We start from the raw sequence: 72089 nt of genomic DNA on the forward strand, positions 1-72089 counted from the left end.
TGGCATAATTCTTTCACACACAATACAAGTCAGTGTACTCATTTCAGGAAGGAAATTCAAAAAGCCATCAAGACAGGTCGGCTCAAGTACATCACTTTAGGTGTAGACCAGCAACCGTTTCCGAAAGTAACAACGGCAATGGTTGACATCCAACCAAGTTCGGAAACAGAAAAAAATTCGGCCAATAGTAGACAAACAGGGGAACGAATTCAGGCAAGCCCCGGAACAAAAAGAGGAAGTCAGCCAAACAGTGGCCGACCGGAAGAAAGACTCAAAGTTTGTGAAAAGCCAGTCGCTGAAAAATGGGACCATCCAGACGGTTCTTTTAATGTGGAGGTGAAAGAAAAGGTTTTAGTGCGTGACCACCCGACCAGAAAAACAGGGTCAGTCGGAAACAATTGGGCTCGAAATAAAAAGCCTTTACCAGTTGATATAGATCCTCGTTTCCCAGGTATGAATCGTACACAGATTCGTAATGCCAAACGCAGGTATGCTGCGAAGTATGGGAAACGAGTTCCTTCAGCAAAACAACTAACCGACGAACAAAAAGCAGCCGACCACTCGGCAGGAGATCAGTCCATTAGAGTCTTTTCAACAGAACAAACAACCAACGAGCAGGGAGCAGCCATTCAATCTCCAAAAAATCGGTCCAGTCGGGTCTGTTCAAGAAAGCAACCGAACGACGGATTAGGCGTTTCAGAGTATACCAAAGGAAGTTCGTCGGGACAGGGGAAAGGTAAAGGAATATCAGATGAAATAATTAGAGGTTTTAGATGCCAACATTGTGAACGGATCAACATCAATCCATCTCCTGAAGAATTCCGTATAGAATCTTTGACGGTTCAATCTCGGAATAAGACAAAGGAAGAAGTTGTAACTACAGAGGAAAATTCGAGATCTGTTAAATCTCGTCTAGGGCCACGAATCCCTTGTCGAATGACAGAGATTAATCAGATGAGAGATGAACCGATGTGGGCGAGTCTGGTAGATGATACAATGGACGAACCTTTATGGGCATTCTTGGCAGATGATGAATTGGAGGAAACAGAGTGGGCAAAGGCTTCAGATCCCGAGTCTCAGTCGGAGACACCTTCGATAGTGTTTCCTCCTATTCCAGAGGGTGCGATCTCCCATTTGAAACCTCTGTATGTTAATGCTCACATTTGCGGGAAACCAATCACAAAGGTTTTTGTGGATAATGGAGCAGTCTTTAATGTTATGCCATTGAAGACTCTCAAGAAGCTAGGGAAAGGAATTCATGATCTGTCTCCTGTGGAATTCGAAATGACAAGCTTTACAGGGCAGCCGACCAAGCCTGAAGGTATGATGGTTGCCACAATTGAAGTCGAACCAAAAAAGATCTCCACTGTTTTCTTTATTGTGGATGCAGATACTACATACTCTCTCTTGCTGGGGAGAGACTGGATTCATGCCTCTCAATGTGTGCCATCAACACTGCATCAACAATTAATGTTCTGGGAAGGAAATCAGGTCTTCAAAATGGAAGCAAATGACAACCCATTCGATGTATCAGAACAAGTTGAAGAGTCAGTTTTTTATTCCAGTCATTTGGCTCCGATGTCTCAGTTATATATGGCCAGGGAATACCCAAACAAGGGTTATAAAGTCACTGGCCAGAACTCGATGTTCTATTAAAAGAACAACTTTATTGTATGGCTCATGATAAAGCCACACCTATTCCCGTATAATTTGTTTGTTATGGGTGATACAAGTTTAGAAGTATGTAGTTCTCTTATTAATAAGTTCTATTTAAAGCAGTTATTACATAGAGCAGAAAATAGTAAAGAGATTCTTGATGTTCACCTCCAAGAAGATGAACAATTTCGTTGGCCTGATTTATTAGAAAAAACAGAACCAACAGCTTCATCACAAGACCCATTATTGGAGTTTAATTTAGGAACCGAATTGGTTCCAAAAGTGATCAGGCTAAGTGGTTATTTGTCTAAAGAGCAACAGACAATGATGCTCGAAGTTATTAGAAACAACATTGATTGTTTAGCATGGGATTATTCAGAAATGCCTGGTTTGAAAAGAAGTCTAATAGAACATCGATTGCCTATCAAGGAAGGGTGCAAACCTTACAAACAACCCCCAAGGCGAATGAGCCCGGATCTGATGCCTCAAATCAAGGAAGAAATCCAAAAACTTCTCAAAGTGGGTTTCATTCAGCCTTGCCGTTATGCGGAGTGGCTGGCTAACATTGTACCAGTGGTCAAGAAAAATGGTAAGATAAGGATATGCATCGATTTCAGGGATTTGAATCTAGCTACCCCTAAGGACGAATATGTGATGCCTATGGCCGACATGTTGATTGATGCAGCAGCAGGGCATAAAGTCCTTAGTTTGATGGATGGTTATGCAGGTTATAACCAAATATTTCTGGCAGAAGAAGACATTCCTAAGACAGCATTCAGGTGCCCAGGGGCTTTAGGTATTTATGAATGGACAGTCATGCCATTCGGTTTAAAGAATGCAGGGGCAACTTACCAAAGAGCCATGAATTCAATCTTTCATGATTTAATTGGCAAATCTATGGAAGTTTATATTGATGATGTTATTGTTAAATCCTCCAGTTTTAACGAACATTTGAGAAATCTTGAAGAGGCATTCGGAAGAATGAAGAAGTACAAGTTGAAGATGAATCCAACCAAGTGTGCTTTTGGAATATCAGCTGGGAGCTTTTTAGGATTTTTAGTTCATGAGAGAGGAATTGAAATCGATGCTAATAAGGCTAAAGCCATTCTTGACAGTCGGCCACCCAAGACGGTTAAAGAAATCCAAAGTCTTTTGGGTAAGGTGAATTATTTGAGGCGTTTCATCTCTAATGCTGCTGGCAAGGTCAGACCAATTACTAAATTGTTAAAAGCTGGAAAAAATGCTTTTGAATGGGGTCCAGATCAACAGACGGCTTTAGATGCTATCAAGCAGGCATTGGTTCACCCTCCAGTTTTAATGCCTCCTAAACAAGGTCGGCCGCTCAAACTTTATTTGGCAAATACACATGAAGTGGTTAGCTGTTTATTGGCACAGGATGGTGATGACGGGAAGGAAAGGGCAATTTACTATCTCAGTAAAACCCTTACAGGACCAGAACTGAATTACACTATGCCAGAAAAAATGTGTTATTCATTGGTCTTCGCTTGCACTAAACTCGAGCATTATTTGCTGCCCAGAAGAATTGAGGTCATATCAAAGGTGGATCTCATCAAATTGATTTTACAGAGACCTACTATGAAGGGCAGACTCATGAAGTGGGCCATCAAATTGGCTCCTTTTGATCTCCAACATTCCCCTTTGAAGGCAATCAAGGGACAAGCAGTAGCCGACTTCTTAGCAGAATTCTCACAAGTCGGATATTCCTTTTGTGATAGTGTCCGACCACTCAGTTGTTCATCATATCTGAATAATCTACAGGTCGGATGTGTGCCTTATGTAAGTACCAGAACATGGTTGATGTTCTTTGATGGTTCCACCTCTGGAAACAAATCAGGAGCAGGGGTCTTTTTGCAAGGACCTGACGGTCAAAAGATCAACTTACAACTACGATTGGAAGCCATGACCCATAATTCGGCAGAATATGAAGCTTTAATTTTGGGTTTGGAGGCTTTAATAGCCAGGAAGGTCCAGTCTGTAATCATAAGAGGGGATTCTCAACTAGTAATCAACCAGGTAAACAATCAATATGTTTGCAATTACCCTCATCTTCGCAGATACAGGGACATTGTGGGTCGGTTACTGACAAAAATCTCAGAAGTAATAATTGAGTTCATTCCAAGGAAAGAAAACCAACGTGCTGATGAGTTGGCTCAAAGGGCCTGCAAAGGAATTCTGGAGGATATGTGTTCGGGGGTCAAGTCAGATATAGAAGGAAAGACAGACCAAATATGTGATCGAATGGTCGGACAAGAGACTGTCGGACAGGAGCCCGACGGCGTAGTTACAGTCGGACATAAAGATACCAGTGGAACAGCGACCGATTGGAGAACAGAACTTATCATGTATTTACAAAATCCAGGTGCGAATGTTTCAATTGCGATACGATTGAAGGCTTTACGTTTTCAATTGATAGATGGATTTTGTATAAGAGATCATTTGAAGGTTTACTTTTAAAATGTTTGGGGTCTAAAGAAGCTCTAGAGGTAATGACAGAAGTACATAGTGGGATATGTGGAGCTCATCGGGCAGGTCTGAATATGAGATGGGCCATTCATCGTTTGGGTTTTTTCTGGCCAAAGATTTTTGAAGATTGCATACAATTTGCCAAAGGCTGCCAGGAATGTCAGAGACATGGAAATTTAAACCATTTGCCAGTAACCGAATTGCAATCTTTGGTAAAACCATGGCCTTTTAAATCATGGGCTATGGATATCATTGGTAAGATACATCCTGCTTCATCGAAACACCATTGTTTCATATTGGTCGCGACTGACTACTTTACCAAATGGGTAGAAGCAGTTGCTTTGAAAAATGTGGATCAGAAAGAAGTGATAGACTTCGTTTTGAACCAAATTATTTACAGATATGGTATTCCTCAGTCTATAACAACCGACCAGGGCCTGGTTTTCACAGGGGAAAAGTTCTCTAGTTTCTTGGCAGAATTTGGTGTCCGATTACACCATTCGTCACCTTATTATCCCCAAGCCAATGGACAAGCGGAAGCAGCAAATAAGATCATTATTGGGATTATAAAGAAGATGGTTGAAGGGAACCCAAGAAAGTGGCATTTGTTATTGTCTCGGGCTTTATGGGCACACAGGAATACCAGAAATACGGCCACAGGGTTCTCACCGTACCAACTCACTTTTGGCCAAGATGCTGTTTTACCAGCCGAAATCCGAGTATCGTCTGGCCGAACAGAATTTACTGATGGTGATCTTACAAAAGAATACCAACAGCTTATGTTGCAACAGTTGGAGGATTTGGATGTTAACCGACTCCATGCAATAGGTCAAAGTGTGAAACAGAGTGAAATCAGAGCAAGGAATTACGGAAAGAAAGTTTTTTGCAGGACATTCCAAAAGGGAGACCTAGTCTGGAAGACCATTCTTCCTACATATAAGAAAACTGACCAATTGGGAAAGTGGTCACCGAATTGGGAAGGACCATACATTATTCAGAAAAATATTGGAAATGGCGCTTTCATTATTGTAAATCATGAAGGTAAGAGAGTACATGATTGTATTAATGCTAAATATCTGAAGAGGTATTATCCTGCCTTTTCAGATAACAAAACTGCATGAAACAAAATATTATTCAGAACCCATTTATGGGGTTCGAACCTATTTTAAGGTTCATTTCTGTTAGTCGTCATGTATTTGTGGGAGGTATTCTGCCTCTGGATCAGAATTTTCATCTCAATGATTGGATATTAGTTCTGGTTCTTCTTCGATAAGATCTTCCAAATCTGGTCGGTACCTCGCCCATTGGCTTTGCATTTTGTCTAAATCTTGATTGGTACGTGCTTGCATATCTGTTATGGCTTGATATTCACGGTCAACAATGGTACGCAATCTTGAAAAGACTTTTCGTTGATTGGAAAATATATTATCCCAACCAAGGTCTGGAAGTATGGTTGCTGCGTGATGTTCAATCAATTCCATGTAATGATGGAGGTCAGGGATGCGGCTAAGGATGTCACGAAGAGTGTCATACCCCTCAATGATTTTTTCCATTAGGCGGATGACGCGATGAATGGTTCTTCTACCTCGTTGGGAGAATCGGAATTTGAAGTCTAGTTGCTTGAGTATATGTAACAAGTTTTCTGCATGGCCTCCAACAGGGTGATTACCTACAAAGAAGGGTTGAAGAACACCTTCCCAGTTGCTTGATGGAACATGAGGTCGGTCGTTCGCCATGTTTGTTAACACTTCAAGTGTTTTGGTTTTCAAAATATGCCTTGGAATTTGGTGTGTTTCTTAATATGTGAGAAACATTGTTCTTTTAAGGGAGGAGTTTGTTTCGGTTCCTCAAAAGTTGGAAATTGGAAGGTGATCCTTGTTTTGAGAGAAGAAGGAAAAATATATTGCTGAGTCAAATTATGTTACAAAGGGGGAAGTATTACAAAAGTGCCCCTAGGGCAGTTTTTATATTTGTCCATTTGACCTCATCCCTGGATAGCCTTCTAGTATTGGCAGCCGTCTGATATCTTCTGATGAATTGAGATCGAGCTTGGGTTTTCAGCTCTTGATCCAATTCGGCCTCGTTCTTTGTATATCTCTCAAGCAGACGCTGCTCATTGGCAATTTGATTATCCAGGATGGACTGTTCCTTCCTTAGCTCCTGCAATTCTGCCTCCTTTTTCTGAATGGATTCATCAACTAGAGCCTTCGTGCTAAGGAGACCGCCCAACTTTCCAGTAGTTTGCTGAAGAGATTCTCGGGTCTTAGCCAAAGAATTCTCCAGTGTTGTTTGATCGAAAATAGTCTGGGGCGTTTCGGCTGACAGGAGTCCGATAACTAACACTTCAGTCTTGAGCTCAGTAAGTCTCTCCATCAGCCGATGCAGAATGGGGACGGCTGGCGATTCCGTCGGAGTGTAAAAAAGAAGGCCACCAACCGTCTGAATGAGTTTGTCCAAGAAGTCGGATCTTAATTCTGGAAGGGGATGGTTAATGGCCTCGGTGAATATAGTTTGGGCCTCCGCTGGAACCGGAACAGTCGATAGGATAGCTAAGTCAGAAGGCCCCTGCAAGTCTTACAGTTTCAATAAGTTTTCCAAAGGAGGTGCAAAATTATTTAGGAACGATTGAGTAAGATATATGTTACCTCTGGGCGAACTGCTGTAATTGAAGGGGGCAACAATGAGGTCGGTCGAGTAGGGCGGACAACTGGTATAACAGCAGCCGACTCGTCGGCTGCTGCGAGTGGTCGCTGAGGTGCCGACCTGGGTCCCTATGGAAAGTAGTATATAAAACAGTTAGTGTTTTTAGAAAGAAACATTATGGCATGAATTGGTTTAATCTTACCAAATTCACAGAAGTCTCCGAATCGGACGAAGAAAGTTCTTCTATTTCTGGAGGTTGAGCTGCCACAGGTGGTTCTTCTGCCTGCCACTCGATTGCTGGAAGTAGGGCCACTGCTGGCTGGGCGGCTTCTGGTTGGGCGGCTGCATCTAGGGCCACTGCAGCCGGTACCTCAGGAGCAACTGGGACAGCCGCAGCTGAGGTATCTTCGGCTTCCAGCGCGGCCGCTTCCGATTGGACTATTTCGGGATCAGCAGCAGCAGGGATGTTGTCTTGAGGGTCAGCTTCGGCAAGGGCAGCCGGTTCTTCTTTCGAAATGGATGAGTCTGATGCCATGTATGGCGGTCGACCCATCTGAGAGGTAGTCCCCTCGCTGTCTGAAGAGACCCCTGCTGCTGATGCGATTGGTGAAGGTGTCTGTAAGTATGGAAATGTTGTTGTTAAACACACCAAGGTTGATCATTAGAATCCTAAGTATTGCAGATGAGAGGACTTACTGGTTCTATAGGCAGTGCTGGTAAAGATTGCCTCCTGGTCGGGTGTCTGGTCCGACCGCTCCTCGGCACAGGAGGAAGAGTTTGCCTCCTTGTCGGGTCCTCCGCCCGACTGCTCATTGGCAAAGCGAGAAGTGGAGTAGGGGTTTGGAGAGGAAGTGCCTGAGACTGGACCAAAGGGATAATTGATTGGTCGGCTGGGGCTGGCGTCGTTTGTGTGGTCGGTGCTACCAAGGTCGGTTCTGGTGAATGAAATGAGTGAAATCAAAGTTCAGATATAGTGAAATGGTTCACGGTTTTCAGAAAAATTACCTATTCGGGGTCGGGTCCTTGTTGACGTCCTAGTAGTTCCAGGGGCCGCCGGAGCTTGCTGGTCGGCCCCAGAGGTCGGAGGTGTTTGCAGCTGGGAAGCTTTCCTTTTCCGCATTGGGACGCTAGATCCGACTCCCGGGGCGGCTGTTTGTTGCTGAGTGCTGGTATGTCTAGCTGCCCCTAGAACCAATCCTTGGGGGGGGAGGAGTACGTTCAGCAACCGATCCTCATCAGGGGAAATCAGGGCCCATACAACCGACCACCATTCATTGAATGTATTTACAGTCTCAGGGTTGGAGCGGAAAGGAATATAAGAATTGGAAACCATATACGTGGTGAGCTGGGAGATATAAGAAGGAATTGAATTAGGTAGGACCCGTCGGTCAGGACTTTGAAAAATTATATGAGGACAAGCGACAGGTCCAGGGATACCTTGGCAGCAGCCGAACTGGCGCGCCATGAATTGAGGTTCGTAATTAAAGGTGTAAAAAGTTTTTTGCCCTTTTTTATCAAGTTTTTTACTGCTAAAAAGAGACCTGGGTTTGAGGGCAACGTCCCAGGCAAAAGGATAAGTGGGATGAGGACAAGGCTCAGAAGTTGGAAGAGGATTTGGTGCCGGAAAGGGCCAAAAGTGGTCGGGAGCATAACCCGCATATTTTTTATACATATAAAATCGAGAGTTATTACGGGTATCTGTCAAAATTGTGGTTATTATTGGGTCGGAGGATTGGAGTTTACTGCGTCTTAAGCAGAGTCGGTTGAGGGCTAATCCCAAATGTTTTTCAGATTTTGGAATAGTGGGCGGAGATCCTAAGTTGAACGCGTCGGGGAAGTAAAGACGGAACCAAAGTTCTAAAAACCAAAAAGGACCCGACGCGGCAGTGTCTAATTTTCTATTATCATTATCTGTTAAACGAAGGCTAACTCTAGTGAGACCTTCAAAAAGATTGGCTAAAAACAGAGTGCCAAGGGAAAAGAACCGACCTGACGCGATATGAATGGCCAGGTCGAGGTGAGAAGAAAGGACGCATTTAGAAGAGGAAACAATGACGTACCTACAAAGCCAAAAAAGAATAAAGGCAGTATGCTCCCGGTCGGTCACGGGGGTCCCTGGAGCCCCTTGTTGGTCGGTTGCGAACTTTGTCCAGCCCCATTCCTTCACGCCTTGTAAAGACCACCCTAGATGGTCTTCTGGTGGCTCCTGCCCATCTAGGGCTCCCATCACAGGGTCTTCACCCACGACTGGGAGATGAGCGATCATCGTCACATCCATGAGAGTCGGACCAAAGGGGCCCGACGGTAAGAGAAAAGTCCCATTTTCCGCATTCCAGAAGGCCGACATGGCTAGGAGCACCTTCTCGTGCAGATTGATCGGCATGGTGGACAATAGAATCGTTTGGTCGATTTTTTGAGATCGCCATTGGGTCTGGAAGTGTTCTGATACCCGTCGATACCAAGAGCGATACGGATCTTTTGGGTCTGTGAGATGGGTTTTGATGCTGTCTTGAATGCGAACTGCTTGGTAAGTAGGGTTGTTGACGGCCAAGGAATTTCGGGATTCCAAAACTTCCCTCATCCGATTTGAGTCTTCAGGAGTAGTGCAGTATGGTCGGATGGTCGGAGTTAGTACTTTCGAGGCTGAAAACGGGCCCTCTGGGAGGGTTCCGTCGAAGGGAAGGGCAGGAATGTATCGATTCGCCATGGTTAGAGTGGTTGAGATTGTGATTCACAAAGGCTCGTATTGAAGGAAGGGAAGTTAATCAGGAGTGTTGCAGTAACTGGTGCAGTTGCTAAGGGAATTTTTCAAGAGGATTGTAATTTATGAACTTCCAAACGACGATTGATAAATGGCGTTTGAAAGTCCCTTGGCGGCGGGCAAGTTGTTACGTATGAAATTTAGAATTAGGTTAAAAAGCCCAAGGTAAAAGAAAAATGGGCCTGGCAATAGAGTTGATTGAACTGGCTGAAGGACACCGTGGGGAACTCAAGGAAAATAGGTTTACTTCTAAGGAAAATACAGGTCGGAAGGACCTCAGGTCAGAAGGTCCTCAGGTCGGGAGGTCCTCAGGTTCTGAAAGACCTCAGGTCGGAAGGTCCTCAGGTCGGGTGGTCCTCAAGACGGAAAGTCCTCAGGACGGAAAGACCTCGGGTCGGAAGGTCCTCAGGTCGGGAGATCCTCAAGACGGAAAGTCATCAGGACGGGAAGTCCGCAGGTCGGGAGGTCCTCAGGTCGGAAAGTCCGCAGGTCGAAAAGTCCTCAGGACGGAAAGTCCTCAGGTCGGACAGGTCGGGAGGTCCTCAGGTCGGAACTCTGCGGCGGGACCAACAAGTCGGATGGTCTGTTAATCGGGAGGTCTGTAGCTGAACTAAACAAGTCAGATGGTTTGCAAGTCGGAAGGATTGGCAGTCGGACCAATACGGTTGTAGATTGGCAGTCGGGCCAAAAGGGCGGAAGGTCTGTGGTCGGCTCAAAGAGTGAAATATAGTGACAACTTTGGTCCGCTGAGGACACGTGTCAGCAGGAGAAGGGTTGGAAGACGGTTGGAAAAGAGACGTTGTAACCGTTCGGGCGACGGTTTTCAGTATAGTTTCCCAGGGAATATTTAAGGGTTTGGATCATCATTTGGCAAGGCATCTTCAATCAACTTCAACAAAGCAAAGTCAGATTTGGGGATCACCACTTTAAATTTCAGTATTTTATTTTCCAGTTTATTTTCTGTACCATACAGTGTTTAGAGATTCCTAATCTCAGGCACTAATTAATCAAGTTTAAGGATATTTTCTATATCTTTGAATTTTACTTTATTTTTGTTGAAAAATTACATCAACAAATATTATTTTATTATTTTTTATATGAGTAATATTGTTGATATTTAAATATTTCTAGTTATATTCCAATAAAATATATACAATATGGATTTTATTTTATAGATAGGAAAATTTTATACTCCCTCCGTCCCGAAACTAAATATCCATTTGCTTTTTGCACGTAGTTTTAGAAATATTAGTATTATATTGGGATATAGTAGAAATAAAGTAGAAATGCCTAAAATAACCTTATTAGTATGTGTGATATAAATGTAATGACATTTGTGTAATATATTGTAAGTTGTAAGGGTATTTGTAATGTTAGGTAGATAGTACAGTTACTAAAAAAGAAAATGGATACTTTGTTATGAGACGGACTAAAATGAAAAAAATGGATACTTTGTTATGGGACGGAAGGAGTATAATATAAATAAATAAAAATATTTACTTATAATTAAATTAAAACTAATTTTATAAAAAATGAGTAGTTTTAAATATAGATAAAAATATTCATTTATTGAGAGAAAAAATAAAAATAAAGGGATTTTGAGTTGGTCTATTGGTAAGAGTTTATATATTTAATTTAATTAATTTATATTTGTTAAGTATATTTAAAACGAACAAGTTTACTAAAAAAATAAAAATGGACCATCTTCTATGGAGGTTCAAAAATGAAAAAAATGGTAATATGTGGCTAGACAGAGAGAGTAATATTTTATTAGTTAGTAGGAGTGTGTAAGAATGTTTGATATTTTTGTCTTTGAATTATGTATAAAGTAATTTGATGTATAATAGTATATTTGTAATTTAATTAAAAATTAAGTGTATTTAGTATTAGTGTATAATTATTTTTTAAAATAAAAAATATATACTTTGAAGTAAAAAGAACAAAATAATAAAGAAAGAATATTTTAAATTAGAACAGATGGAGTATAGAATTGATTTTATTCGCTTTCTGTGGCTAAATTTGGAAATTTGCCACGTTGATCTTGAAGACACATTAAATTACATAAAATCCCACACTCAACAAATGTCTCGATTAATTGTACATCATACATGAGAAATACTTTTCTTGAGCTAAGGGGAACTTTTGAAACCAAAATCGACAAAATTTATTGCATATTACAACATTTATTACATACTACAAAATTTTAAATTAAATATACGTGAGGATGTAGTTTACATACATTAAATATGTATCTCGTAAGGAATGACTTGGTGGTGTAGGGGTTGAACGTGTGACCGTGAGGTCATCATATGTTCAAACCCCCGATACCTCAGGTCACTTGTCATACATGATTCGCCTAATTTGTGGGGTATTAAGTTCAGAGTGTACTATAAAATATATTTTTAAATATATAAATATTAATTGATGGTTTTTTAAGAAAACCGATACCTCAGGTCACTTGTCATACGTGATTCGCCTAATTTGCGGGGTATTAAGTTCAGAGTGTATTATAAAATATATTTTTAAATATATAAATATTAATTGATGGTTTTTGAAAAAAAACCGATACCTCAGGTCACTTGTCATACGTGATTTATTCGTAGATTCTATTTTTGACTTGTATTTCCATTTTAAGTGTACTATAAAATATATTTTTAAATATATAAATATTAATTTGTGGTTTTTGAAAAAAAAATGTTATCACTTATCAATATATGTTATTGTGAAAATGAAGTAAATATTAAAAATATCATTTACAGTCATTGTAAATAGTTATATTGATAAAATTTAATGTATGTATTGCTAGTAGTTATATTGATATTTTCACAAATCATCACTGCTATCGGTTTTGTTCGCTGGAATATTCCTCATATATGTTATTAAAGAAATACAATATATATATATATTATATATTATTTCTTTACAAAAAAATTAATAATTCGATACAAAATGTTATTTTTTATACTCTCTCCGTCTCACCTAATTTGTCCATTATTTTTATTTCCGCCCGTGCCACATAATTTTTCATTTCTTTTTTAGAAATATAATTATATACTTTAATCTCATTTTAAAATTCATAATTTATAATTTTTAAAATTTTAATTAAACTATTTAATAATCTTAATGTTAATCTAAAATTATTTTTACTAATACACTTATAATTACTCACTAATTATACAATACCTAAAACTGTGTGACCAAACTAAAGGGACACTTTAGTTTGGACGGAGGGATCACTACCAAAATAATGATTATTTGTAGTGATTTTAGAATCGCAATAAAATTTTTGTAACAAATAATATTATTAGTTACGAAATTTGCCGTAGTAAAAAGTATTTTTTTTTTTGTCAAACTTTAATTCTTTTTGTTACAAATATTTTATTGAATTAACAAAATTTACGAAAAGTCATCGAAAAACTATTTGTTGCAGTATTCAAACGGTAAACAAAAAGTAAAAATCCAAATTATTTTTTTTCAATAAAAATGATTTATTGAATAATAATAATAATAATAATAATAATAATAATAATAGTAATAAAAAAATCAGTCAAAAATATATTTTGGGTAGAGGAGGAATGAAACGTCGATCCCACCACTTATATATTAACACAGTGATTTCGAAGAACCCCAAATCCTTGTCCTCCGATATGTCCACACTCGACCACGGTGCGCCGCCGTTCAGCCACTCGTTTTTCTTGAGAACTTCATTGGCTGGAAGAAGACTAACAAGTCGACATGCTGCGTGAAGAAATTGCAAGGTATGTTAACGATTTTGAGTGATTTAGATCGATCTAGGGTTTGGGTAAAATCACTTTGGTGTTAAAAGAGGCATTTTCGATTATGATGATTTGTAGGACCTATATACTTGGTTTTGGTTTCTTGTCCAGGATCGAACAACCTCATTTCGGTTGTGGATTTTGGATTTCGACCAAGTGATTTTTGAATATTGCGTGTTCGAAGTCCATTGCGAGACATGTGTATTAGTTTCTTTTGGTTAATATATGTCTTTGACTCAGTTAGGGGCTGGTTAAATAAGGGAATAAACTCATTCCCATTTTCTGCCAATTTTTATAGTCAAAGGTTGGTTGTAGATAGTGCATTTTGACAATGAGATTTTTTCGAACACTTTCTTCTTTTGAATGTAAAAGCTTGTTTCAGAAGCATTTTGATTTGATTTCATTTGTTGGAATTGATTTGATTCCTTTAGTTACCAGGATTCTAAGTGTGAAAATATCTGCTTGTTTTTTCCTTAACAATAGGTGATCGTTTTGGTTGTATCAATAGGCGAAAATAGCTTGTCGTCTAAATTTGGTTTATACACTTCCTAGTAAGCAAAAACTGTTATGGTTTGTTCAAATTGGAAATGTTGAAAGTTGAGATGATCCTCATTTTTCTACTGGCCAAGGTATTGTTTGCAGGATCTGAAAGTTGGGACTTTGGTACAATTTATTTTGGAACATGTAAGTTATAATTTATATAATCTATTTGTTGGAAAGAGAAATGGTGCATTTACCCATTCAAAAGAATTCAACAACGTAAATATGTTATAATTGAAATTAATTTATAATAACTTAAAACTCTAAAATAGTAATAAAATATGTCATAGTATATCTTAAAGGTAATGAGGAATATTATCAAATATTTTGTGCTAAAAAATCAGTGTTCAAGTCTATTATTGTGTATGATGGGATTTTCTTACATGGAGACAATAGTCAGTTTTATAATACTTATGACTATGTTTGAGACTTATCTTGATCGGAGGCAGCATGCTGCTCTTTAAGTTGTCACTATTCCAAAACCTCTAATAGGAGTAATCAACCAAGATCATGACATTGTTGCAGTTCAGATCCTGACATTGTTGCATTTTGGAGGTTGTACCCTTGTTCGGAACTTTTTAGAATTACTTGAGAGTTTTGGATTTGACAAACATCCTGTTCTTATTGGACTTATAATATTCCAGCACACAATTATACCTCTTCAGCATCTTGTGCGATTTTCACTCAATCTGGTTAGTCGAGCTTTTGAGTTTCAGGTTGATGCTTTTGCTTGGAAACTTGGTTATGTTGCACATCTTCGAGCTTGTCAACAAGCTGCAGAAAGAAAACCTTTCGTCTATGAACTCTGATCATTGGTATTCGGCATATCATTATTCCCACTCTCCACTGGTTGAAAGGTTAGCTACTATCGAAAAACTTGAAAAGAAAACAGACTAAACAAATAGTACATTGTGAAGTTCTGATACACCATGTAAGTCATTTTCAAACACATATGTGTGATGCTTTTTAACGTTTTGTTAGAATGGATTTTGTATGACGGTGGTAGATTAAGGATTGATTGCATGTAATGATATTTTCTTAACCATGACAAAACTAAAGTAAACGATTTTGGTTACTTTGTTGAGAAAACAAATGCTGTTATTGTGTAGGGATATTTTAGAGAGTCGGGAATTTAAAATTTCAGTAGGAATCTCAAATTCAAAATCGGTATTAATGCTTAATCCGTGTGAAGTGGATTGCAATGTAATTTAAAATTGTCTAAGAGAAACTCAATGCCCAAAAGCTAATTCTAGTGTTGCTATTTATACTACTTGAATGATAATGGAAAATGGTTGAGAAAATCGAAGAACTCATTTCAATCATTGTTGGTTTATTTTTTTATCTCATTCTAAAATTGCTTGATTGAATCTTATTAAATTTTACAGTTACGTACGTTCAAAGGTTTTATTAAATAGATTTTCTAAATTATTGTGGATCTTTTGTTTCAGGCATTCAGGACTGTATCAAGTTACTTTATGCTTTTATTTTGGAGTGTAACCAAGACATATGAAATATGCCAAGAAAAGCGAATATATAGGTAGTTTTGTGCAATATAAGAATACACGGCGAACATAATTGTTTGAATTCATAATCAAATAGAAAAAAATAAAATTCTATATTTTTTTTTTGTTGGACTTAACTATTTTGAGTTGGTTTTATTTATTGCATTGCTAATTCTTCTTCTTCATGGAGATTAATAGTATTATGTGATCTTATACCAATAAAGTTGCAATTGATTTGGCATGTCTGACTTGAAAAAGTGCTAGTTATTTGAATTTTAAGCTTTGTTTGGATGCAAAAGTGTTAGTTATTTGAGTTTCAAGTTTTGTTTGGATGTAGAAGTACTAGTTATTTGATTTTTATCCAAATATGTTGATGCAACTCCAGGAATTAGCACATCACCTTCAGAAGACAATATGTGATACTTCAATGTAATGATTTTTGGTCCAATGTTGTCCCTCTACGAAGGTAACATAATGACATTTTTATATTACCTTGTTCCTTCAAGAATGATGTTTGCCTCTTAATGAATGCATGATTAATCAACTATTTAGTGCACCATTTGGATTCCATTTGGTTTTACGAGTTGATCCCATCAAGTGGGTGTCTAAAGATGAACATAATTTATCTTTGAAGGTTTTTTTTTATTTTATTTTTTTTTGTACTAATTCATTTTGTATAAATTCTTATATAAATTATTCATTGCAGGTGGTTTGCCGCACCTGAATGGCTCCCCCGTACTTTGTCACTGCATAAGCATCCGGGTATATGTGTATGTTTGGATTAAACTGATGCTTTATATGTTTTCAATACTGAAGTGATCATTTTTTTTATAATTATGTCTTTTTGGCGTATTAGATTAATCATTTTTTTGGCTTATTTGCATTTCATGTAGTTCTTTTGTGCTTCGATGACACTTTTGTTAGTGTAGTTATTTATGAGATGCTTTAGAAGGTGGTTGGATCGGCCTCATTTTGTAGATTGTATGAAAAATTTCGTATTTACTATGGAAAAAATAAGTTGTATGTTATTTGTCACGAAATTGATGTTGTTACAAACACCGTTACAATTGTATCATCTTTAGACCGTAACAAAAGGTTCTTTGAAAAGACAAGTTGTATATTATTTGTTACAAAATGATTTCATAACCAAAACCGTTACGAAAAGATATTGCAACTGTCAGAAAATATTTGCACCGCAATATTTGTTACGGTTATGTTTCGTTACAAAAATGAATTCTATTTTTTGTCGTGTCCAAGAAACCGTAATAAAAACTTCTCCCACGTGCGTTAACCACCATTCTTTTGTTACCGTATTTGTTGCAACAAAGAATTTTTGTTACTCGAGTAAACATACGGGGTAAAATTCGCAACAAATTCGTCACAAATAGCTTTTTGTCACAAAAAATAAGCATTTGTAGCAATTTTTAATCTGCTAGAAATAGTCAATCTTTTGGTATCGTACCAACACAATTTCTCATACTAAACATAAAAATACATCATAATATAATATATATATTTCATTTAAAATAATTTTAAATTACGCTATGTTTTAAATGCTTTGAAAATCATACTCCCTCCGTCCGCCTCTAAGGGTCACATTTACATTTTGCGTCATTGTACTTAACATTATAAATATTCTTATATTTGTATAGTTTTTTATACAAATATCATTCTATGAGTATTATAAAAAACTAATTAAAGTATTTTTTCAATTTTTTCTTAATTTGTCTTACGTTTGCAAAAGATAAATGGAACCCTCTAGAGCTGGCAAGTACTATAATCTAATAATTAATATATTCAATATAAACTTTATTTTATAGGTAATCAAATTTTATATAATAAAAATATATTTTCATACATAATTAACATAAATTAATAAATTATTTTATAAAAATAATTTTTAAAAAATATATATATTCAAGAAATGTAAAACTAAAAATATTTAAGTAGGTCTCAATTCAAAAATGAAATAAATAAAAGATTTTAAATGAAAAGAATTGATAGCATTGTGCAAATTTATACTCCAACTGCAACAAAACATACCTCAAATTGGATTAAAATATGAATATATATGACCATCTGTTAGATTTAGTGTTTAAATGTTTGCTTTATTTGACCACAAATCAAATTATTATTATTATTATTATTATTATTATTATTATTATTATTCATTCATTCATTCATTCATTAATTGATGCAATTTCAATTTTTTTAAAAAAATCAAATCAAATAAACTTTAAATTTCCAATTAATTAAACATTAGTAGCATTTGTTTTATATTCAAAATATCATATTAAATATTATTTTAATTTATTATTTTACTATTTAAATTTACTATTACACTAAAGGCTCCGCTTACCTAGATATTATTAAAAAAAATTATATCACCATTCATCGATAATAACCTTTTTTTAAAAAAATTACTATCAAATATATTTTTCTTCTTTGGGTGTATTTGTTTGGGGATTTGGATTTTCACTTTGAATTTGAATAGTATAAATTTTGAATTGTAATAGTTGATGTGATATAAATAAGTGTTGATGTAATATTTTGAATGTAACATTAATTTTTAGAATAATATAAAAAATAAAAAATATGTATTTGATTTAATATTTTTGAGGAAATTTTTTTTGATTAAAAGTAGATTTTTGGAAGAATTCAACAAATGAACTTTGGTTGGACTTAAATATTAAGAAATAATAGTATTATAATGTAAATGTTATGTGGGTAAAAAGTAGAATGATGTGTGTTTGTTTGGGGGTTTGGATTTTGGATTGGGATTTGAATAGTAAAAATTTTGAATTTGAATAGTTGTATGATGTGATATAAATAGGGTTTGATGTGATGTTTTGAATGTAAAATTGATTTTTAGTATAATATAAAAAATGGAAAATAGGTGTTTGATTTGATGTTTTTGGGGGGAAAAAATTGGATGAATAGTGGAAATCTTCCAAAATCCTTCAAACAAACACACCAATGTATTAGGGAGTTACATAAAAAGTGGTGGGGTAAGTAGAAAAAAATAGTGATAAAATTATTATTATTAGTTAAAATAAAAATAATAAAATTATTAATGAATAAAGTGATTTATAATAAATAAAGTATATACAAGTTTAATAGATAGTAAAAAAAATATACTCATGGTCTGTTTGTTTGGGAGATTGGATTGGATTTACACTGTTGATCCAATTTTTTTCCCTAAAAATATCAAATCAAACACCTATTTTTTATTTTTTATATTATACTAAAAATCAATTTTACATTCAAAACATCACATCAACACTTATTTATATCACACCATACAACTATTCAAATTCAAAATTTTTACTGTTCAAATTCCAACTCAAAATTCAAACCCCCAAACAAACACAATCATAATTTTGTCGAACGAAATGAGTATTAAATATTTATTCTTTTACAATTTTTTTTTAATTTTTTTTTTAAATTCCAAACTTTTACTTGAATAGAGCCTAAATATGATTACATAAACATAAAATTTTGAGCTTGGATATTTTTTTATGAAGATGTTTGACACTTAACTTTTATTCTAATATCATATTAAATACTTATCTATCTGAAAATTTAGGTTAATAGAAATATATATAAATAATTACATGTTATATAATTTCGATTAACCTATAATTTCATGTAAATTTTCGTCTATCACAATCAAAATTAATAAAGACACAAAACAACACTTTCATGTAATATTTTTATAATTCTATATTATTCACTATAGCTAAAATTGTACAAAAAACACATGAACAAAACTAATTCAACCATCAACTAAGACAATAGCTTTCTCTTCATCGTTCAACAATCCCTCAAACGAACATCACATTTTCCACGAAAATTTTTTACAGCCATTCTGTAACTATGTACAAAACATACGTACATTTAGTCACTATCCAACATTCTCAGATTTTTTGACACAACCATCGACAACGATGATAATGACAACGGCATGTCCCAATTCCTCGTAGTTGTACGTAAATGCGCACTTTCGACTCACCGGCATGAGCGAGTTGTACCAATTGTCACAAACGAACAATCTCGGGACCCTTTCTCCCCTACACTAATTAGATTTTGTTCTACCTTATTTTGATCATTATTCTATCTTACTTTTATTACTCTCGGTTGCTTCAAGTTTTAAACATAATATTTTATTTTCATTAAATGTCACATTACGACTAATAACAATTTTAAAATTAGGCCTAGACATTAATCACAATCTATGCAACTTAACATCTTCTGGATATCCTAAGGACATACATTTTTCAACTATAGGATCTAACTTATCAATACTAACACCAATAAAGACAGAACACCCAAAAAATATGAATATTAGATCTATCGATTTTCTTAGCCGACCACTTATAACATACACCTTTTTAAAGGAATTTTAAGGTAATCTATCGATTAAGTAGGTTGTTGTCACAACACTTATTATGAAGTTTCTTAGATAAATAGATAAAGCTGAAAAAACTTCTAATCCTTTTAAAATGGTCTTATTCATCCTCTTAGCAACTTCATTTTGTTGGAGTGAGATGGGACGGCCTAGATTCACAATCGACATGCATACAATTTAGCACTCTAAAAATATTTTTTCTTTCTCATTTCTCGACCGTGTTCCTATCAATTTCCCTCTCTATCAGAAGTTGTAACCTCAGTCCTTGTGAAAATTGAGGTTTGTTCTTCCTTCGGTTTGATGGTTCAAATTCCTCGATTCAGTACGTAACTTTCCATTTTGTGATTTTTCGAGTGGTGTAACTATTATCCATTGTAAATTAGTTTTTGGGGTCTTCTTGATCCTTTGAGGGGATATTAAGGTTGGTGGAGTGTGTTTGTCGCCATTTTGGGTTCGATTGTCCTGTTTTGTGTTGCTTTCGTAGCGTTCGAATGATTTGGGGGCTTAAGCCTAAAATAAATTTGTAGTATTAATTTGGATTTATTCAAAATTCACTTTTACTAAATATATATATATATTTTTTTGTTTGTGGAAATTATTTGATAAAATCCATTAATCCAAAGGTAAATTCGCAACATTTTCAATAAAACACATAAAATTATAAAATTAGTCAGTATACTTTGATTCGTGATTTGTTTTGCTTTATGCTACCAATCTATTTTCTCTTTATTTGTTAAAGGGTAAACTATTTTTTTAATATCGTATCTAATCTCCTTTATTATTTTAGAACTTTAAGTGGACTATATCTAAAAATAGTCTTGTAACTAAAATGTTTTTGGTAAAATGGTCCTCTGGTGCCGGACTTGCCACGCTGGCCCACCGTTGTAGACGTGACGCTGACGCGACTGATATGTCATCACCACGTAGATGCTACGTCGGAGGATCATTTTAGCGAAAAAAGTTTACTTGCAAAGCTATTTTCAGACCACTACAAAAAAAAATCTTTGTTTTGCCTCGGAAAATTGGTTCGGAAAATGAAATGGTCCTTTGACGGATTCTTCGCGGCTGTTTGTGTAGCCTTTGAATTTTGGAGTTTAATTGGAATAGTCTCTGAATTTTCGAGACTAAATACTTCGGAAATTTCGAGACAAGATAGTTTTGAAAATTTCGAGACTAATGAAATAGTTTCGAAAATTCCGAAACAAATAAAATTAGCATCGGAAAGTCCGAAGCAAATTTAAAAATTTTTCTATTTAAAAAAATATATATTATATCAATAACCTCGGAAATTTCAAGGTAAATTTTAAATTATTTTTTTAAAAAAATATTATATTCCAATGCTCCCATGGGAGCGCCTTCGCCGCCACCCAAGGGACCGCCGCCTGCCGCCGGAGAAGATTCCAAAACTGTGCCCGCCGCTGCAGCTTTCGCCGTCGCCACCGTCACCCGAGAAGATTCCGAAACCGCCCCGCCACAGCAGCTTCTGCCGCCGCCGGCTGCCTCCCCTGCCACCGCGCCAGGCCGGAGAAGAAAGGAAACTAAGAGAAAAGGCCACCGCCGGCGCCTGCCACCGCTGCTGCCGCCCCGCCGGGGAAGAAGCCGCTGGTGTTGCCCCCAGTCCCCGCTGCTGCCGCCTGCCGGAGAAGAAGAAGAAGAAAGAGAGGGCTCCACCTCAGCCGCTGTTGCCGTACGCCGGAGCGGAAGCCGCCTGCGTCGCCACCGCCTGCCGGTGAAGAAGTAAAAAGAAAGAGTAGTCCGCCTCATCCGCTGCTGCCTCCGTCGTCGTTGCTCCCATCGCCGTCGCCGGAGTGAAAGCTGTCTGCGCCGCCACCAGCCCCGTCGCCGCCACCTGCCGAAGAAGCAGAAGAAGAAAGAGGAATCTGCCTCTGCCGCTGCTGCCTCAGATATTGTCGCTCCGGTCGACGACGACGCCGCTGCCGCCGTGGTCGCCGCCTCCGACTGGTAGGCGGAGGGAAGAAAGAGTTTGAGAGAGTTAAGTGGAAGAAGAAAGGGGATGATGAATTAATAGAGGAAAAATAAACGTGGGAATTGTTATATATACACGTGTATAAGTTGTGGATGCCAATACTTTTGCCATGTTTGATGTTCGCAGGTGAAATGTTGTATAATTTGTAGCCAAATATTGTAGACTCCTATTTCCTATAAATATGACATTGCTGTAATGAAAAGGCATTACACACTACACATTAATTTCTTATATATAATATATATAACATCCGCACACACAACATGCTATCTATCTATTATTATTATATATATAAGCCACACATATATATATATATATATCTAATATATACATATTTTTATAATATACAAAATAGTGGTTAGCGGTAGAAATAATTAATATTTTTATTGGCTAATCCTATACTAATATCACAACACGTTATCAGCACGATTGTGTATTTTAATTTCCGCAAGGTAATATTTTATATTTTATCTGTTTATTATGTTTAACCTTGCCAAACAGAAATTTCTCTCTCTCCTCGTTTCTGGCCAAAATTATATGGCATGGGCTCGCGATGTTAAAATGCATCTGGCATCAATGGGTTTGGAAAATACCATTGCCCGGGATAAAAGCTCCCCGAGCCAAGATCGTGCAAAGGCCATGATGTTTTTGTGTCATCACATCGATGAGGCACTGAAAATGCAGTATGTCACGCTCGAATCTCCACTTGAATTGTGGGAGAGATTGAAAGAAAGATATGATCATTTGAAACTGACATTGTTGCCAAGGGCACGAAGCGAATGGTAAAGCCTACGGCTTTAGGACATTAAAACAGTCCAATAATATAATTCTGCAGTGTTTAAAATAACATCACAGCTGCGCCACTGTGGCGAAAATATATCTGAATCTGATATGATGGAAAAAACTTTCTCCATTTTTCATGCCTCTAACATGGTTTTGCAGCAGCAGTCGCGTAAGAGGCTTCTAGAAATATTTTGAGCTGATCACCTGTCTTTTGCTGGCCGAACAAAATAATGAATTGCTGTTGAAAATCACGAATCTCGGCCGACATGTGCAAATTCATTTCCAGAGGCAAATGCAATACAACTGGCAAATCCGGTGCGTGGCCGTGGGCAGGTCAGAAATCAAAGAATTGATCGCGATCGAAATTAGAATCGCGAACTGGGCCGGACAAACGCATACAGTCACAATAATTATCAGAACAGGCTCTGATATGTGCCAAATCAGCGTTATAATGACAGAAGGCCGTACAGACCTCAACAGAGGTTCAACACCGGGAGAAACAAAAACAATAACGAGGAGTGCACCCGGTGTGGAATCAAAGGCCATTGGGCCCATGTTTGTCGCACGGCCATTCATTTGGTTGAATTGTACCGGGCCTCAAAAGAAATACAGGGAAGAATTGCCCCCGAAACAAATCACGCTGCCCATGATGACACATTTGATGATGTGATGAATGAAAATATCACGCACCTGGATGCCTATGATCTGCTTGACATAGCTGATGATGTTAAATGATAAAATATTGTTGTATCTCTTTTGTTATTTTGATGTTTTCTTGTATTGCCCCCTATAATATAAGTCTATTTTGATTATGTTATTAATACATGTCTTTTATTATTTTTACCTTCTTGCAAAGATATGCATGTCAAATATTTTGGAGCCGATGACAACATCTGTCTTATCGACAGTGCTACGAGTCACAACATTCTGAAAAATAAATGTTATTTCTCCCACCTGAATATGGGAAAGACCACTATTGTTACTATCAGTGGTGCATCGAAAATGATTGAACGCTCAAAAAAACTATTGTATATCTCCCAAAAGGGAAAAAAATGGCAATTGAAAATATCTTGTTCTCGAGCAAAGCTCGAAGGAATTTGCTGAGCTTCAGTGATATTCGGAAAAATGGGTATCACATTGAAATATTGAATGAGGCAGAAAATGAGTATCTCTTGATAACTCAGATTGTGAATGACAAAAGAATTGTGAAAGAAAAATTGTTATCATTTTCTTCCGGCTTATATTATTCAAATATCAGTGCCATTGAAACATATTACCTAGTAAACCAAATGGCTACTAGTGAATTTAAAACTTGGCACAATCGACTTGGGCATCCTGACAATGTAATGCTGAGGCGAATTGTTGAAAATTCAAATGTCCACTCATTGAAACAAAAATATTTTGAATCCGAATGAATTTGCTTGTGCTGCCTATTCCCAAGGGAAGTTAATAATCAGGCCATCTCCAAAAAAAGTTGAATTTGAATCCCCAACTTTTATGGAAAGAATTCAGGGTGATATTTGTGGACCAATAGATACTCCGTGTGGACCCTTCAAGTACTTTATGGTGCTAATCGACACGTCAACGAGATGGTCACACATGTGCCTGTTATCTACTCACAATCTAGCTTTCGCTAGACTACTTGAACAAATAATTAAATTGCGAGCACAATTTCCAGATAACCCGATAAAGAAAATACGTTTAGATAATGCTGGAGAGTATTCATCACATACATTTGATAATTACTGCATGTCAATTGGGATTAATGTGGAACATCCTGTTCCCCATGTACATACGCAAAATGGTCTGGCTGAATCCCTTATCAAAAGATTGCAATTAATTGCTAGACCATTATTGATGAGGTCTAAACTCCCTGTATCATGTTGGGGACATGCTATATTACATGCAGCAGCCCTTGTGAAAATAAGACCGACAAGTTATCACTGTTATTCCCCTACTCAATTGGTTTCTGGAAAAGTACTAAATATATCTCACCTGCGAATTTTTGGGTGTGCTGTTTATGTGCCAATTGCGCCACCTCAACTCACGAAAATAGGACCTCAAAGGAGGTTGGGTATATATGTCGGGTATGAATCACCCTCGATTGCGAAATATCTTGAACCAACAATGGGTAATTTATTTACTGCAAGGTTTGCAAACTGTCATTTTGATGAATCTCATTTCCCTACATTAGGGGGAGACAATAATCAACTGAAAAAAGAAATTTCGCGGAAAATACCATTTGAATTTGATCATCGTACGAAACATAGTGAACTTGAAGTTCAAAGAATTGTGCATTTGCATAAAATTGCAAACCAATTTCTGATGCTTTCAATGATGCTGCACGAGTTACAAAATCATATATTGCAACAGCAAATGCACTGGCTAAAATAAATATCCCAGAAGGGAAGGTGCCGAGTGCTAATGAGCATACAGCCCACGTAAAACGTGGCAGACCGTTGGGTTCCAATGATAAGAATCCACGAAAAAAGAAAATTGTAAATACTGGTGAAGAGATCAACAATGATCAGATACCTGAAAAGGTCACTACAACCCCTGAAGATGTTGATACTAAAAATTCTGTTGAAGTTATTGAAACTTCTGTTAACTATACCACCAATGGAAAATATTAGAACTGAAAGAAAACACATATTCATAATGCATTTGCATATTCTGTAGCACTCAATATAATGAAAGATGACGAGAATTATGAATCAAAATCAGTTGATGAGTGTCGGCAAAGAGATGATTGGGCAAAATGAAAATACGCAATTAAGTCTGAATTAGACTCATTAAATAAACGACAAGTATTCGGCTCTATAGTCCAAACACCTGTAAATGTAAAACCTGTTGGCTACAAGTGGGTGTTTGTAAGAAAAAGAAATGAAAATAATGATATCACAAGATATAAAGCAAGGCTTCTAACCCAGGGTTTTTCCCAGAGACCGGGTATTGATTTTGAAAAGACATATTCGCCGGTCATTGATGGAATAACATTCAGGTATCTGGTGAGTCTGGCAGTACACAATAATCTTGATATGCGATTAATGGATGTAGTTATTGTCTATCTTTACGGCTCTTTAGACAATGACGTCTACATGAAAATCCCAGAAGGGATCAACATACCTGAATAATTCAAATCAAAGCCAAAAGAATCATATTCCATCAAATTGTAAAAATCTTTGTATGGGCTCAAGCAATCGGGCCGAATGTAGTACAATCGTCTCAACGAAAGCTTAACCGAAGAAGGTTATATAAATGACCCTATCTGTTCATGTGTGTTTATAAAGAAAAATGGGTCTGAATTTGTAATCGTCGCTGTATATGTCGATGATCTCAATTTGATTGGAACTCCTGATGAAATCCAGAAAGCTGTTGAATATCTGAAAAAGGAGTTTGAGATCAAATATTTTGGAAAAACTAAATTTTGTCTCGGTCTGCAAATTGAGCATTTGGAAAGTGGAACATTTATTCACCAATCAAATTATACCAAAAGGGTACTAAAACAGTTCCTAATGGATAAATCACATTCGCTAAGTACCCCAATGATCGTCAGAGCACTCGATCCAGCAAATGATCCTTTTAGACCAAAAGAGGAAAATGAAGAAACAATTGGCCCTGAAGTGCCATATATGAGTGCTATAGGCGCATTAATGTATCTTGCCAACAACCCGACCTGATATATCATTTGCTGTAAATTTATTGGCAAGATTAAGTTCATCGCCTACTCGACGACATTGGAACGAGATTAAGCACATTTTTTGCTATCTCCAAGGAACAATTGATCTCGGGTTATTTTACTTGAAAGATTCTCGACATGAATGCGTGATACTTATCTGATCCTCATAAAGCCAAATCACAAACTGGCTATATATTCACTTGTGACGAAACAGTGATCTCTTGGAGATCGATGAAACAAACTTTAACTGTCACTTCTTCAAATCATGCTGAAATATTGACAATACATGAAGTTAGTCGAGAATGTGTTTGGTTGAGGTCAATGACTCAACATATTCTGAAAAATTGTGGATTAATATCGGACGATAAAATTTCCCCAACTACATTGTATGAAGATAATACGGCTTGTATAGCCCAATTGAAAGGGAGTTACATTAAAAGAGATAGAACGAAATATATTTCACCAAAATTCTTTTTTACTCATGATCTACAACAAAATGGTGAAATCAGATAATAATTTGGTGGATATATTAACCAAGGCGTTACCGACTGCAACATTTGAAAAATTGGTAAAGAAAATTGGAATGCGTCGGTTCAGGGATCTCAAATAATGCTCAAATCAATGGGAGAATCAATACAAGAATGATGTATTCTTTTTCCTTCATTAGGATTTTTTCCCACAGGATTTTTTTCTAGTAAGGTTTTAACGAGACACATTTTTTGTATAAAAGCATCCAAGAGGGAGTGTTATACACATCATACGTGTATAAGTTGTGGATGCCAATATTTTTGCCACGTTTGATCTTCGTAGGGGAAATATTGTATAATTTGTAGCCAAATGTTGTAGACTCCTATTTTCTATAAATATGACATTGTTGTAATGAAAAGGCATTGCACACTACACATTAATTTCAATCCATTTATTTACTCTCCGATATTCCATTTCCCTTATACGGCATATATACATATATTCTTATATATAATATATATATATATATAACACACGCCCACACAACATACTATCTATTATTATTATATATATAAGCCATACATATATATATCTAATATATACATATTTGTACAATATACAAAATAGTGGTTAGCGGTAAAAGTAATTAATATTTCTATTAGCTAATTTTTGTTTTGTGAGAATCTTCAAAAATAATTTTTTTTTTTTTTTTTTATGTGAGATACAGAGTATCGCGTAGAAAATATAATAAATGTATATAGTGTATTAATATTTTTTGAAAAACGTGAGAGAAACAAAAGTAGGAAGAACAAATCCTGTTTGAAAAGTTTTTAATTTTATTTTATTATGTTTATGATTTTTTTTTTAAAAAATAAATATTTGAGTTTTTTTTAAATAGAAAATGGGTTATGGGGAGAATTTATATTTGATTTTTTTTTGTAAATTTTAAGTTTTGAATTTATTTTAAAGGAAAAATTTAATATTTAAATTTTTTAAATTACGGTGTGATAGTTATGAGCGCAAAATTTTATATTTGAAATTTTTTTTAATTTTATTTTAAGTAAATAATTTTAATATTGAAATTTTATAAAATTAGAGTAAGGTAATTTAGGTGGAAAATCTTATATTTGAATTTTTTTTAGGATTTTCAAGTTTTGAATTTTATTTTTTAAAAAATAAATTTAATATTGACTTTTTTTTTAAAATTAGGATACGATACTTTAGACGAAAAATTTTATATTTGAATTTTTTTTTAGAATTTTTAAGTTTTGGATTTAATTTAAAGAAAGAATTTTAGTGTTGAAATTTTTTAAAATTAGAGTAGGATAATTTAGGTGGAAAAATTTATATTTGAATTTTTTTGTTTTTTAAGTTTTGAGAAGTTTTTAAAATTAAAATTTTAAAAATATGAAACTATTTAAAATAAAATTTACACTTTATAGCGAATATAAGAAACCAAAAATGTATTTTAGCTCTAATTTAATTACCCATTAAATTTATTGTTTAAGTTATACGTATATTGTAACAATTTAATCAATTATTATTCATTTATTTTTACACAATAAATAAATTATAAATATAAATCTAAATAAAATCAAAATTAATTAATTTGTAGTGGTCGGTGAGTTTAAATCGTTTAATAGGTTCAGAAGTTCCGAAACTAGTTACAATTGGTTCGAAAGTTCCGAGAATAATTACAATAGATTCGAAAATTCCGAGACTAATCAAACAGCTTTGGAAACTCCGAGACTAATAAAAAAAAGTCTCGAAATTTCAAAAACTAATTGAAATAGGTTTGGAAGTTCTGAGACTAAAAAGTCTCGGAATACCCGAGACTAATCGAAATAGGTTCAGAATATCCGAAACTAATCAATATATTAAAATGTATATTTAATATAGGTTCGGATTTTTAAATAGCTTCCGAATTTCCGAAACTAATTATAAAAGTAAATCAATTATTTTATCTTTAAATATATATTAATTATAATTTTAATAATTATGATATACTTAATGGCATTTAATACATATTTATTTTATTAAATTAAATAAAAAAATGACAAAAAACCAAAATTGATGGAGTAGACCTCACACCGATCTCTTATATATATATATATATAGATATAGATAGATTATACAAGTTCGATCACCGTGTAATATACGGATATCAGATAATATATTATTTTTTAGATTATTCTCTTATAATTCAATTATATATGGTGTGTTTCTCCGGCCAAAAACTGGGCTAAGAGGTTTGGGAGCGTTTGTCTCTTTTTGTTTTTTCTTTTTTTTTTTTAGTTTTTTAAATTATAAATATATAAAAAAATTATAATAATTATAATTTAATAAAATAATATATATATATATATCATATTGTATAAAATAAATTTTTTTATAATACAAATAAATAAAAATTTTAATATACATGTAGATGTAATATAAATTTATAATTAAATTATACAAATTACTACGCATTTATATTATTATATTTATTACTACCGAATCAATACACATCAGAACTTTTCAAACTCAATCAAAACCTTAATACAAAAGAAACACATAAATTCAAAGTCACCTCAAAATTCAAATAAAAACCAAATCCAAATTCAAATTTCCTGAAAACCCCCGTAAAGAAACACACCATAATAATTTTTAAATTGTTTTTTTTTTTTTTTTTTTTTTTTGTGGGTGATTGCAAATATCATGATTCTCACTTTTAATTGTTCAAAATATTTATTCCTTAATAATTCGTTATATTTATAATAAAATCTTGATTTGAAATGTACAAAAATTTAATCTCATATTTTGTGCTATTGTTTTTTTTTTTTTTTTTTTTTTATTAGAGATATATATGGTTTATTCACTTTGGGTGTGTTTGTCTCGTGATTGGATTTTGATTTGAGTTTTGAATAGTAAAAATTTTCATTTAAATATTTGTATGATAAGGTTAAATATGTATTGATGTGATATTTTTAATGTAAAATTTATTTTTAAAATATAATATAAAAAGTGAAAAATAAATATTGTGATTTGATATTTTTAAAAAATATTTATTTTATGAATAATAAAATTTTGATAGAGTTTGTTAAAAGAACGCACTCTTAGTGTTTTTAGATGAAGTGTTTTACATGTAGACACATGAAATTGTATTTGTAATATAAAAAATATTATTTGTATTGAATTATTAAAATTTTTATGGGTGATAGTATATATTATATATTCTGTTAATGTTAATGTGTATGTTTATTATATTTTTTTAAATATCATTTATGGAGAATCGTTTATCCAAAAATAACAAACCTATAATTTTTTATAGAAAATTTTGTTTTAAAAAAATAATAGTAACATTTAAATGAATTGATATAAACACGGTTATATTAAAATCAATTATTTATATTTGTAAGATAATTGCTAGTTTTGTAATTTTAGTTTTTATCTAAATTTAATTTTATACTCCCTCGCTCTGATAAAATTTAGGTAAAATATAATCAGTAATTAACTAATAAATGTATTAATAAAATAATTATTGTATAATAAAATTAACTATAAATTAAAATTAAGATTTCTAAATAATTAATTAAGATTAAAAAAAATATACATTCTGAAATTTAAAATGTAATTAAAACGTATAATTATATTTCTGAAAAATAAAAGAACAAATTACAAGAACAAAGTAAAATTTTTTATTTTTAGATAATTTATTTTTATAGTAACTTGATTTGACAATAATGATATTTTTTTCCCTCTAAATTCTAGGGACAATTTTATTAAAAAGAACAATAAATAACAAGTGCAAACTTATCATTTGTTTGGTTTCCTTTTCAACTTATTTTCTCCATTTATTTGCTAAAGCATACTCTATTTACTTTTTGTTCAAAATGTAACTAATTTGTTATCTTCAATTATTCAAATAAATAGTGTCAATTATATTTTTTGTAAGTGAGCTCTACTATATAATTAAAACACCCTCAAGTTTATATTTATTTACAGAGATACTTCTAAATAAAATTAAAATACTAGAACAATACACAATGTGTTAGTTTAGTAAAATGGATTGAATGAATATTTTTCATATAAAATATAAAAAATTATTTAGATGATATAAAAAATAAATATGTGCAATACATCAATTTTTTTGAAAAAAATATATATGAAAAAATATAAAAAGAACAAAGTTATATACATGAAAAGAGTCTTATATTTTTCCAAAAAATAAACAAAATTATTATTTTTCACTGAAACTATTTTATTTATTTATATCATTTAAAATATCAAATCATTATTTATTTACTATATATTTCATAAAAAAATACGGGAGACTTGGTCTGCACTCCTTGTCAGTAGTATAGAATTTACATTCAGTCCCTATTATTAAAAAATTGATCTGCACTCCCTCATTTTCAGTATTGATTTAGATTTAATCCCTATTTTTTTATTTTTCCATTAAACAGTATAGTATAAATATGATGTACCCTTAAAATATATTTAAATACTTTTAACATTTTTTTATATACTTATAGCACATTCCGCTCTACCTATACTACGTCTCGCTCTACCTAAATTGTTCTACTATATACCTTTATTTACGTTTTGTGTACTTTTGTATGTGTATTTAAAAATAATAATAATAATAATAATAATAATAATAATAATAAATAATTATAATTATGTTTTATTATGGGATGAAACAAAAAAAAAATAACTACATACTTCTCATATCCCAAAAAAAATTCTATACCCGTCATTCTCGTTCATGTATCACAATATATTGAAATTTTTTCTCCTTCATGCAATCGATCGCTCTTATTTCCCCTCAAATTTATTCATATTCATTGAGATTTCTAAATTTGCACTAAAATTATTGTATTATCGGAATCTAATTGTAAAATAAAATATACATACTATAAAAATTACAATATGACTAATTTATTGAAATACAATCCAAAATTGATACGTAGAATTTAAATAAAATCATGATATGTGTATATATATATATGTGTGTATGTATATATTCATTCAATCAATAGAATTACAAATTTATATTAAAAAAATTGCAATAGAAAATTAAATATATAGATTTTAAATACAACAATGATTATATATATCATTTTATCAATATTAGTTTACTTACTCTTTTAATTCTACCTATAAAATAAAAAATTTGATGTTAATAATTTATATTATTTTTGTACAAAATTCATAATTATATTTAATATAATACTCCCTGTGTCCCAAAAGAGATGTCTTATTGGATGTTGACACGAGAATTAAGAAATAATAGTATTTAATTAAAAGTAGGGTATAAAATAGAATATAAAAGACTAAAAATTCCTTACTTTTTGAACGATTTTAAAAGTATGGTAGAGTAATAACTATGGGTAGTTTGGAAAAGTAGAAATAATTTTGTTATAAAGTGGGGACCACGGTTACTAAATAAAGGAAATAAGACAATTGTTTTGAGATGGACGAAAATGGAAAAACAAGACAACTTTTTTGGGACGGAGGAAGTATAAAATATTACGTAAATATTATAAAATATTATATATAATATAAACTTTATCATATGATTCAATATAATATTAGCACAATAAATATCTATCTATCTATCTATATATAATTATTCTATCAAATATTTAAAATCCTATATATCATACAATTTTTTTTAAATATTAATACTAGTAATAAAATTTATTTATAGTATTTTATATATTTTAAATACTTACTATGTATAAAGATTAGGGTTCGTTTGTTTTGTGTTTTGATTTGAAAGAATTTTTTTTTTATGTGAAATATAAAAAAATATATAGATAATATAAATATCATGAGTGTGCGTAAATATATTAATTTTTGTAGAAAAATATGTTGAAATTTTTTCAAAAAACAAACAAATCCTTATTCTATAAAAAAAATATATATATTTTTTAATCTTTACTAATATTTTTATTTTTTTTATTCTAAAACGGGAAAATAAAATAAATATAAATATAATTTTATTAAAAAAGTAAATTAATTTTTTAAAAGAATTAATAAAAACAGATAGAATCAATTTTTTTTTCTTATTCAACAATTCTAATTATAACAATACACCTAAAAAGTAAATATATAAAAAATAAATTATTTAAATACACATTCTAAATATTTATGCATATACCATTTTAACATTTATGCATATATCAGTTTAACATTCATGCATATACCCCACTGATAGAGGTAGTGGTATCACAGAGTGATTTAATTGTCTTCTTCGTTGGGAAATTGATTGATAGCAACTACATTTTAAAATACCTACAGCTATATAAATATAATATTTAATTAACCACAAATTATATATTGACTACCGGTGTTTGTACCTCGAGGATATTGTGTAAGTGTTATGTACTTGCAATATAAAGTCATATGCTCCGCTAACGCGTATATATGCTCTGGTTATATATGGTAGGAAAAATGGATCGTGTTCGGTTCAACATATTCAATTGCTCTTAGTAACCAGAGATAAATTCATCATTATTGTGTTCTCACGACTCCCTGACATGTAAGTAAAGAAAAGAACACATGTTTACTATAGATGACCAAACAAGTAAGAAATGACGTTGTTAAGTTTGTTGGTTGTTACTCATGCATTACTACTCTCACAAATTGGTTATTTTTTAGACATATTGCGTAGTAATCCACACCGTAACACACACAACAACATTTAGTTCACCAAGGCTGAGAGAGGAAGTGTTCTCACAAAGTATGCGAATTGGCCCTCTCCATAAAAATAACTGAAATTAACTACACTTGAAGATACCTGATAATACACAAATAATACCTAAGAAACCATTATTTATACCTCGCATGTAGGTGTTTGTACCCAGATCACATTCTTATGTACCTACATAAAATATCGACATACCTTAGCGCGGATCTTAACTACTTATAATAATAGTCTCATATGCTTTAGTAAAGAGTATATATGCTCCAATAACATGTGGTTGGAGAACAATAATTTTTTGTTCAAAATATTCATTTGATGACGGTAACTAAGGATGCGATCATTATCATAATCTTCCTGTGACACCTCAAATTGTCAGAAAAGGTAAACAACACATATTTATTATGAATGGTTAACCAAGTAAAAAATAACTTGGATAGGTTGTATGATATATGTACTATTATAGTCCAACCTCAACTAGTAGATGTCTAATAAAGTCATAAGTGACTAAATTGAATTATATTGGTCGTTAGAGTACATGATTGCTATCACAAATTGAAAATATTTAGATCTATTACATATTAATTCACACCGTAGCGCACACAACAATTTTTGGTCAAGAGCATCTAAGCATAGGGTATGACTCGGCTAAGCAGGTGAGTATTCTAGAGCAGCTATGTTGTACCTCCAACCTGGTTATATCAGGTATACCAAAACAGTTCAAACCGTCGGTTACGGTTTATCAAAATGTCAAACCGAAACCAAACCTTCTGAATGACCGGTTTCGATTGCGGTTTAAAAAACTGACGGTTACGGTTTGAACCGTCGATTTATGTACATTCATTTTTAATATTTTTTTTCCTTTTTAAGTTTTTCTAAATTTAAAAATTTATTCAAAAATATTATTTTCGATTTTAATTTCATTCAGATATATTTATTATTTATTTATTATGTAAAATCATATAAATAATAATTGCTAAGATTGTTACAATATAAAAGTAATTAAAATAATAAATTTACTAAGTAATTAAATCAAATTAAATTTTAAATTAAAATAAACAAAATTAAATTTTAAGAAATTGATGTGTATTAGATAATAAGATAGTTTCAATTAAATATAATTGTATGATAAGAAATACAAAATATAAAATATAAATAACCAAAATAATGTATATTATTATTATATAATTAATAATTATTTATTTTTATTAACATTAATATTATCTTTATTTTTATAACAATTTAATGATATATAGTAATTTCAATTACAAGTATATAATATACAATTTTAATTTAGAACATCCACTCTCCACGTTCCACCGCAGCTACAGTTGCAAGGGTTCGTTTTTCGTTTTTTTTTTTGTATTTTCTTCTTTTTCATTTTTTTTTTCTTCTTTCCTCCTGCTTCTTCTTCACTGTCGCCGCCCGCCCATAACATTCTATAATCCACAATCGCAGCCGGCGTGCAGGTTTAAAATTAAAAAGAAAAAAATAATGGCCAAACCGTCGGTTGAAACCGTAAACCGGCGGTTTGAACCAGCAGTTTGCACTTTGACAAATATATAAACCGTAACAAGAGGTTCGAAAACTGGTAAACCGAAGATTCGGAGCTACGTGGACAAATTTAAACAGAATGTGTTGTAAGTATATAAAATAAATTTGGAAGCATTTAAAGATATTCTAAAGGTACATTCAATTTTTATTTGAGAAAATCTAAAACATGGACTAATATTAAACTAAATATGTAAAGGAGGGAGTGCAGACCAATTGTTTTAAAATAGGAACTGAATTATAATTGAACACTACCTGTAGGGAGGGTAGACCAATTGTCCGAAAAAATACTCCATTCTTCTTATTTGTTTTTCCATAAGAAAATTTGTATTCCATCCGGCACTAAAGGTTTCATTTACCTTTTGCGTCATTGTACTTAACATTAAAAATATCTTTATATTTGTATAATTTTTTTGCACAAATATCATTATAATAATATTATAAGACATTAATATAACTATTCTTACTATTTTTTCTTGTTTTGTACTATATTTTCATATAATATTTAATATTCAAATATCAACACGTACAAAGTAAATGAGATCTTAACAGCCGGACATAGATAATAATTTTTTTCTTTTCTACTAAACCATCATATTACCTTTTTTTTATTATTATTTTTAACTATTTTTTTTTACTATAAAAGAAAAAAAAAAAAGAACATGCTCTATTAGAATCGATGCCAAAATTAAATAAACCTACTTTTACATGATGAATAAGTATATTATATCAAATAATTATTTTAATTTTAAAATATAGAGTTTGTTTGTTTGTAAGTTTTGATGAGATTTTATTATTTCAATTTTTTTAAACATCAAATCAAATATTTAATTTTTTATTTATTATATTACATCAAATTTTGATTTTGCGTTAAATATATTTGAATTCAAAATTTTATCATTTAAAATTCAAACTTTAAGAATAAAATTTCATAAACAAACACGCTCGCAATTCTCAAAATATAAAAATACCAAAAAAGACAAAATATATAATAATAATAATAATAATAATAATAATATACTATAACAACAGTAATATTTTTTTTAAGTAGGGGCTCCACATAAATATATTTGAAAAAAAAAATTAAAAATCACACGTAATTACATGTTAACGGTTCCCAAATATATACAGTAGTAGATTAACTTATACATAAAAAAAAAAAGATTAAATAATTTTATTAATTATATTTTAACAAATAATAACAGTAAAATTATACAAAATTCATTTGCGATTTCATGAAATTACACCAATTTTTTCATACTTTCAAAACTACGTTAAACTCCTTCGTGATTTTATAAACTCTGGATCTAACCTCATCAGTCAGTCAACGGGTGTTTAGTCTGCGGTTTTAGAATCTTCATTTATAAATTCTTAAAATTTAAAATATATTTATTTTTTTATATTAAACATCAAGAAACACTATGAAAAATTTTAAAATCAGATGAAATAATTGTTTTTGAGTATATTTTACTATTTCTTAAAGCTAAATATAAAAAAATAAGTATTTTGTCATTTCAAAAGTTTAGAAATAGAGATTTTGAAGCTTATTAACACTTTTTGTGCGTGTAAATCAAATACGGTTAAATAATGAGAACGACTGAGGAAGTTAGACGCCAAAGTTTATGAAATCACGAAAATTCTATCGCAGTTTTTGAAAAAGTCACAAGTGAATTTCGTACAATATTACCATAATAACTATTGCTTTCTACTTATTATATTATCTTTATCAATTATTTAATTAATTTTTTATAATATTCTTATCTTGTTTGTATTCGACCAAACTTATGTACTTTTACTGGACAGTGAAAGTAAAAGATTTTAAAAGGATCTAAGTTTCTTAGGTGTGTTTGTTCGTGTGTTTTAGTTTTTAAGTTTGGATTTTTAAATAGTAAAAAATTAAATTTAAATAATTGTTTGATGTAACATAAATAGAAGTTGATGTCATTCAAATAAATTTGTAGTATAATTTATATAAAAAAATAATAATTGTTTGATTTAATATCTTTTAAGAAAAAAAAATTAAATAATAAAAATCTATGACAAAACTACAATAATGTAATCTTAGTTTTTCTTTTTTTCTTTTAAATAATAATTTGCAAACAAAATTCGATAAGACGAAAACTGAAGAGACATGAGCTAGTCTATTTTACACTACCAAACCATCTACATAGTTCTGTCTCTCACGCTCTTGTTTTTAAGGTTTGTTGCCCATTCATTCATTATTATTATTATTATTATTATTACACACAAATAAAACAAAACTGTGGGAAAAGGTAGAGGAAGAAGAAATTTGCCGTTATTTCAGTGTCGGCAAATACCCGTTGAAGATTAATTCGTTAGGGTGATTAATAACAAAAATAATAATAATAACAAAATCTCTCTCATAAGTTTTTTCTTCAGTATTTTCCATACAAATGTCAGTAATAATAATAATAATAATAATAATAATAATGATTTCAAGAACAAACCAAGAGTGTGTTTGTTTGTTCGAAGGATTTCGGTGGATTCATGTTATTCGCAATAAATTTTTTTTTTAAAAAAATATCAAATTAAATATTTATTTATTTATTTTTATGTTATATTAAAAATTAATTTTATTTTCAAAATATGTATTTATATCACATTATATAATTATTACAATTTAAATTTTTTACTATTCAAATCTCAATCCAAAATTCAAATCTCCATACAAACACACTTTAAGTATCTGTTTGTTTGTGTTTTTTGGTTTTCCTCCATCCATCGATCCTCTTAATTATTATTTGGTATTGGGTGGTTTCTCCTTCCAATTCAATTCTCAAAATTCCAATTACAATTACAGTCAAAGGGGCTTTGAATGCACACCGACTCCTCTCCAAAAAGTATCCAGATGAAGATGAAGATGAAGATGAAGATGAAGAGGCTAGTAAGTACGTTAATCCTTGTATTGTTTTGATGATCGATCTTCTTAAACTTTTACTTCATCTTCTTTTCATATCAAGTTTAATTTTCAGACACTATCTTGACTTCCTTATTTTTCTTTCTTTCTGGGCATCTGCTAATCTTGTCATTCAATTCGGTTCTTGTTCTTGAAGCTTTTTCCCTTTCCCTCTTATAATTTATTAGTTTACTTGAGATTTGGCTATGAATTATTAAGTCAGTTGATCTGTTGTGGTTTTGCTGAATCCATCTATTCACAGACATTACTCTGTTAATTTCTTACAATTCTTTGCTCTCTAGATCTCTAGTTTTTCCTCATTGCTTATTTCTCTTAAGTTAATAACAAGGGTGGGTGTGTTTGTTTAGTGATTTTCGATTAGTAATTGAGAAATGTGTGTGTAATGTACCAACTATTCTGACATACTATCACCTTATATCTATATTTCTATTATCTTAACATATACCAAATCCATATATATGTCGGGATTTCGTTAGGAATTTCTTACAAAAAAACACATGATTGTCCCTAAAAGAGTGTGACATTATTAGTCCTTACATTATCTCAGGTAATTTTGCTGCTTTTGATGATGGTACTAAGCAATGCTGAAGAAGACTACAACAACAATGGAGTCTGCAAATCGAACTGGCCTTTAACCCCCCGGCCACACAGTGTTACCGTCACTGAATTCGGCGCAATCGGCGACGGGAAAACTCTCAACACCGTCGCCTTTCAGAACGCCGTTTTCTACCTCCAATCATTCTCCGACAAGGGCGGCGCGCAGCTCTACGTCCCCAAAGGCGAATGGCTCACCGGATGCCTAATTCTTACAAGCCATCTCACTCTCTTCTTGGAAAAAGATGCCACCATTCTCGCCTCCGAGGTTTCCCGATGACAGCCGTCGCCCATTTTTGTCAGAATTCAGACATCGTTGTGTAATAACGACGGTGCTTCTTGCAGGATTACGAGAGCTGGGATGTTGTCGATCCGTTGCCCTCTTACGGCAGCACCCTCAAGTTACCTAGTCGAAGATATCGCAGCTTAATCACCGGCACAAATTTGACCGATGTTGTCATTACAGGTGAGCACATTTTTATCGACTCTATCCATCTTGCTCGTGTTGTTTTATTGATGCTCGATGCACGCAGGTAATAACGGGACTATCGATGGACGGGGTTTGGTCTGGTGGGCGCAGCTGAACGTTGGGAATTTGAACCATAGCCGGCCGCATCTAGTCGAACTCGTCGGTTCGGACAACATTGTTGTGTCGAACTTGACGTTTTTGAACGCCCCGGCTTTTAACATCCACCCGGTTAATTGCAGGTAGCCTTCGACAAATTTCAAGCAATCTTAACCGGGTTTGTGTCATTATAGTTTGTGTTGTCTTCTGCAGTAAATTGTTAGTACAGAACATCACTGTCTACACTCCACCGGACTCTCCTCGTACGAGCGGTGTCGTTCCAGGTCTGCCCTAAAATCGAGAAATTGTTCATATTCGATTTCCGTCTGTACGATCTTACTGTCTTTTTTCGACAACTTCAGATTCGTCGAAGCACGTTTGTATTGAGAGCAGCAACATAAGCGTAGGATACGATGCCGTCGTGCTGAAAAGCGGTTGGGACGAATACGGGATCTCTTACAACGAATCAACCAGCGATGTCCATGTCCGGAAGCTTCGTCTCCGATCCTCTTCGGGATCGAGTTTGGCCTTCGGCAGCGAAATGTCGGGTGGGATCTCAGGGGTCATTGCCGAGGATCTCCACATGTACGAATCAGCCATTGGGATCGAGCTAAAGACAGCAAAAGGAAGGGGCGGGTACGTTAAGGATGTCTTCGTATCGAATGTTTCCATGGAAAACGTTCGCGTGGGAATCAAGGCGACGGGGCAGTGCTCATCCCATCCGGACAACGGATACGACCCCGATGCACTGCCAGTGGTTACGGAAATTACTCTCGAGGACATTGTCGGGGTAAATATTACCTTGGCGGGTAATTTGACGGGGCTCGACGAATCTCCGTTTGCACCGTTTTGCCTGATGAATGTGTCGTTCTCGGTCGAATCTTCTTGGGTGTGTGCATACGTTGCGGGCTCGTCTTTTGACGTCACACCCGAGCCTTGCCCCGAGCTGCGAAACTTGTCCGGTTGTGATGTCGTCTTCTCGAGATTCGATCGTCAGGTTGCCGTGTTATGAGCCATTCGTTGAGCATGGATCGAGTTCGTTCGTTCTCTGTTGTCGTCGATAGATACTCTCCATCCTGTGTACAGTGAAGAGTCATTTGGTTCAGAAAAGTTTTGGTAGTGAAGGGGAAGGACATGGAAAAATATTGATTCCTTTTCATTGTTATTTTTGTTATTCTTACATTCAATTTCAATTCATCCATTTCATTCACTTTCTTTATTAAGACACGGAAATGATTAGAATGCGGATTGAGGATTAATCAGCATCACGCTCGTAACATATAAAATATAAACTATCAGCACATTGCAATCATTGTGCCGAAATCAATCCAATCATATTATATGTTGTGTGGACTATTATCACGTGTTGTCAATTCATTTGCTATCGGAATAATGCCGATTAATCCTAGTCAGCATTGTAATCATCGGGAATGTTTGTAATGAAATCCCAAAATTTAATGAGCGTGTCTCAAAAATAAAAACACCTTTATGTCTTGATCACTGGTTTGGTATGGACTGAGAAGCAAGAAGAACCCAAGCAAATTCGTCTTTCTACGCCGCGCCTCCTTGGCACGACGCATCGCACGTGTATATGACGATGGTCGCCCAGTCGGGAGAATCTTCGGTATCTTCCACTTGGAAGAAATAAAGCAGCTGCGGCAAAACCTGAAAGAATGATTTGTCCAACAAGAATCGCTTGATTGTTGCTAATGAGACAATTCATAAACATGTGTGCACGTCACGCGAATGGCAATTTAGTTACACAGTAGGTTCAATTGTAAAGGAAGCCTTACGACACCTGAAGCTCAAAAACACGGGTGCTGTCGCAATAACTACATTTAGGCATGTCGAGTCTTGATGGTCGACCACTGGACACCGGCCACATTGGCTTTGCCGGACCTGTGCTGGAGTCCCTGCTAATCGATTAATTGCATTGCTATGTTAAATTCGACTATAATGAATTTAAACAAGAAACAAATGTTCTGTTTATATAAATACTTTTGAAACTTTTCCTTAATAAAACTAAAACTCACATCAAATATTTTTGAGTAAACTGTTTTTTAATCTAACTGATATCATTTTACTTTTGTAACTGGAGCTTGTCTGTTACAAATTAGTTGTGTAAGTGAAATTTTTGCTGTTTCAGTCATTCGGCGCCGGAGATGCCTGCGTGGCTGGCTGAAAGCCAAGTGTCCGCAAAGTCAACGACACCCGGTAGATGAATTTCTTATTTTTATTTTTCATTTTTTTAAATTTATAGTCTTTTGTTAAAAAAAATTGGACCAAATACATAAAATACAAAATATATACTAACGGTCATATTTACCTTTTGCGTGATTGTATTTAACATTAAAAATATCTTGTACAAATATCTTTCTATTAGAATTATAAGACAATTTTTGCAATTCCTTCTTAATTTGTACTACGTTTTGATATAATAATTAATATTTAAATATCAACATGTAAAAAATAAATGAGACCTTAGAGCCGAACGGAGATAGTATATTGGCCTCCGACGAGTCACGCAGGTGCCACGTAGACATCTCCGGTGTCGGAGGACTAGAATTGCAAAAATTTTCTACTTACGAAACTAATTTGCAACAAATTCTAATTGTAGTACTAAAATAATTAAGGGATCCAATTATAGGACTAAAAAAAACAATTTACCCATTACCTTTCTCTTCTGACAAAACGTCATATTATATACCCAATTTTTTACTTTCTCTAAAATTTCCAAGACTTATCTAAACAGAGAAAAAGTAAATGAGCATCAAAAGACTCCACAAATTAATGATCACCGGAACAGAAACTCACCTGCAGTTCAGTCTCAAGATTTGGTCGGGAGCGCGAGATATTATCTCCTGGAAGGAAGCCCAACTCTTATTATCGTTGTGCCCCTATTCCGCAGTAAGATACAAAAGGATGGAATTTCATTTTTACTAATGTAATAATACAAGATTATCGGGCAGGAGATGAGAAACTCACCCCGAAATATGACATCCATTTTCCGTAAGAACCATCCGTGCGGCTTCTTGATATCAATGAGCTAGAAGATCTTGTATCATTAAATTCTTCCTCATCATCTTCACACTCATCCTCATCGATGATCGTTTACTCCGGAAAAAGGGTGTTGCTGGCAGCTGTTTGCCCATTATCAAATCGAGCTGAATCAGACGAAATGCTCGTCTTTAATGTTTGCGGACAAGAAAGCTATAATCGAAAGGACATAAGCATACAATTTATAGATATCTACCAAAAACATTATGACAGCCCTTATAATCAACACACTAGAGCTTTTTAATACTATCGTAGAAAAAATCTGATGTCTTTAATTGTCGACAGGAGATTTTATGGCTTAAGCTATCGGACCGCCAATGACTAGCCTGTAAAGAGACGCACTCCATTGATTGCATGAATCGCCAAAAAACAATATCTTGTGGAATGAAGGGGCTTACAAGTACCTGATGCTTCCCCGAACAATAACGTGCTCTCTTACAGCTACCACAAAGCTTGTCCCCTTTCCATGTGCCGCACCAATCGCAGAGTGGTGCTGCAATAGCAAACAAAGAGCATTAAGCGACGAAATATGATTGCAGACTGACTTGTCCATCTCCTTAATTCTCTCAATGTCAACAATGGGAGTTCGGATTCCCTTCCTTAACATGATTATTCAACACACTTGCATAATGCCATTCCCAATTTTCAAGGGACAAAAATAATATTCCTGTCTTTGATTATAATACAATGAATGAAATCACTAACAAACTCGATAAAGAACATCCTAATTCCTCGAAGAATTGAAGAACAAGATCAGTAATAGGCTGTGTTAATGAAATAATTTGCAGAGAATTGGAATTAATTTAAAGACAATATGCTGACGAGATGACAAAATATTCCCTGAATCAAGGATTACTTAACTTGGCTGTGCAAGTATTAAGATGTTTTACATAGTAATTAATTACCTCCATCGATCAATGGTCGCGCAGTCCCATCCTCGGGTGGTGCCACACTAGAATAAAAGGGATTCTCTCTCGGCAATTGGCACCGGAAAATCTTGACGCTTCAGAACCATTTTTTGGATCAGAAATGGGTTAATTGCATCGACGTGTTGGCATGTCGACTCAAATCACTAAGAAATACCTTCTTGATGGAATATCCGACCGCCGCTTCCACTGTTCACGCTGATCACGAAGAAGGCAGGCCATTGAAGGACACATGAAAAGATACAATATCCTATGAAATGTTGATTCCTCACCTAATGGCACATAAACCTACGACAGATCAACATAAATATTAAAATTTAAAACAGAGTGCAAATTCTTAATACGGAAGGGATCTTAAAGGAGCAACAAATCTAATTCCAGAAAATTGATTTTCCATACTCGACCTGAAGTACAAACTGCAGAGGTTCTTCGCAAAAATCACAGTAAATGGACTTTCCGGAGGGCAAGTTTTTGGGGTCCAGCCATGCCTAAATCACATAGTATTACACAATAATACATTTTTCCGAAGATAATTAGGGTTTAATTGCAAAGAAATTTAACGAGCCAGATAATTAAGCAATCACAAAGCTCGCCGTACAAGGCGCGTAGAATTACCGGAGCGCCGCCAGCTTTGCTCGGGAAATACTGGCGGTGCAACGACCACGATGTTTTCGGCTTCTCCACAAAACCTAACGTCACCAGTGTTCCATCTTCTTCTTCATCGCTGACTTCATCTTCAACCTCGTTATGTTGAATTTCGTCTTCATCCTGCTCTTCGTCCACGGCGGAAATACGCAGAGAGTTTATGTTCGTTCCATTCGCGTCGACGTCCATTTCTCCCGGATTCCAGCCGGTAATTCAATCGACTCCAACCGGCGGCAGAACTATCCGGCAACCATACACGGCGTTAAGGTTTGGGGTTTTGGAGAACATGTGCAAGTATAATAATGGGCTTATGTAATATTTCAAAAGAATTGATGGGCTTTAACGATATTCAGATAAATATGATAGTACGGGCTTTTATAAATACATAATCCTTGCTAGAATCTGCAAAAACTGATAGATGACACCTTGATACAAAACCGATACAAAATAATTAAGTTTGGATCAAATATTTTAATCTCATTATGTATACTATTTGACACAAACTCTGATAATAGACTTATCGAATTATGTAAAATAGTTATAATTTAATAAATAGTTCATATTTTAATTTAAATTAAGTTCAATATTATATAATTCAAAGTAATTCATTATACACATTATACTACAACCAATAAAAACTAACATAACACACAACAAGATGACAAAAAATAATTAAATTTGAATAAAGGATTTCGACTTATATATATACACGGGTCAACATGAACCCTACACGATAATAAACGGGTCGAATTAGAATTGAATTATTTAACCGTTTAAATTATTCAACTAGACATGAATCGATCCATTACCAGTTCTACTCATCGGTCGTCCTCCGCAAATTTACTTGGGTTTATTTGAAGTGTGTTTATTTGAATTGATATTAAAATAATATTTGATAAAATATTTTGTGTGAGAAAATGAAGAATTTAATGTAAATTTTAAAATATTTGTGTATAAGAAACATATTCTTAATTAAGGATATAATAAAATATTAATATTTTAATATTAAAATGAGTATGTAAAAAGTAATATAGGATATTTTTAAAAAAAAATTAAAAAATAATGAAAAATTAATAAATTGATTATTAGATGATAATACATTATAATTAGATACAATTAATTATTATGAATAGATGGAGTGAATAGTTTAATTTTTTTTTTTTTTCAACCGCCAATTTCAAATCACAATCGCCACCGAATCAAACCCGAAACCGATTTTTATATGTGTTGTATAAAAAAAATGTGAATATTTTTAATCTTACGACAACTTGATAAACCGATCGGAGAATAGAGAGGATTCTTTAGGGCACTCCAACAAATTATTAAGTAGAGCTATAAAACAAACGAACAGTTCGCAAACTCGGCTCAGTTCGGCTTGTTTGAGCTCGCTAAGAGCTCGTTCGTTAAGCTAAACGAGTCGAATACGAACATAAATTTTGGCTCGTTATATTCACGAACGAGCTCGAGCTTGTTCGCGAACGTTCGATAGTATTTATTAGAAAAATTAAATTAATAATTTAATATTTAATGTATATCTTTATAATATTATATTGCATTCTATTTTTTATTTAAATTTATTAATAAAAATTATAATTATTATTAACTAAATTTAATTTTTTTTAAAAAATTAAATAAATAAAATAAAATATTTCTTAATGAGCCGAGTCAAGCCGAATACGAACAAAAATATTGCTAAACGAGCCGAGTTCAAACAAAAATTTCAGCTCGTATCTCTTAACGAACGAACACGAATCTAGCTCAAGTCCTTAACGAGCCGAGCTCAAACATGACAAGCTCGGCTCTGTTCGGCTCGTTTACAACTCTATTCTTAAGTATATATTTCGTATATACGGAAAAATCAGCTAGCAAAAAATCCACAAATGAAAATGAAAATGAAAATAAAAAGACTTTAAAAATATAATTGTATTGAAGCTGGAAAGATAAGGCTGAAAAAATACATTCGGACTTGAAAAGAAACCGGAAGAAAAACGAATAAACTTGTTTAAAAAGTAAAAGACAAAGAAAACTAAAATGCAATAAGAATAAAACTAATGTTGGATAATTAGTTATTTAATGGGTATAATTTAATGTTGGAAATTAATTTTGAAATTTACGCAACCGATTAATCAGTGAGTGAAAATGGGGTAGGTGAACCAAATTAATCTGATTAATTTGGATGAAATAAATAAATATTACATATTTGTTAGATATGGGGCTTGGCGACAAACCAAATTATGTAGCAATAAATTAAATCCGGGTATATGGCTTAAATTGCAGGACTATTTGATAAAAACTTATTTGGATTATACATTTATTATAATTTCAAATGTAAGCTTTGAAATAAAAATAAATTATAATCGTTTTAAATGGAAGATTTAACATTAGAATAAATTACAATCGTTGTAAACGGAAGGTTTGAAATTAGAATAAATTAAATCGGTAATTAATATTGTAATTATAATCATAAGTGATCCCTGCCATTTTGGCTGAGTGGAGACGCCCTATATAAAAGGTCTCTCATTTCATTCGAAAATACCAAAAACATTCTCTCATCCTCTTCTCCTCTCTTCTAACTTTCCGGCAACATCTCCAATTCAATTCTCTCTTTCATCTTTGTTTGCCGGAGTTTCGACGATTTGGTGCCGCTATCATCGAAGACAAAATCGGTTTTATTTTGGGTTAGAACACCGGCTGTTGGAGGCACTACTTGGGGTATCTAATTTTCGGAGAGAGGATTCAGTATCGACTAGATTTCACGGTATATTTATTTCTCGCAATACCCATTTGACTAACAAAAAAATTGTTGTATTGTTCGAAAACCTATACTTTATTGATTGCATGTAACTCCTCTTGTCAAAGCATGATAACCCCTATTTAATAATCAACTGTTTGAGCTCTCGTATTATTTAGATTGTGTTTCTTGTTAGGAAGTTTGAGAGAATTGAACTTAAGTTTGGATTGGATTGGATTTAAATTTTAAAATATATTTGAAATTTTTTGTTCCTTTAGATTTGTAAATTTAGTTTAAATTTTGAAAGTTTTAATGTGTATTGATTGATAATAATTAAAAGTAATGATGTAAATATGTATTAAATTAAATTATAAAATTAATAATAGTGTGATTAAATATTAATTTATAAATAAATTATTATATATTTTTTTATTTATCTGTATTACATGAAAAATTTCTATAAAATAATATATACTATTATATATATATTTTGTTAAATTATAATTACTAAATAATAAAATAATTAATTAATTGTACTTCTGTACAGCCGTGCAAATATTGTCATAAAAAAAAACATGCAAATATTGTCATAAAAAAAAAACATTGTCAAACTCGTTAGCTTACATTCTATGGTGCTCTATGCTAACACTAGACTAGTAGAAGTTGTCTCCCTACGCATATTTGACACTTTTTTTTTATGTGTACAATAGTCAAACAGTAAATTTGGTCAAATTTGGGTTAAAAGAAAATATCCTCAGTAACCACCATAAACTCCTAGTTCATTAAATATCATCTTCTTGAACAAGGATAATTCCACCATCTTTGCTAGGTATTAATTCTACTTGAGTAATCTCCAAGTTGTTTTGAGAATCAAATTCCACCTCCTAAATAATTATCAAGACTTCCGTAGTTGTTACTTTTTACCATCAATTTTCTGCAAGATTGAAATTTTGCAACCTAAGCTTTTCAAATCAAAATTTTGATGGACTTAATCAATTTATGTCTTACACTTTAGTTATGGATTGTTGTCTTATTATTATTGGGCTTTCTTGGATCTGGGCCACCACAATCATTTGGGCATTTTCAAAAATTATTTTCCAAACCCAATAATATTGTTCAATTTTGATTTTATATTTGATCGAACCAATGATTTTTAGTTCAGGCTCTAATTCGACGACGGACAGGCTTTTTGGAGTACTTCCGGAATCCACACCGACGAATCGATGAACTATTTTGGAACCTCCGAATTTTAGGATCCAACAATTGGCATGCCCAGTTGGACCAAGTCGGGTTCGTATATGCAACTTTGTAGCGGTAAGGTGATCACCCTGGAAAACTAGAATCAGAACTTAGGTCTGAACATAGGTGCAGGAAACACTGGAATTGGAACACCGGTTCACCCCAGAATTTTGGAATTTCAGAAAATACATATGGAGGTAAGAGAGGAATAGTTCCATATGGTAGAGGGATTCTATCCCTCATAGGGAATGTCGGTTCCAACTTAGGTCGTGGAAACGCTGGATCGCCCAGGGGTCCGACGAGTGAAGCAGGTTTGTAGTTTGGCAATGTAACGATTCTCCCACGCCCGCAAGGAGGACAAACCAGTGGCGCCCTCAGATGGTGGGAGGACCGGATGTCGCTGGACGCAGTGTTTACGGAGCCCATCCAGGGACAACTCACAGGTCAGCCTACATGGAATGCACCTTCGTAGTCATGGGTTCAACAGCCTCCATATGCCGCTATCCCTCAAGGAGGAATGGCTAGCCAGGCTTGGGGACCAGGAGGGCAGCCGCTGATTCCTAATTAGCAGGATGCCCGGCCATTGATATATACAGATATTCTAGTGGAAAGTATATGAAGGGCTTTCCTACGAATGAATTTTGAAGAACGACCGGTGTATCAAAGACCTTATCCAACTTGGGTAAGTGAGACGATGTCGTTGCCTGTTCGAAATAAAGCGCTAGATTTTACATTGTTCTCAGACGAAGATGGGAGATCAACGATAGTGCATATTGGGAAATTTACAACTCAGTGCAGAGAATTGGGAGGAAATGATTAGTGTCGTTTGCAATTATTTTCTTTATCTCTAACGGGTACTGCATTTTCGTGGTATACGTCGTTGGCTCCAGGTATTGTGCAGTCTTGGTCAGATTTGGAAAAGCCAGGGTAACATGCTGTGCAGATGAGGAAATTTTGGCCGATGAGGGATGTTGTGAGGAACAAGATGTGTTGGCCGCTAAGTTGTTGTAAAGAAAACTTATTCTTGTTCGGCATTAAGGCCTACAAATGGTAAAGAGATAGGATGTGTGCAGTATACCTTCGATGTGTCTAAATTCGAACATATATTTAATCATCTGTTGAAGGACAAACAAATCAAACTCCAGGACGGGCAGCGAGTGCCGTCACCAGAGGAATTGAAAGGGAAAGTGTACTGCAAGTGGCATGGGAGCTATACACATGCTACCGCCAATTGTACATATCTACGAAATACAATCCAGAAGGCCTTAGATGAGGGCTGATTAAAATTAGCAGAGAAGAGTATGCAAGTAGACGCAAATCCATTTCCGGCTCCGTCCATTAACACCATGTCCACAAGAGGTCCCAAGAGACAACACAAAGGGAAGCAACCGGTTCGGCAGCCGGTTCATAAACAACTCGGACCTAGGATACCACAACGGGGTTCAATCTTCGATAGGCTGGCTGTAGAAAAAACCGCTTAATGAAAATGGTGGAGGTAAGGAACCTAGAATTATGGAGCGGAACCCCAATCTGAAAGTGACGATTCCAAACACCAGGGAAGTTCGGGAACGCAATAACGCGATGACTAAAGTCACAGCTCCAGGCTCAAATATCAAGCCGGATGCCATTGTGGCCGAGGTAAAAGTCGCTAGTGGAAAGCGAGTCTGGACTATTACATCAGCTGATCAGATTACCATTACTCCAAAAACAATGTGGAAACCTCCATCAACAGTGGATTCAGAGAAGTGGACAGTCAATGTGCCAGAGGCAAATGCTAGGAGGGCATTGAGTGACGTCACACGTTCCCAGAAAAGAAGGGCACAAAGGAAACGATTACAGGCTAGGCTGGAAGCTGAAGATATTCAGCTAAATTAAAGTAGTGCGGGGGCAAAGGGTAAGCAAATTGAATCAGAGGTTCAGCAAACGATGAATCAGGACGAGAAAACCCCGAAAGTTGAGGAATAGAAGGAAAGATCTCAGAAAAATCGAGAGTTGCAACCTCGCTTGATTTTTTATACACCGAGCGCCAGATTTGCTCCAAATTGGCAACGCCGATAGGTGTCGAAAATTACACAGCCGAAGGACCTTGATGCTAAAGCTGGCCAATTATCGGTCGTTGGGTTGTTGCCGGGTGAGTTCAAAGCTCCGAAAGGGTAGCGGAATTATGAGGGAGTGATCGTAGATGAAGAGCCAGCTGGAGAATGTAATGATTTAGTGACAACGGTCACATTTGATCGCATTGGGTCCGGGCAAAATAAACATGTGAAGCCCCTGTACATTCGAGCTTTAATGGAAGGACGACCTATGGGTAGAGTACTGATAGACAGCGGCACATTTTCTAATGTGATGCCGTTTCGGACATTCAGAAAATCAGGAAAAACAAGGGACGATTTAATAACAACCTCAGTACGAGCCACATATTTTATGGGAAACTCGTACAAGCCAGCGGGAATTGCTACTATTGAGGTGCAAGTTGGCACAAAGAAGTTTCCCTCAGCGTTTGTGATAATAGACAGCCGCCCGTCGTATGCAGCATTGTTGAGGCGGGATTGGATTCACACTTGCGAGTATGTCCCGTCAACTTTGCACCAGAAGTTGTTGTTTTTGGATGGCGACGAGGTTCAAGAAATGGAAGCGGAGAAAGATCCATTCGCAACGGAGGTCACAGCTGTAGATGCGAGTTTCTATTATTCGAAGATGACTCTATTTTCGGAAGTGATCGCCTCCATTCCTAACAAGGGAAATTATGAATGTGTGTTTAGTGATAACCAGTTCAGGGTTCAAGCGAGGGCCGATCCACGGCCTATGAATGAAGAATATTATGATGAATTTCGAATGCGATGAAATTCAATGTGAGCCGCCCGGAGCAGGCTCCATTGCGAATACAGAGCCGTTCAGAGCAGGTTCCACAGAAGGTAGTAAGCGGCTCGGAACAGGCTCTATTGCGAGTTCGGAGTCGTCCAGAGATGACTCTTTGGAAAACCTTGAGCCGCCCAAAACAGTCTCTGTTATGCAACATCCAGAGCCGGCCAGAGCAGACCCCGTGGAAGAAGCAGGACAACTTAGAGGAAAGTCCATTGGCAGTTCAGAATCATCCAGGGAAATTTCCGGTGAAGTAGAATTACCATCACCCGTGTATAAAATATATCCAGCGTTCCAGGCCCAAGACCCGCTGGAGGATGTTGATTTGAGTACCGATGGAGTTTCACAAATCACCAAAGTTAGTGCATTGTTAACATTAGAAGATCGAGCCGCCTTGGTAACACTTATAAAGGAATACCGGGATTATTTCTCTTGGAATTACGATGAAATACCAGGCTTGGCTCGAGAACTCGTGGAACATCGACTACCCATAAAAGTCGGATACAAACCCCACAAGCAGCCGCCATGAAGGTTTAACCCAGAGGTGTACCCAAAGATCAAGGAAGAAATTCAGCGGCTCTTGGGGGTAGGATTCATCCGGGCTTGTCAATACCCGGAATTGGTGGCCAATGTCGTCCCTGTACTCAAGAAAAACAGAAAATTGCAGGTATGCATCGATTACCACAATTTGAATTTGGCAACACCCAAAGATGAATACGTTATGTCTATCGTTGATATGTTAGTAGATGCAGCCGCCATGAACGGGAGTCTGTCGTTTATGGATGGATATTCCGGCTATAACCAGATTTTCATAGCCGAGGAGGATGTTGCAAAAACGGCATTCCGATGCCTAGGGGCCCTTGGAGTATATGAATGGGTAGAAATGTCGTTTGTGTTGAAGAATGCTGGAGCGACTTACCAACGAGCAATGAATACCATATTTCACGATTTAATCGGACAGTCGGTGGAAGTTTACATCGATGATATCGTGGTGAAATCCAAGAGTTTTTCGGGACATCTGTTGGATCCCGAGCAAGCTTTCCGGCGAATGAGGCACTATAATTTGAAGATGACTCAAACGAAGGCGCATTCGGGGTGGGCTCCGGAAACTTTTTGGGCTTCATGGTGCATAATAAGGGTATCAAGGTGGATAGTAACAAGAGGAAAGCTATCATCAATGCCCGACCGCCTAAGAATCTGAAGCAGATCCAAGGATTCCTTGGGCAGGTGAACATTTTGCGAAGGTTTGTTTTGAATGCTGCAGGAAAGCTTAAAGCTTTTTCCACGTTACTCAAATTGCGGAAGTCAAGGGAATTTGTGTGGAAGCCGCCACACTAGCAAGCTTTCGAAGCTATTAAGGAAGCTCTTGCCAATCCGCCAGTGTTAATGATGCCGCAAATAGATAGATCTTTACGCTTATATTTTTCGGCCACTGAGAATACGGTCGGTTGCTTATTGGTGCAAGAGGCTCCCGATAGAAGCGAACGTGCCATTTTTTTACCTTAGTAAGGTAATGAATGATGCTGAGACAAGGTACACTCCTATGGAAAAATTATGTCTCGCCTTATTTTACGCTTGCACGAAACTTGAATATTGTTTGGCCCCAAGGGAGACGGAAGTGGTGTGTCATGTCGATATTTTGAGATATTTATTAAGCAGGTCAGCTTTAAGAGGGAGGCAAGCGAAATGGGCTGTAAAGCTAGCCGCAGTTGATCTACGATATGTACCAATTAAAGCTGTTAAGGGGCAGGTCGTTGCTAATTTTCTGGCAGATCATCTGAGCTCGATATTTGACCAAACGGCTGATCATGTGGAAGCCGTTATTAGTCTGATGCCATGGATCTTGAAGTTCGATAGTTCTAGCACGCAGACTAGTGTTGGAGCTAGGGTATTTATTGAGAACCCATGGGGAAGAAAATGGACCGTTGCCAGACCATTGGCACCCGGATTTACTAATAATCAAGCAGAGTATGAAGCCTTATTAGTTGGACTGAGGATTCTCCATAAAAAGGGAGCCAAGGTGATCAGACTTCAAGGCGATTCACAATTACTATTGAAGCAAATTTCTGGTGAGTTCCAATGCAAAGATGAAAAATTGATAAACCTTCGAATGGAGGCAGTTACGATGATACAATATTTTTAAAACGCGGTGGTGGAATTCATACCTCGAGCTGAAAACGGAATAGCTAATGATTTAGCTCAAGAAGCCTCTGGGTATAAGTCATCCGCCATAGGAAAGTTCAAATCAAGGTGAGTATGTCTGTGCCCAGTGGAAGTGGAGGATTGGCGTATAGAACTAAGAAAGTATTTGGAACAACCAATCGGTGATACTCCTGTGACCTGTCGCGCGGTCAATCAAATATTTCACCTACTCCGTGATCACAATTTAATGTAATATAGGGGAAGGGATCGTCTCCACAGGGATTGTGTGATTCACTCTTTCGTGTTCTAATGCAGTAAATAAATGGGGAATTTTCTTTTATTATCTAATGAAAATAAAATAACAAAGCAATTAAATTAAGGGGGAACTGACTATAAGGGGATGTCTGGCTCAAGGGATGATACAGTTATGGCACTTGTGTTTTATCACTAATTCAATAAAATTAATTCTTATTAAAGTATCAATAAATTGGTTATAGTTATCAACAAGCTCTGACAACCAATTTTTCCTTACAGTGTAGGTAATTAAGGTACGACCGTTAACTACCCCTAATTAAGCAAATAAACCTAGGTGCGTCCATAAGAATATTGCCTAACCGCATTGTAATCTAAAAAAACCAAATTCAAAACAATTACTACCTAGGAGGAGCAATTAGATTTGATTGTCTAACCCCCGGGAAGGAACTATTCAACCCGGTTATCACCTATTCAAGTGCGAATACAATTACGGATATCCTACCTGAATTGACTTTAGATTATCAGACTAATTTAAATATTGGTACCAAAATATTCAATCAATCCAACAATCACAAACGTTATTCTTAGAATTAGACAAATATTGATAATAAAAAAGAACTTTTATAAAGAAAATCAAGAATCTCCAAAACAAAAGAACCAAGACATTATCACCCCTCAAACCAGAAAAGTATCTACTCCATAATCAAATAACAAAGAACAAAAGAGAAAGATAAAGTCATAATGGGAGGGGGAAATCTTCTCTGTCGATTTGCTCCTGCGCGATCTATGAATCTGTCAGTCTCCTGCTCCTGTGCATTTCTGCTCTAGCCGTCCTCTCTTTTGGGAATAGGCGTGTGATCCCTCATTTTATTCAATGTTTGCCCTAATTATTTTGTAGATGGGCTTTTGGGCCTTTAATTAATTTTATTTCTTTTTTCTGCCAATTATGCCAAATTTAATATTTGTCCTCTGCACATAGCAAATAAACAATTCGCATATAAATTAGGTAGAATCCAATCAAAATCACCAAAATATTGCATATGATATGAATATAAAATGCATGCGATTTCTAACTATCATCCTGAAAAGCTACGGAAGCAGGCTCTGAAGCATACTTTGATTGACGGAGATTTTTTTCGCAGAGCCGCCGATGAAATGTTAATGAAATACTTAGATACTCAAGAAGCCATGAAGGTGATGGGTGAAGTGCATGAAGGGGTTTGCGGAGCACACAAATCCGGATTAGTCATGAGATGGACGATCCGACAGTATGAGTATTTTTGGCCATCAATGAAAGAAGATTGCATCAAGTATGCTCAAGGATGTGAAGCGTGTCAGCGACATGGTCCTTTGATCCGAATTCTAGCGGAAGAAATGCATGCAGTGGTGAAACCATGGCCATTCCGGGGATGGACGATGGATATTATCGGAAAGATCCATCCGCCATCTCCAGACGACACTCGTTCATATTGGTGGCCATGGATTATTTCACCAAGTGGATAGAAGCTGTACCATTGGCCAACATAACATATCAAGAAGTGATCAAGTTCGTTAAGGAACACATTATTCACCGGTATGGAATCCCGTAAACGATTACCGCCGATCAAGGTACTGTTTTTACCAGCAATAGAGTGGCCGCCTTCGCCGTACAGTACGGGATCATTCTTTTGCATTCATCCCCGTATTACGCACAAACGAATGGGCAGGCCGAAGGGCCAATAAGGTCTTAATTGGGGTAATTAAAAAGGCCGTGGAAGACAACCCGGGAAGATGGCACGAAGTGTTAGGGGAGGCTTTATGGGCCTGTAGGCAATACTGAAATAAAGCTACTGGTTGCACTCCATTCCAACTGGTCTATGGGCAAGAGGCGATATTGCCATTGGAAATTACAGTGCCATCGTTACGAGTGTTGAAGCAGAATTCGCTCAATCACGAGCAATACGACACAGCTATGTTACAAAGGTTGGATGACGTACACGAGGATCTGATGATGGCATTAGAGAATATTAGAGTGAATAAAGCGAAAGTAGCAGGAGCTTACAACAAAAAGGTACGTCGGCGAGCATTCCATGAAGAGATTTGGTGCGGAATGCAGTGTTACCTGAAGGATTCAAAGATAATACGTTCGGGAAATGGTCTCCTACATGGGAAGGACCATATCAAGTGAGTAAAGTGTTGCCTAATTGTTCTTATAGATTGATGAGTATTGATGGGATGAAACATATAAATGTTATCAATGCTAAGCACCTTAAGGGATACATGTCGCCACTTGAGTTCAGATAAATGAATGAAGTGGATAAATGAAAACAAGTCTTTTCTAGGCCGCTAACAAAATGAAAGCAGATTGTGGAGCCGTTTTAGATAGAAAAGCTGACGAATGAGTCCCTTAAAAAAAGAAAGCAAATAGAGAAGCTTCTTCCAAAAGGAAGCAAATGGACGAGACTCTAGAAGAATTCAAAGCTCCACAAGAAGAAAATTCCAAAAAAGGGTAAAGCTCCATACATTTCACATTTTATCCCTTTTTTTAGAAGGACAATTGTTGGACCCTAAGTCCAAATGACTTAAATTTGAAGATAACAACCCCCATCAGGCTACGAAACTTCCATGGAGCAAGAAGGTGTAGCTTCCACAGGCCTTTAGACGACAAGCTCCATCAACCCTGGGTTGGTAACTTCGTAACATTAATGGAAGACCCCGGCACTTACATATCCTATATGGAAGGTTCTATGGGTTAAAACGAAAGAAAGAAAAAGGAGGATTCCATGTAACTCGAGGCTGTTGGGGACATATCCTCGTAGATCGGCTAGGAGTATGATGGAAGCAAGTCATGGTAAGTTGCAGGTCTGATCCAGAGGCAATAGAAGAAGTTCAGAGGGGATGGAACTCGGTCCATAAACGACGGAAGACGTTCAAAACAAATGGAACCCGGTCTAGAGGCAATGGAAGCGGTTGAGAACTGATGGAAGGATGTTACCTGATGGTTAAAAGAGGTGGATGAATAATTGGAACTGCTCCTTTTAGTGGAAGAGGTGGTTATTCAAACTTAGAAAAAACACAACACACACAAGCATAACCAGATCAAATCGTCTATTTTTCTATTTTTCTTTCATGTTCTAGTTTCGTTTATGCAATTTAATTCGATTTACTTGCTTTCACGTTCTTGCAATTCGTTTTACTCGCTTTTCATATTTAATCTTAGTTTAATCTGATCAATCTCGTGAAATCTTCATAACCCAACGATAGATTGGCTCTCTGGAATACTTCAAGAACCCGCACCGACGACATTGATGAGTTATTTTGGAACTTCGGAATTTCATATTCACACTTTCTAAAAACATATATGTGTTTTATATGTTAAGGGGTCATGATTGGGGTTGAGATAGTCAACCCCACGTAATAAGAAGAAGATAAAAGAAAGAACAAGTGGAGAAAGGAAACAGAAAATAAAAGAGAAAAAAAATGGTGCAGGCGGCGGCTCACCTCTCACGGCCGTGGATGTGATTAGGGGGAAATTTTTTAAAAAATGTATTTTATAATTAAAATTATTATTTATTATTAAAAATATTAATGTTAATAAAAAATTATATAATTATTAATGATAGTATAATAATAATACAATATTATTTGTGTATAATAGATAAGTTTACATTTTTGTTATATTAGTATTATTGAATATATTCTATTGCATATGATGTGGTATTTTTCATTTGTGTTGTCTCCTTTATTATGTTATTTTTTTTTTTTTAAAAAAATGAATTATACACTTTAATTACATATTAAAATTTATAATTTATAATTTTTTTGATTTTAATTATACCAATGAATTATTTTAATTTTAATTTATAATTATTTTTACAGTATATTCTTAATTATTTACTATTCATACTCCTAAGTTCTGGCATCTACAGTCACCATGACAGTTGGGATGGAGGGAGAATTACTTATTTTGTCCCATCACAAACTATACATATTTCTATTTCTATTTTGAATTGTCTAATTAATTATAAAGTAATCATTCTAGAAATACCCCACTTTTTGTCTATAAATACACGATGGGTGTGTTTGTTTGGGGATTTGGATTTTGAGTTAGGATTTGAATAATAAAAATTTTGAATTTAAATAGTTGTATGATGTGATATAAATAGGTGTTGATGTGATGTCTTGAATGTAAAATTGATTTTTAGTATAATATAAAAAATAAAAAATAAATGTTTGATTTGATGTTTTGGGGGAAAAAATGAGATGAATAGTAAAAATTAAATCCAATCCCCCAAACAAGAACACACCCCACTTTATCATTATATCATTATTTTTTTAAACTCTGCGCTAAAAATAAAAATATATTTTTAAATTTGACAGAGGTAACAATTTTTTTTAATATATATTTATTTATTTTAAGTCAATATTTAATTTAACTTTTTACTTTTGCCATTTTTTTGCAAATATAATATACAAAAAAGTATTAACAGAATATTGTGGTATAATTTTATCACAAAATTGTTATTCGTGACTTTTAGTTGTCTCAATATTAAAATACGCAACAAATTTATATGATTATAAGCTTCTTTTTTTTTTTTTCCTCTAGTAGTTACTATTTTATTATATTTTATTCAAAATATTTATTTTCTATTATAATAAAAATAATCACACATTAATAATAAATATTTTAAATTTTTACATAAATTAAAATATATCATTATATATACAATTAATTTATAAATAAAATATATATAATAAAAATATTAAAATTATTTTATTTATTTTCACCTACTAATAAATTATTATTTATTTTTATTATACTTAAAAAATACAAACAAATAGTTTAGATGAAACAGAAAAAATATTATTTTAAAATATGTATTAGTTTTTGTTTGTTTTTTTTTTGTGATGAGTGCAGCCAATAGGCGCAAAAATTAGTCCAAGCACGTTGAAGTATATGTTTCAGGTCTTTTCTTTTGATTTAGTTTGAGAAACTTTGGTTTAAATTTGGTATTAAAATAATGTATGATAAAATATCTTGTAAAAAAAAAAAAAAATGTATTTTTTTAGAAAAATACATAGTCCAAGTAGTAAAAAATTGGAATTTTGTGGTAAAAGAAACACACTCAATACATATCCAAATCCCCAATTTAATTACTTAATTAATTAATTGATTAATGCATTCATGATTTTTGTCTCGTTATTGAGATTTCGTAACACATACATATATAAATATATCCCTTTCTAAATTATATATATATATATTGATTCAATAAAAGCTGCCATGTACACACACATGCCGAGCTCGACTTATTATTAAGAAACTCAACCACACCCTCAACCCCCCTCCCCCCCCCCCCCCCCCCCCCCAATATATATTATATATACGAGGAAGCCATAGAAATTATAGCAAGTAGCAGTGAGTTATTTGTTAGAAAAATATTACAAAATTAATTAATAATTAGGCAGCCATGAATGAAAGTATGTCGAAGGAAGAAGAAGAAGAAGAAAAGGGATTATATACAGAAGATGGAACAGTGGATCTTCGAGGCAATCCCGTTCTTCGATCCAAGAGAGGTCGATGGACGGCTTGTTTCTTCATCGTTGGTACGTCGTATATTTTGCATTTTTTTTTTATCTGAATAATTATTAAATATGATATTTAGCATAGAAAATAGATGTTTGATTCGAAAATGAAGAAAAATATGTGTATATATATATATATATTAGGTCGTAATTGGATTAGAATTTTGTGTTCGAAGTGAAGTTATTTTTCTCACTTATAAGCTTTAAACTTAGAGGAAAATGCATACAAAATGTAACTAAAGCAAAGGTAAATCCCATTTGAGTGTTCTTGGCCATGAATATTTTGTTCATTTGAATCACTATGATTGGTTGAAAGATTTTGATAGAATTTTTATTATTTATTAATTTTTTTAATAAAAATATTAAATTAAACAATTAGTTTCTATATTTCATATATATAAAAAATTAATTTTATATTTAAAATATTACATCAATATTTGTTTATATCACATCATACAATTATTTAAATACTATCACTTTCCGTCTCTGTTATTTATATTAAAAACATTATTTTGTTTGTGTAAAATTATTGTGTTGAATATATATTTAAAATAATGTTACACACACATATATTTTAAAACAAAATATTATATCTTACAGATATTTTTTAATCAAAATATTATGTATGATCCCATTGTTTCTTTCATAAAAATAAAAAACAAAAAATACAGTAAAACGCAAATTCATTTTATCCTCTTTATAAGCCTCAATAGGAAGATATAGATCCTTTTTACTTTGATTTTTTTTTTTAATTTAATTTTTATAAATTTCTATAAAAAGATATTATTATTTTTATGTAGAATATTATATGGAACTTCTATTTAAATACAAAACTAAAATATAAATTACTATACAAAATCAAACTAAATATAGCAAAGCCTATAAGTATGTGTGTGAACTTTTATAATTTTCTACCTCTATATATTTAAATTTTAGTTTAGATAATATTTTATCATGACAATAAAAAAAATATATATTAATTGAAACACTGCAAAATTTCCTTCTTTGTTTGTCCCAAACTCACTGCAATATTTTTAAATTTAGAAATAATTAATACTCCCTCCGTCCCAAAAGTATAGTTTTATTGTATTAGACACGATATTTAAGGAATATTGATATTATATTGGTAGTGGGTAAAAAGTAAGGATAAATGACTTTTTTGCCCTTGTGAGTATATTAGTATAAAAGTAGTGACAATTATATAATATAATAATAATGAAAAAATATGGATAGTTTTATGGTGATATGATTATTTATGGAAATGAGACTATTGTTTTGAGACAGACAAAAATGGTAAATAAAACTATTGTATTGGGACGGAGGGAGTAATATCTATATACATACATTAATATACACTTCACTTTGTTCCATCATATCACTCAAATAAAAAAAAAAAAACAAATAATCATTTATCTCTCCAATCACATCAGTTAATATCCAAATTATTTCAAATAACCATATTTAATATTCCCCACCTAAATTCTCGTGTCAAAAACAAATATTGGATGATATTTGGGATGGAAGGAGTATTGTATATTGATATAAGTAGCACATGACAAATCATAAAAATGGATCATTGAAATTTAAATACCAGATAAATTTGTGTGACCTAACTAACAAAATTTATTATTGTGATTAAATTATATATTAAATGTATGTAAGAGGGTAGGTCTATATTAATTTGTGTTATATTTCCATGTGCAATAAGTCTTATCTACCTTCCCATCTCCCAACCAACTTTCATACTCAAATTGTAAGGTTTCAAATTCCTACAATTCATCATTTTTCTTTTCTCTAAAAATATTAAATTACATATTTTATTTTTTATTTAAATATTATATATTGAATTAGTGTTTTTATCTAACATTAGATAAAATACATATTTATAGCACATTAAATCCGATTTCGGTTCAAATTATTCATTATTCCCAAATTCTAAAAGCTAATTTGGATTTAGAATTTATATTTTTTTATTTTAAAATAATCTAAATTAATATATTATGAGATTAGTTGCTTGATTTAAAAGTAAAATTAATTCTTAGGGTAATATAAAATATAAAAAATAATTATTTGATTTGATATTTTTTTTAAAAAAAAAAATTTAAACGAACAATAAAAATCTTATGAAATATTGACAAATGAACACAACCAATATATTTCAATACTTCTTTTAGATATATTCAATAATTGAATATTTTGATCAATAATATACAATGTGGTTCGACAAATTAATTGTCATTCACATTTAGATTAGGAAATTATTTTATTGCCCTCTTTTTTCTTTTTTCTTTTTTTTAATTAACTTTTATCATTATTCGAAACAATAAATGAAGTGTATGAAGTGTTCGAGCGAATGGCGTACTATGGAATATCGACCAATCTATTTATATATTTGACGACAAAACTGCACCAAGGCACGGTCACCTCGGCCAACAATGTCACCAATTGGGTCGGCACCATTTGGATGACCCCCGCCTTGGGTGCTTATGTTGCTGATGCTCTTTTGGGTCGTTATTGGACTTTTTTGATTGCCGGCGCTATCTACTTCTTGGTAAGTAACATTACATATGATATTGATATATTTTTACTGTGTTATTATTACTATTTTCTTAACACTTGTTTAAGAAAAAAAATCACTTCCAATTTTAATTTATTATTATATTTTTAAATTTGAAATTTCATATTATATGATATTTTTTCTATCTAGACTAATTATATCATTTTTTATTATCTACTATAATTATGCATAATAGTTTGTTTATATAGACCACTGTATTCACTTATAATTTTATTATTTTAATTTTAAAATATAATAATTAATTTGTCATTATTTTTTCTAGATACCCCATTACTTTTTTTTTTTAGGAAAATTTATCGTTTTAGTTCAATAACGAACTTTTTATCATTTTAGTCCTCTAACTAAACATGTATAAGAATGAACTCAAATTTTAATATATTTTTTTTTGGCATAATTAGTCATCCGATGCCGGAATTGCATATATGGCTCCCGTGTGCTCGCCGGAGTACACCTATTCATGAGCTAGGCGCCACCTAACAGACATGTGTAGTCTTTTTAAAAATAAAAAAAATTAAAATAATTTCACGTCTGTCTGATGATACCTACTTGGCAAACAAGTGTACTCCAGCGTGCGACGCAGATGCCATATGTGCGTCTCCGCTTCCGAAGAACCAGTTGTGCCAAAAATTTTACTTACGGAATAATTTCTATACAGATTTTCAATTCCGAAAAAAAAATCAATTTTTTATTTTTTATTATATATTTAATAATTTTTTTATAATACAATAATTTGGCACAATCCAAAAATATCAGGAGGTTACTTGGACACAACCAAGTAACCTTACAACACTATATCTAATGTTTTACTCCCTCTGTAATTCAAATATATTTTCGTTTTTCTTTTATGGTTGTCATTCAAATTTATTTATGTTTCTTTTTTAGTAAAAAAATACCATTTTTTTTTTTACCAAAAAAAAGTAAAAACTTTTATTTTTACATATTTTTCTTAAAATTCGTATCCGATAAAATGAGCACACGATTGAATGACGGAGGAAATATTATTTATAAATCAATTTAAAATTCTAAAATATTTTTAAGATATGTCTAAACAAGTGAGATGTATTGTTTGCAATATCAATAATGTAATATAAAATTGTACACACACTTCCACACAAGAAGGTTGTCGTTTTATGACTTGCGTCTTCATTTCGGCTATACACAAAAAGATCAAACTTTTAAGTCAAAGTTATGGATAAATTAAAGTTTTTATATATTTAGTTTTTCAACGTCCTAAGGAAAACCTTTGCTTCACAAACATTTGACCATTTCCTAAGCACTATTAGTCTAATATAAAATGTTTATTTATTTTTATCCGTTTTATATAATTTATTATTTTCTTAAAAAAGTGATTCTATATTTTAATTATATTTTAAATTTTATAATTTATAATTTTTTAATTTCAATTAAATTATTTAGTTATTTTAATTTAATTTAATTAATAATTATTTTTACTAATATATTTTTTAATTATTTATTAATTTCCGTATCTACAGTAAAGTAAACAAATTTATGAAAGACAATTATATATATATATTAAGCTCAAAAGATTCGTAGATAGTTTTATATTATTCATGTTGCGAATCTTTTACTATATGCCAAGATTGTTACACAATTTTTTAATCTATTATATATAATTTTATATTTTATTTTACCATCGTATATATAATTTAAATACAGATCAAGGAAAACACAAATATAAATATTTTAAATCATTCTACCTAAAAAACTGGAACACAAAGTGACAAACCAAATAATAAAATGGACAGATGGAATATTCCTGTAAGATATTTTTGAAATTTGAAAATTTGTACAAGTAATAAAAATAAATAAATATTTGATGTGATGTTTAAAAATAAAATAAATATTTAATTTAATGTTTGTTAAAAAGTATATATATATTTAATATAATATTTATTTTTTAAAAATTATTGTAGATAAATAATAGTACTAAAACTTCCGAAAAGATCTATCTAAACATAGTCACTTTAGCTTAAAAAAATACCTAACTTTGTTATGTATATGTTTTTTTTTTCGTGTGTTACACAATATATTTTCACAGATACTATTCATTTTTCAAAAAATATCATATCAAATAGTCCCTCAATTCCAGAACTATTCCACAACTATAGTCTGAGTTGTGTTTGACACATAATTTAAGGAGTATTGATATTATATTAGTAGTGGGTAAAAAGTATGGATAAAAGACTTTTTTGCCCTTGTGAGTGTATTAGTATAAAAAATAGTTGCAATTGTGTAATAATAATGAAAAAGTAAGGATAATTTTATAGTGATATAGTTATTTATGGAAATAAGACTATTGTTTTGAGACGAACAAAAATGGTAAACAAGACTATTGTATTAAAACGGAGGGAGTATATTTTTTCTCTCACAAAACATCAAATTAAATACTAAATTTTTACTTTTTTTCAAACTTTCAAATTTCCAAAAACCTCAAAAAATTCTTATCTAAACAAAACTCTTATCTAAACAAAACAAACCCTTGATATTTTGAGTTATTTGAGAATTAAAAAATTAAATAAAAAATAATTATTAAATGTGATACTTGTGATTGGAGGTTATAGTATTTAACATGATGATTTAAGCCACTGTAAAACTGAATTATATTGTTAAATACTCTATTGACAATATGTCAAATACAAATAGACAATACACCAAATGTAATCAACAATGCAATATTTATGTAAAGATAATAAAAATATAATATATAAATCGATAAGACATAACAATAGTTTACTTAACATAAACTATACTATTGATCTCAATATATATTACAACACTTTATAAAGTATGATATGTCAATACAGGATTTTAATTAATATAACATATACTCTATTCATCGAAATTATGTGACATCTGCCTATTATATATATATTTATGTCGATTAGCATTCTAATAATTTTCGATGTTTTTCAAGAGAAAATAAACATTTGATGTAATATTTCCTGAAAAATGTTATTGTTGATTAATAATGAAAAAAAAAAAAAAACTCTAAACATAAATATATAAATAGAGTATTCAATAACTCTGTATAATATTTTTGTCATGACTGTGGTAGGGAATGTCTCTTTTGACCCTATCGGTATCGATTCATCCTTTGAAACCAAGTCCATGTTCAGATCCAATTGGTGTCCACTGCGACAAGCCCACTACATTACAATTAGCTGTATTCTTCGGAGCTCTATACACGCTAGCACTCGGCACGGGAGGAACCAAACCCAATATTTCGACAATCGGTGCAGACCAATTCGATGAGTTCGACCCAAAAGAGAAAGCCCAAAAGCTTTCCTTCTTCAATTGGTGGATGTTTAGCATATTTTTGGGGACACTATTCGCCAACACCATTCTAGTCTACATTCAGGACAATGTGGGGTGGACGCTCGGTTATGAGCTCCCGACCATTGGACTAGTTATATCACTAATAATATTCTTGGCCGGGACTCCTTTTTATCGGCACAAGGTGCCCGTAGGAAGCCCATTTACGAAAATGGCTAAGGTCATCGTGGCTTCGATTAGGAAGTGGAAAATAGACATTCCGACGGACCCGAAAGAATTATATGAGCTTGATCCTCGAGAGTATGGTAAAGGCAAGTACAGGATTGATTCCACTAATGAAATGAGGTTAGTGTTTATTTTTACAAAGATGACTTTTTTTTTTTCTTTTTGTTTTTAAATTAGATAATAATCATTAATTTTAGAGATATGTTTAGTTTAGTGTATTTCTCAATTGAACCAATGCCAATCTTACATTTTGCTCGACAAAGCCAAAAGGGAAAAATCACGTTTTGGTTTTACATATGAGTAAAGTTAATTAGGACTAAAAAGCATATACCAATTAGACAAACATCATATGACTTTAGTTAATAGAGAACATGTTATGTTAATTGAAGTTGTAAGCTCACACTCTATGTGTGTGTTATTTTTGTGTATCTTATGTGCTTAATTCAATGATATTATGTACTCTTTTCAGTTTAAGCTTTATATTTATATTATATTAACATAAGTTTTGTGTTGATGATTTATATACTATATTTATATTATATTATATTAGTATAATTTATTTGTTATTGATTTATGTTTTATGTATTATCTGTCAATATTTAAATTATTTTCGATTCCATACTCACAGGTTCCTCAATAAAGCATGTATAAGAACAAATTCTAGCAAGCCATGGCTCCTTTGCTCGGTCACACAAGTAGAAGAAACCAAGCAAATGCTTCGAATGATCCCGATCCTCATCGTCACCTTCATCCCGAGCACGATGATCGCGCAAATTGGGACACTTTTCGTGAAGCAAGGCACCACTCTTAACCGCCACATCGGCACTTTCAAGATCCCTCCCGCTAGCCTAGCTGGATTCGTCACAATCTCGATGCTCATATCTGTCGTGGTGTATGACTGTGTCTTCGTCAAGATCGTAAAAAAATGGACAAAAAACCCTAGAGGCATTAGTCTCCTCCAACGAATGGGAATCGGCATGATCATCCACATCATCATCATGGTCGTCGCTTCGCTAACCGAACGTCATAGAATCCACGTCGCCCGGGACAATGGCCTAGTCGAGAATGGGGGCCAAGTCCCTTTATCCATATTCATTTTATTGCCTCAATTCATACTTATGGGCGTCGCGGACGCGTTCTTGGAGGTGGCGAAGATCGAGTTCTTCTACGACCAGGCACCCGAGAGCATGAAGAGTTTAGGGACATCGTATTCGATGACCAGTCTTGGAGTCGGGAGCTTCATTAGCAGCGCATTGCTGAGCATTGTCTCGGATGTCACGAGTGGAGACGGGCATGAGGGATGGATTAGGAACAACCTTAACGCCTCGCACTTGGATTACTATTACGCCTTCTTCGCCGTCTTGAATTGCATCAATTTTGTTGTGTTTCTTGTTGTTGTGAGGTTTTACGTCTATCGGGCCGAAGTTTCGGATTCGATGAAAATGCTCGAGGAAGAGCTGGTGATTCGAAACACAAGGTGAAGAACTGAGAAGTAGTTACAAACTAGAGGAAGTTTAATCCTTGCAATTAAGACCAAAACATTTGATTGTTTAAGTAATGATCTACAAATGATGTTTTTATCTAATTGTTTGTCTAAGGATTGATTATGTCAATCTGATGGGGAAAATAAAGTTCATAAAAAGAACTTTTGATTCATGATAATTAAATCTTTGCTATTTGAACTCAAATAATCTAGCTGGTAATGCGAAAGAGTAAGACTCTTTCTTTACATATGTACAAGTTTTATCACTATTTAACAATATATATTTTTTGAATGTTACTTTCTCTCTATTTCATATTTTATATTAATATTGCTATTTTAATCCATTTTACGTATATTGTTTCATTCTTTTTCGGAAAAAAGATTATATTTTAATTATATTTTGAATTTATATTTTTAAATTTTAATGAGATTAATAAGTTATTTTAATTTTAATATATGCATACTTGTATTGGATTGTAATTACTTTTACTGATACTATATTTCTTAATTATTTACAAATTATGTTACTCTTAAAACATAATCCCGTATCTACAATAAATATAATATAATATGTGGAACGAAAGAAATACAATATACATTTTTTTTTGACAATGTTACATTTATTGTGCAAGTGTGTTGAGACTCGAGGTCGACGCTAAAATAGAAAGTTGACAGACTGATGTTAAATCTATTTTGTAGGTCGTTTTCTGCTTTTACTTGGATAGCTATAGACAAGTCTCATTTGTACACACCAAAATATTTTAACGTCGAAACAATTGCGAGTTTTTAAAAAATACAACAAATTAACTCCTTGTTGTTCGTTAAATCTGCGGCCATTTGATTAAGGGGAGTTGACATCTTAAGCATGAAATAATTTTGTATTTTATTTGTATCAAATAAAAAACTATTACATTAAATACCAATTTCACTTTATATAACATAATATCAAATATTTAATTTATTTTATTACTTTAAAAATTTTAAAAAACATAAAATAATTTATTTATTATTATTATTATTATTATTATTTTATCTAAATACATATAAAAGTATTTAAAATATCTTGCACCAAAATTTAATAAAAAAAATAAAAATGAAATGACAGACAGTTGGGATGCCAATTACCGTTCAATTATTGTTTAGATAACACCGATCAATTTTTTTTGATATTTTGGATTCTTTTAATGCTTTCTGGATTATTGATCGGTGCTTTATGAACCCTTGAATTAATACTATTTGAGAAACTAACAACACAATATAGAGCATAACATATAGTACATAGAGCACCAGACATACTTTTATGAAACATCAAATATATTTTTACCGAGCACCAAATATATTTATATAGAGCACAATATATACTCTATAGAGTACCATATATACTTCTTTAGAGCACCATTTTAAAAAACAAACAAATAACATATAGCTTTTATTTAAAAAATACAGTGCTATTTACGCTAAGATTGATAGTTTCTGTACATTCAATATGTGATTTTTGAGAGAAATCAGCACCTTTTCTAACCGAAGCGCTATGGAATATAAATATGGTGGATCTTTTTGCTACATTAATAATCACATAAAATAGTATGTAATATTTACATATGGAAAAATCATAGTAAAAATTATTATATGCTAATATTTTCATCGAATTGTTACATATATATATATATATATTTGATTTTCAATTTTTGTAAAATTTAAATTTGCAATAAAATTTTGGAATATTAGCCATTTTTCTTGTTAAAGTAAATTTAAACTTATATGCTATAATGAAACAAATACAACTTGATCACAAAGATACAAAATTTCCAATCGATTTATTTTTCCTGCAATATGAGCTAAGTTAAAACAAAAGTCAGCTTACATGTTTTATTGAAGAAAATACAAATTGATCTCAAAGATGAACAATTTTGATCGATTTATTTTTCTTGTAATGTGAGCTGAGTTAAAGTAAATTTAAGCTTATATGTTTTAATGAAACAAATACAAATTGATCTCAAATATGATAATTCTGATTGATTTATTTTTCTTGTAATGTGTGAGCCAAGTTAAAGTAAATTTCAGCTTATATGTTTAATTAAATAAATAAAAATTGATCTCAAACATGAAAAATTCCGATTGATTTATTTTTTATTGTAATATGAGTGATATTATTTTTTTGTAACATGAGAGGAGTTAAAGTAAATTTCAGCTCATATGTTTTAATGGAAAAAATAAAAATTGATCTCAAAGATGAAAAAATTCCAATCAATTTATTTTTCTTGTAGTCTGAGCCAAGTCAAAGTAAATTTCAGCTTATATATTTTATGAAACTATTAAAAAATTATTATATTGTGAGAATATTAAATAATTATCAAAAAATAAAATTCGATATCAAAATAATTTATCGAAATAAATTCGATAATCTCAATAATTTTATCGAAATAAATTCGATAATCACATCGAGTCGAGATAGAACTTTTCTCCGTAAAAATGAATAAGCCCCGGTAGTGTCTCAAGTTCGTGGTGCAACGTACTCAAAGATAAAATGACTTTCGTCTCCGAATTAGTTGACACCACAATATTTCGGAGTTCCAATGAACTAAAATAAAGTGAACTATGAGCTATGTCAGGAGGCGTAAACAAGGAGAATTTCGGAAGCTCGCAGGAAAACTCGCCCTAAATGGTTGCTAGAGAGAAGAGTGAGAAAACTTGGAATCTTCTTGATTTGGTGTGTTGGAAGAATGGGCGGAGAGAGCCTTTTATAGGCACCTCTACCACTTGGGTGAGTAAATTTCTCCGAGTCGAAACCGCCTGACACTAAATGGTTGAGTCGAAACCGTCGAACCGAAATGATTAAATTTAAACCATAAACACCAATTTTCATTTTGGTCATAAATGCATGTAATTATAAATTTTAGATCCAGACATGTGGTATGCGCGCCTGTGGCTTACTGATATTTATATGCCTAATCATACTATTAATAACCACCGTACTACCCGTATGCATTTCAACTCACGGAATAATCTGTTCCAAAAATTATGAATTTAATTTCAAATTAAATCACATCGACTAATTAATTAACCAATTTTTCAACAATTCCCCACATGAGTTAAAATGCCCATTAATTCGGACAATACACAACTCGGTTCCAGAGACATCAACACGTCGATATAGGTGGTAGCTTGTGACTTTGAACCATCCTTAATCAATATTATTGTATGTACAAGTGGCCTGGTTGACACGATGCATTGAGCTATTCCACATTTGTGTACATTTTAGTCAATAATATTGACATATCCCTATCTCAACCTCATTTTGTTTTCACGTTTTGATTCATTTTGGCCATGTATCACATCTTTGGATTCATAAGTTTTTCATATGAAGCGGCCTTCACTTCACACTTATATAGATAATTCTATCTTAAAGTATCTAGTTCTACTGTAGTATTATTAAGAGTCAGTGACTCAACCTCACCACTTTGCATATTGTAACACTCGTAGCTATTTAGTGAATGGTAGTTGAGTGTTCTTACCGAACTATTACAACTTAGTTTTCCCATTGAACTAAGACTTGGGAACTCCAAGTGATTTGGTTGGATTATCACTGTAATTGTCTCTTAATTCCATAGATTTAAGTTCCATTCTCTTTAGCCCTTTCTACATTTGATCATAATGTAACCCTTTGGTTAACGGATCTGCAAGGTTTCCTATTGTCTCATAATATTGTATCTGTATTGGATATGTCAGGATTTACCATTATAAATTTTATTATTAGCATTTACTTTTGCTGCTTGGCTATCATGATATATCATTATCGGATGTACTAATTTTGTCCAAAACGGATCGAGCTATAAAAGTTTGTTTCGTGAACTTCCATGAAATTTCTCCACCTTCGGTCATAAAGACATATTCACTTGTAGACAATAAATATTTCATATCAGATATCCCGTTAGCATCATAGTATCCTTCAAGTACTGGAGGATATATTGTGTAGTGAATGCCAAAAGTCGAAAGTATATTTTAAATACATCAAGACTCTAACTAGCTTTATACGACCTTCCACTTTCTCCGCGACTTGCTTGAGAGGCGGTACTTATATTTTATCCAAGCACACCTCCACACTTTAAATAATTGTGTAAAGGTTCTTGCATTTCCAAAATTTATAAGGAGTTTTATCCTTACCTTTAAATGAAATTTTATTCAAAATATAATTTGCAGTTAGAAGTGCCTCTACATTTTTTGGGTAATTCTGAATAAATAAACGAGACATTCATGTGTTCGTTAACGCCATTCAATTGTGGTGAGTATGATGTCGTAGTTGGATGAATTATTAAACATAATTCTTCATACAGAGCTACACATTTGTCTCCCCAATAATTCGAACTGCTTTGATATTACATCTCAGCTGATTCACTGCCTTATTATTATTAATTTTTAAGACATTATTGATTCTCTTTGTTCCTTTAACAGGTAAATGTAGCAATATCTCAATCATTCATAAATTGATAGTAATATATATATATTTTACCTCAAATTTGAACTTTTTAAAAAAAAAAAAAAAAAACACACACACACACACCAGTGTGAATTAAATCCAATGACTTCGTATTATTTTTTTTACTGAACGAAATTTGTTTGGGAGATTGGATTTTAGATACACTATTCATCCCATTCCCCCCTCCAAATATCAAATCAAACACCTATTTTTTATTTTTTATATTATATTAAAAATCAATTTTACATTCAAAACATCACATCAACACCTATTTATATCACATCATACAACTATTCAAATTCAAAATTTTTACTATTCAAATCCCAACTCAAAATTCAAACCTCCAAACAAACAAACACACCAGCTCTTTTTGTCACCACACAAACTTCTTATTTAGTTTGAGTGAGTTTTTTTAATATTTTGTAAATTGAAATTAACTAATAATTTTATAGCATTTAGATTAGTATTATCCAATCTACAATGCCATAAATCGGCACACTCGAAACAATATTTTGTTCCGTCCGACCGATATCTGTCGACAAAGTAGAAACGTCGACACTAGATGTGCCGACGCTCAAATTTCCAGCAACATCCATGATGTTGACCATTTGATCATGTGACGATATTATCGAAATATATCAAAATATTCATTTTTACGATTGTTAGAAATTTATTATATCGCATAAATATCAAATAATTATCGAAAAATAAAATTCGATATCAAAATAATTTATCGAAATAAATTCGATAATCAATAGTAATTTATCAAAATAAATTTGACAATCACAATAATTTTAACGAAATAAATTCGATTATCAATTTATCGAAATAAATTTGATAATCTCAATAACTTTATTGAAATAAATTCGATAATCATATCGAGTCGAGGTAGAACCTCGCTCCAATTTATCAAAATAAATTCGATAATCAAAATATTTTATCAAAATAAATTTGATAATCACATTGAGTCGAGGTAGAACTTCTTTCCGTAAAAACGAATACGCCCCGGTAGTGTCTCCGGTTTGTAACGCAACGTTCCTAAAGATAAAACGACGTTCGTCACCGAATTAGGTGGCACCCAATATTTCAGAGCTCCGACGAACTAAAATAAGGTAAAGTATGAGCTATGTCGGGAGGCTTAAACAAGGAGTGTTTCCGAAGCTCGCCAAAAATGGTTGCCAGAGAGGAGAGGGAGAGAACTTAGAGCCTCTTCTTGGTTTGGTGTGTTGGAAGAATAGGTGCAGAGGGCCTTTTATAGACACCTCTACTACTTCGGGGAGTAAATTTTTCCCTCAACAGTAAATTCCTGAGCTGTGCCGTAAACAACGTAAATAAATTTCAACAATAAATATCAAATTTAATTTCGGTTATAAATGTATTATTTGAAATTTTGAATTTCAAATAATCATTTATTATACATGTATATAATTATAATTTTTGGATCCGGGTATATGATACGTGCGTCTGGGGCTTACCGGCATTTATATGTCTAACCACACTATTAATAACACTACAAAAAAGTAGAAATTAGCTATAAAAAAAATTTGTAGCAAAAGGTATGAATTCATAGCAAAAATGCTTTTG

General features: G+C 33.2%; 3 protein-coding genes, 1 long non-coding RNA gene and 1 pseudogene across 8 annotated transcripts; 4 read left to right on the forward strand and 1 right to left on the reverse strand.

Moving 5' to 3' along the window:
* Positions 1 to 13139: 13139 nt before the first annotated feature.
* On the forward strand, positions 13140 to 16325 carry LOC127266431 (uncharacterized). Of its 3 annotated transcripts, XR_007842138.1 has the most exons (3): positions 13140 to 15397; positions 15748 to 15828; positions 16069 to 16325. It is a non-coding gene; the product is annotated as an uncharacterized LOC127266431 (long non-coding RNA). The 3 variants fall into 3 exon arrangements; XR_007842137.1 differs by having other exon boundaries at positions 13140 to 15996; XR_007842136.1 differs by having other exon boundaries at positions 13140 to 15828.
* Positions 16326 to 21107: 4782 nt separating this feature from the next.
* Positions 21108 to 21503, forward strand: LOC127266499 (uncharacterized). Its single transcript, XM_051296755.1, has one exon. The coding sequence runs from the start codon at positions 21108 to 21110 to the stop codon at positions 21501 to 21503; it is 396 nt and encodes a 131-aa protein (XP_051152712.1).
* A 16182-nt stretch (positions 21504 to 37685) lies between these two features.
* LOC127266595 (probable polygalacturonase) lies at positions 37686 to 40503 on the forward strand. 2 transcript variants are annotated; one of them, XM_051296881.1, is made up of 6 exons: positions 37686 to 37838; positions 38415 to 38729; positions 38807 to 38927; positions 38995 to 39169; positions 39240 to 39310; positions 39389 to 40503. In XM_051296881.1, exons 2-6 carry the CDS (start codon positions 38433 to 38435, stop codon positions 40036 to 40038), a joined length of 1314 nt encoding a protein of 437 aa, XP_051152838.1. In that variant the 5' UTR covers positions 37686 to 37838; positions 38415 to 38432; the 3' UTR covers positions 40039 to 40503. The 2 variants fall into 2 exon arrangements, with proteins under 2 accessions (XP_051152838.1, XP_051152837.1); XM_051296880.1 differs by having other exon boundaries at positions 37692 to 37834.
* Positions 40504 to 40517: 14 nt separating this feature from the next.
* Positions 40518 to 43965, reverse strand: LOC127266596 (uncharacterized; annotated as a pseudogene).
* A 14279-nt stretch (positions 43966 to 58244) lies between these two features.
* On the forward strand, positions 58245 to 66130 carry LOC127266570 (protein NRT1/ PTR FAMILY 5.2-like). 2 transcript variants are annotated; one of them, XM_051296850.1, is made up of 4 exons: positions 58245 to 58469; positions 60782 to 60999; positions 64103 to 64665; positions 65174 to 66130. In XM_051296850.1, exons 1-4 carry the CDS (start codon positions 58334 to 58336, stop codon positions 66024 to 66026), a joined length of 1770 nt encoding a protein of 589 aa, XP_051152807.1. In that variant the 5' UTR covers positions 58245 to 58333; the 3' UTR covers positions 66027 to 66130. The 2 variants fall into 2 exon arrangements, with proteins under 2 accessions (XP_051152807.1, XP_051152808.1); XM_051296851.1 differs by lacking the exon at positions 60782 to 60999 and having other exon boundaries at positions 58343 to 58469.
* The last annotated feature ends 5959 nt before the right edge of the window (positions 66131 to 72089 follow it).

The sequence above is a fragment of the Andrographis paniculata genome, unplaced genomic scaffold (genome assembly GCF_009805555.1).
Source record: "Andrographis paniculata isolate CXL003 unplaced genomic scaffold, ASM980555v1 Contig76END, whole genome shotgun sequence".
Classification (NCBI taxonomy): Eukaryota; Viridiplantae; Streptophyta; class Magnoliopsida; order Lamiales; family Acanthaceae; genus Andrographis; species Andrographis paniculata.

Coding starts and splice junctions, on each gene's coding strand:
- LOC127266499 (XM_051296755.1), top strand. CDS start 21,108: ATGCTCCCATGGGAGCGCCTTCGCCGCCACCCAAGGGACCGCCGCCTG.
- LOC127266595 (XM_051296880.1), top strand. CDS start 37,766: ATGCACACCGACTCCTCTCCAAAAAGTATCCAGATGAAGATGAAGATG. Junction 38,928..38,994: donor GACCGATGTTGTCATTACAG/GTGAGCACATTT, acceptor CGATGCACGCAG/GTAATAACGGGACTATCGAT. Junction 39,311..39,388: donor TACGAGCGGTGTCGTTCCAG/GTCTGCCCTAAA, acceptor CGACAACTTCAG/ATTCGTCGAAGCACGTTTGT.
- LOC127266570 (XM_051296850.1), top strand. CDS start 58,334: ATGAATGAAAGTATGTCGAAGGAAGAAGAAGAAGAAGAAAAGGGATTA. Junction 61,000..64,102: donor CCGGCGCTATCTACTTCTTG/GTAAGTAACATT, acceptor TGACTGTGGTAG/GGAATGTCTCTTTTGACCCT. Junction 64,666..65,173: donor GATTCCACTAATGAAATGAG/GTTAGTGTTTAT, acceptor CCATACTCACAG/GTTCCTCAATAAAGCATGTA.